The sequence below is a fragment of the Bos grunniens genome, chromosome 15 (genome assembly GCF_055505025.1).
Source record: "Bos grunniens cultivar Pamir isolate PY7600 chromosome 15, Bosgru_T2T1.0, whole genome shotgun sequence".
NCBI classification, from domain to species: Eukaryota; Metazoa; Chordata; class Mammalia; order Artiodactyla; family Bovidae; genus Bos; species Bos grunniens.
Genome location: NC_141179.1, coordinates 1,155,600 through 1,227,688, shown reverse-complemented (window position 1 = coordinate 1,227,688; position 72,089 = coordinate 1,155,600). Strand labels below are relative to the sequence as shown.

General features: G+C 37.7%; 2 protein-coding genes and 2 pseudogenes across 3 annotated transcripts; all 4 read right to left on the bottom strand.

Moving 5' to 3' along the window:
- Window positions 1-1,516: 1,516 nt before the first annotated feature.
- Window positions 1,517-2,449, bottom strand: LOC147357229 (olfactory receptor 4C16-like). The gene has a single exon (XM_086341949.1). The coding sequence runs from the start codon at window positions 2,447-2,449 to the stop codon at window positions 1,517-1,519; it is 933 nt and encodes a 310-aa protein (XP_086198075.1).
- A 25,166-nt stretch (window positions 2,450-27,615) lies between these two features.
- On the bottom strand, window positions 27,616-28,645 carry LOC147357228 (olfactory receptor 4C3D-like; annotated as a pseudogene). The gene has a single exon (XR_015142469.1). The product of XR_015142469.1 is annotated as an olfactory receptor 4C3D-like (transcript).
- A 20,129-nt stretch (window positions 28,646-48,774) lies between these two features.
- Window positions 48,775-49,700, bottom strand: LOC147357227 (olfactory receptor 4C12-like; annotated as a pseudogene).
- A 14,098-nt stretch (window positions 49,701-63,798) lies between these two features.
- Window positions 63,799-64,716, bottom strand: LOC147357226 (olfactory receptor 4A47-like). Its single transcript, XM_086341947.1, has one exon. The coding sequence runs from the start codon at window positions 64,714-64,716 to the stop codon at window positions 63,799-63,801; it is 918 nt and encodes a 305-aa protein (XP_086198073.1).
- Between the last annotated feature and the right edge of the window lie 7,373 nt (window positions 64,717-72,089).

Genomic DNA, 72,089 nt, shown 5'->3' with positions numbered 1-72,089 from the left:
TGACAAATCAGAAAATTTCTTAATGATCATGTAATTAGAGACTTCAGTGATAATGAATGGTGAAAGATGATATCCATCTCCACTGGATACATTTAATTTTCATCCAAATATCTCAGTATTTCTTAAGTTACTCTACTTTCTATATTGTCTTAAAACTCACTAAAACAATTCATATATGTGATATAACTATGTTTCAAAGCCTAAATACCCTCTTCTGGGTTATAATGTTTTTTATTCAATTAACTCTTATTTATAAATTCCCTACCATTGACTACATGTACACATTTCTTTAAAGCTCACATAGATATATCTTCCTTAATTTACAGCTTCTATGCTATAATCATAATAAAGTAATATTTAAACATACTATTATAATTGGTATGGCTCAAGATAAAACTTAATAGATCCCTCAAAATAGAAGGAATCATTTTAATAGCAAAAAGTTTTTTTTTTTTTTTTTAATAGAAGGAATGTTAATATGAGGTCAGCCCCAACAGTCAGAACCTACCTAAGGAAAAAATACTACAAACGTGTGAATTTTGTCATAATGTTCTGTCACTTTTCTAGAACAATTAGGCAAACATACAAAAAAAATAAATTAAATAAATTGAACTATAACCCAAGAAAAAGAAGAGAGGTTTCCTAGATTAAACATTTTGTCTTTTTTTAATACAAATTTATTTATTTTAATTGAAGGCTAATTACTTTACAATATTGTATTGGTTTTGCCATACATCAACATGAATCTGCCACAGGTATACATGTGTTTCCCATCCTGAACCCCCCTCCCTACTCCCTCCCCATACCATCCCTCTGGGTGATCCTATATATGGAATTTACAAAGATGATAATGATAACCCTGTATGCGAGACAGCAAAAGAGACACAGATGTATAGAATAGTCTTTTGGACTCTGTGGGAGAGGGCGAGGGTGGGACGATTTGGGAGAACGGCATTGAAACATGTATAATATCATATATGAAATGAATTGCCAGTCCAGGTTCGATGCAGGATATTTTGTCTTTATAATATGTATATACTATTATTGTTTGAACCTGATGATTTATGCTGAAGTCAGTAAGAACAACCAAGCTGAAGGTCAACAATCAGACATTTGATCACAATATCTAAGAAATAAACTCTTTGAGACAAAAATATGTCAGGCTGTAGATAAAAGCATATAGTGTAATGTTAAACAGAGAAATCCAGAAGTAAATGCAAGGGAAGAAAACAGTAGATCAAAACCACAGTGATATTAGACAGACAAGAGAGGCAGAGACAACAGTGAATAACTAAGACCATGATCTTACGTGACTTTGTGTACCTGATGCTGTCAGTTCTACAAATATTTGACTCAATACTAACTAGCATGTGTGGGCACATTGCCCATTTTACTAAAGGAAGTAATCTTCACGCTCTGAGTTAGGATTTTATTAACTCCATAATAAGAGGATATTATTGTCTATGAGCTTCTTTTAGATCAATCCAAACTATGAAGAAAACTTTGAAACTTCCATTCATCTTTTGTCATCTGAGACCAACTTCTTGCTCCATAACATCCTCATGGCATTTTTCACTTCTGCATTCCTCAGTGTATAAATCAGAGGGTTGATCAAAGGTGTTCCAAGTGTGTAAAACACAGCTATCATCTTATCCATGGGGAAGGTGGTTGCAGGGCGAGTGTATATAAATATGCAAGGACCAAAGAACAAGATGACCACAATGATGTGGGAGATGCAGGTGGAGAGGGCTTTTTTCTTCCCCTCAGCACTGTGGTTTCTCAGAGAATGTAAGATGATAGCATAGGAGAACATCAGCATAACAAAACTCACTGTACAGATGGCCCCGCTGTTGGACACCAAGAGTAGGTTGGTCACATAGGTGTCTGTACAGGCAAGTTGTAACAAAGGCTGCAAGTCACATAGATAATGATCAATCACATTGGGACCACAGAAAGGTAAACTCAGGGCCAGAAAAATCTGAGCTGAAGAATGCACACAGGACCCCACCCAGGCCACAGCCACCAACACACCACAGACTCGATGACTCATCATGGTCGTGTAGTGCAGGGGCTTACAGATGGCCACATAGCGGTCAACAGCCATGAGGACAAGGATGAAGATCTCCAGGCAGCCAAAGAAATGAAATGAAAAAACTTGGACTATGCACTCATTGAAAGAGATAGTGGCATTCTTCAAAAGGGCATCTGCAATCATCCTAGGGGCTATGCATGTAGAGAAGCAGGTATCAGACAAAGATAAATGGAAAAGGAAGAAATACATTGGACTCCCAAGTGCCCTGCTGGTCTTGATGGTAGTAATAATCAGAAAGTTCCCCAACAAGGTCCCCAAATAGAAAATCAAGAAAGTGGTAAACACTATTTTCTTCCTAACAGGATCTTGTGTCAACCCAAGCAGAATAAACTCAGTCACATTATTATTCAGCTGCATGATCTTATCAATGCAGAGAAGGGATGGGTGTTAAATGCTTTATCTGCAAAATATAGAAAAGAATTAATTCATGGTGTGAGGTGTGATTTTTTGGAATATTTTAAGTGAGACAAATATTCTTCATCATGGACATTTTAGTTGTGGTTTCTTAACAAGGCACCTCAACACTTAAGTTGTAATGACAACTTCATGGGGTCATTATGAGTCCCTTGTAAGACTGTGAAAATTAAACTTTTCTATAGCACTCTTCAAATACAACCATTTGTGTAATTTACATGATTATCATTAATTTTGCCTAATGAATATTAAGAAATACAGCTCCATTATATTAATTTAATTACTTTCATGTTCATTTAATCAGAGGGGAGAGAGTATGTTTGGATACTGTATCAGTTGGCATTTTGTATATATTTTACTGCCTTTGGAAGTTCATAATATAAATGTAAAAATAGCCCAGTCTCATACCCCAAAAATGCCTCTATATATCAATTATATATAATATATATTATTATATTATAATTATAATATAATATAAATTATATTATATAATTACATATTATTTAATACAATTTTATGTTAATAATTATATATTATATAATTATTATATTATAATATAATATATTATATATTTTATATATATCACTGTTTGTTATATTTGCTTATATAAATGTTTATTTTTATTAGTCTATAATGTGATCCACTCCGTTGTGCATTCTGTTCCATATGTGACAGCTTAAAAAGAGGAAGAAAAAGCACTTATAATCTTTAAATATAATGTCCTTACTTTGAAACAACTTTATGATATTTACTACTTGACATACACTAATGGAGAGAAGTGAACTTCAATGGATAGAAGTGAACATTCTTCAGTGGTTGATAATATCACAAATATTTCCATTTCCAGTTTTCTTTTTTCCCATTTCTGAAAACACCCTTCAAAAAATGCATAGTTCCAGAGTTTACATGTAAATTACTAGGGGTATTCATTCAATAGTTTATATGCTTAAACTTCAGATGCTTTGCTTAAGCGTTTTAGAACTGAGGCCTTTAAAGAGGTGTCAGCAGATAGCTTTTTTCGGGCCTAACCATGGTTGTGATCCCCAGTAGGATTTGTTTTATCTGGGCACCCGGAATCTCCACATCACTGTAATAGAACAAATATTCAGAAGAGAGGGGAACATATAATTTTAGTCAAGAGGAACAGTGGATAGTCAGTAAATACCTATATTCAAATTGTTTTCTGTCTTTGCAAAATCAATCATTATTCAACTTTGAAACATCATTTCCTTCAATGAAGAGTTAGTATTTTTTCACATGTGGAAAGAAATATTATCACTGACTTCACTTCATAGAACAAAATTTTTCCTCTAGGTTTTTATTGTCAATATGATAGTGAAAAGAACACCATTTGCAAGTAAACATATAAACTGAATGTGACAAATTTAAGTATAATTTGGAAAACTTACCCCACTGTATCCATCCTCAGTCCCACCATATTTTCAGTGCATCATCTTGAAAGCTGTGAGCCACCGAAGCACAAACTGATAAACCAAATAGACAATGATCCGTATTTGTTATTTTTCTCCCCCTCAATAAATTTTCTTCCCCTCAAAGTAGTTGAATCATGTATTATCTTCCTGCAAATCAAAAACTCCTACTGGGAAAGTGTCAAAGTTATTTAATATTTCTTATTTTAGAAAATAATCTCTTAGACCATGCAATCATTGGCAAAGATCTTAAATGGTCAGGGAACTAAGTCTTGGTATTTTAGTCAGTGCAATAAACTCATCCTTTCCATGTGCATTTGAATGAGTGATCCATCATGAAGTAGTTGTACTTGAAAATATTATCTGTGATTGTGGCCACTCTTTTGAGTATATGGCTTTTGTTTTGTATGTTATCAATCTCTTTAAATTGTCCATTTCTAGAACAACCTTATTTATACATTAGGACATACACTTGTAAGATAAATTAAGAATCATAAATACATGTGCTTTTTAACATTATAAGTACATGTGTGTGTGTTAGTCACTCAGTCATGTCTGACTCTTTGCAAGTTCACAGACTGATGCTTCTGTCCATGGAATTTTCCAGTCAAAAATACTCGAGTGGGTTGCCATACCCTTCTCCGGAGGATCTTTCCAACCTAATGATCAAACCCAGGTCCCCTGCCTTTCAGGGAGATTCTTTACCACCTGAGCCACCAGGAAAGCCCATAAATGCACAAGATTAATCATTAACTTGCAAATAATTGTGAATTTTTATCCAATATTCAATCAACAGTGTATTCAGTAGTCTCCTTCCTTCCTTAAGTGTAATTTTATTTCTAGTTACTCTGTCTTGTGGAGAAGGCAATGGCACCCCACTCCAGTACTCTTGCCTGGAAAATCCCATGGATGGAGGAGCCTGGTGGGCTACAGTCCATGGGGTTGCTAAGAGTCGGATATGACTGAGCAACTTCACTTTCACTATTCATTTTCATGCATTGGAGAAGGAAATGGCAACCCACTCCAGTGTTCTTGCCTGGAGAATCCCAGGGACAGGGGAGCCTGGTGGGCTGCCGTCTATGGGGTCGCACAGAGTCGGACACGACTAAAGTGACTTAGCAGCAGCAGCAGCACTCTGTCTTGAAACTCAGGACCCAACTGCCTAGAGTACCTATGGCTGATCCGGGCTGAGGTTTGACAGAAGAAAACACAATTCTGTAAAACAATTATCCTTCAATTAAAAAAAAAACTAATTAAAAAAAAGTAATCTTTTATGAAAGCCATCAGTGATTGCTTTGAAGGAAGTTCTCCAGTTCTTTAAAGCTTCTTTTATAGCTTTTTTTATGCTATCCTATACTATGCTTAAAATCAAAACTGTGTGAGCTTCCTTTAGCGTCTTTCGTAGAAGAATTTTTGAAGTCTTTAGGATTCTGCTCTCCCCAGATTCAAACCAAATGCCTTGTACAATGTACATGCTTAATAAGTATTTTTAAGCTGAACCATCATAGTTACTTCTTGTAATAATCATATGATTGTTTTAGTACTATTCTGATTAAAGATACATTCACATTATTAACTTACTGTGGCCATCTGTATAGTATATATGGTATGGTGAACAGGTAAATGTGCTCCCAATTTATATGTTTGAAAAAAACAAAATGAGATAAAATTTAAATAATTTAATCAGCTCCACAACCTGGAGTAGAACATGTTGTACTCAGAACAGCACCACTTGGCCATGTAAGATTTTAGGACTTTGGCATGCCTAAGATGATCATTGTGAATTTTCTACACTTTTTACATGAATCCGTGGCCCTTCAAGAATACAAGGACAGTCTTGGTATTCTTCCTATTCTTCTAACATAGATGGGTATTTTTCTATGTCTCTCTGTATAACCATATGTCAACTTTTCCCAGAAGTCAGATTCTCAAAGGTATCTGACACAAAAATGAATTGTAATAATCTAGAGACAAAACTGCACTGATAAAACAGCATTACCTTCTACTAACTACTGCACTTACTTTAAATTTTCAAACAAATTTAGCCAGTTTTAGAATGGCTAAATTTCTCAAAACAGTAATAGAGAGTGTGTTGAGCTGGTAGCTAAAAGAGATGAGCTGAAAGAAAAACACACAGAAAAGGTGACGGAAAAAAAGAGTGAAACACAAGGTGTCATGTTGATCCTTCTACCTGACAGGGTTGTGTGTGCGTGCTTAATCGTTCAGTCATATCTGACTCTTCGCGACCCCATAGACTGTAGCCTCCCAGCCTCCTTTATCCACAAGGATTCTCCAGACAAGAATATTGGAGTAAGTTTCCATGCCCTCCTCCAGGGGATCTTCCCAAACCAGGAATCGAACCCAGGTCTCCCACATTGCAGGCAGATTCTTTCAGTCTGAGCCACCAGGGAAGCCCTTCTACTTGACAAATCTGTTTTATTGCAGAAGCCACAGTGAAAACTTTGGCTTCCTTAAGGACTCTCTTAAACTATACCATCCTCTGTGATATGTTTATATTTCACTTTTATCTTTAGGAAAATCTCTGCTGCTGCTACTGCTAAGTCGTTTCAGTCGTGTCCGACTCTGTGCGACCCCATAGATGGCAGCTCACCAGGCTCCCCCGTCCCTGGGATTCTCCAGGCAAGAACACTGGAGTGGGTTGCCATTTCCTTCTCCAATACATGAAAGTGAAAAGTGAAAGCGAAGTCACTCAGTCGTGTCCGACCCTCAGCGACCCCATGGGCTGTATCCTACCAGGCTCCTCCATCCATGGGATTTTCCAGGCAGGAGTACTGGAGTGGGTTGCCATTGCCTTCTCCGAGGAAAATCTCTACATTCATTTAATTTCTATGAAAAGTACCTTTCTCTGTGGGAAGGTGAACAGATCAACCCAAGATTCTTTATCCCTCAAAAGCTTAAAACAGAGAAAGATGGAAATTTCTCTCACACATATATGGCATATTACACTTCACCTTCATTATGCAGTTCTTAACCTCCACTTTGTTATGTTTCCTCTGAACCTTCCATCAGGTGTAGTTATCCACTCTTTCAAAATAAATCCAGATGCATGTCAACTACAAGTTATATGCTTAAAATATCATTTTAGAAACATTCAAGGAGTAATACTTTTCATATGTGATATACAACTTTCTATTTAAAGCTGTCTCTTAGATGTGGAGAAGTTGGCATTCTCCAAAGAGCTTATTCCGCAGTCACTATCTGTATTAGTTTCTACATCCTTCTTAAGGGGAATAAGACATATGGAAATATATTTTTAAATTTGCTAAATTATTCTGCATGATGCTTCTCTCATTACAATCATGTGAGTAGTCTGTCACTTACCTGTTAGAACCCTCTAAATTAGCATCAGGCTTTCCATCCCTTTTTGAAAACAGCCTTCTCATGGAATGCTGAAAAAAAAATAATACATTCTAAAGGGAATATTTTAAGACATAATGATGTTAGATATTAGCATCACAGAGAGTAGTATTCCCTAATGTTTCCCTTTCTTTGCTCATCAGAAACATCCTCAATGTTGTAATAAGTTTAAGTTTTGGTTTGTCCTCTTAGCCAGTAGAAGAGTAAATTGCCCCTCCTTGTACTCAGGAACCAAGTATGGAAAAGGGTTTGAAGGCATTAGGTGCCTCAGGCTGACCAAAGATACCAGGGAAAAAGAGGAAAATTCAGATGGATGGCAGGGATGGTGACAGAGGAGAGGAAGAAGAAGAAGAAGAAGAAGAAAAAAATTGACTTTGGTTAAAAAAAAAAAAAAAGGATCACCAAGAAGCTACTCTGCTACACCCAGTGCTCTAGAGTACCCCTTTGTTCTTATTCTCTAACTCTTGAAAACTATGTTTAATTACAATCTAGGTTGCATTCTGTGCCTAGAGCCTTCCTTCACCTGGAAACCACAGGTTTGTAGCAAGTGGTCTGAGGATGGAAATGTACGTGAGCACTGAGTAGAAATCTTTTTTTTTTTTCTAATTAATTTCCATTTGTTTTGCTAACTAATAAAGAGACACTTATTAAGGAAAACATCTTATTAAAATAATTTTTATTCACTATTGAGAAAAGTCAGTATCTTTTTTCCTAATAGAATTGCCAAAAATGTAGACTGGGAACTCCTGCTTAATTTTACCATAATGGAGACAGTCTGATTAAAAATGAAGTTAACAAAAAAAGGAAGAAGAACAAAACAACAGAAGAAACCCATTTTTTATAATAAGTTTTCAACTGTAGAATTCACTCATTTCCAAACAATTTTACCATCTTTCATTTATTCTTTTTATGTTATTGCTTTTTTGTGCATGTATGCCAGCTCAGGTGTGTCCACTCAGACACATCCAATTCTTTGCAACTCCTGTAGACTCTAACCTGCCAGGATCTTCCATCCATGGAATTTTTCAAGCAGGAATACTGGAGTGGGTTGCTATTTCCTACTCCATACTGCTTTTTTGCATTTATGTAAATAATAAAATGAATCCTAGTAAACTTACTACCATCTCAAGAAGTAAAATATTACACATAATAAAACATTTTAAACCACTTTCTTATCTGCTGCCCACCTCTTCTTAAAAGTAAGAAGTATTTTAATTTTGTCCTAAAAATAAAATACTTTTATCATATATATTTTCCCTGGCTTTGAATTTTACAGAAATTTACATCCTTTATGCAGACTTCTTGGAATTGCTTTTATTTTTTTTCATCCAACAATACTATGTTTTATTTTGGTTGTTGAATTTAGTTGTAAATTCATTTCCACTGATATATTACACTCCATTGTGGTATTATTTCAAAATGTATTTATTCAATACCCAGTCAATAGATCTTTGACGGACTACTATGAACAGTAATTATGAACATAAAAATATGTTTCCTAGGAGTGTAATTAATAGGTTTCAGTATATGCCAGTGTTCAGATTTACAAACTAATATAAATTTCAGTAAGGAGAAAGGAGATGCAATCCAGTTATGTGCCAAAAAAAGAAAACAAATAGAATATTTGTGAACAGAGTTAAAAATTTTCACACGATTAGCAAAGAATTAAATAGAAGTATGTTCTCTTTTGTTGTTGTTTTAATTAAGAACATGGATAAAATTAAAATCCTCAAAACAACCAGAGTTCATAATTTTGAATGTCAGTTTAAAAATGTCAAGTTTTAACCTCTTTTTCCTTGCCATTTGTAAGATAATTTTTTTCAACGCTAATGTGATCCAGAGTCCTGTGAAGGAAAAATAGTTTCTTTGAGGCAGAAAAACTTATTATTGTTTATTAAAATATGTGATCTATACAATCAGATTAGAGGTTTATGATTGTTTCTATTACTAAAGAAAATATTTATAAAAGCATTTCCATATTGCTGCATGCTTACATCAGTTAAAGACACATTTTAGAATTTAGGAGAAGAGGAATTATAATGAAGGATATTAATTAGAGTATTGCATAGTATCAGAGTTCTTTTTTCACCTGAATATGGCCTGGATTCAAAACCCTAGCCAAGTAGAATAATATATTCTGTTGTTTAAATGATGAAGAGATGTATAATATTTACTTTCCCATTGGTTTGTTAAAGAGCTCTATAAATAGACTAACTTCCAGGACCTTGAATCCCAAGTAAATCTAGTACCTAGTACCATACAATCGGAGAAGGCAATGGCGCCCCACTCCAGTACTCTTGCCTGGAGAATCCCATGGACAGAGGAGCCTGGTGGGCTGCAGTCCATGGGATCCCTAAGAGTCGGACATGACTGAGAGACTTCATTCTCACTCTTCACTTTCATGCATTGGAGAAGGAAATGGCAACCCACCCCAGTGTTCTTGCCTGGAGAATCCCAGGGATGGGGGAGCCTGGTGGGCTGCTGTCTATGGGGTTGCACAGAGTCGGACACGACTGAAGTGACTTAGAAGTAGCAGTACCATATCATGGCAAGCACAGTCTGGAAGTACTTTAAACTATGACAGATTGCTTACATTGAGTGATGGACTCAAAAAAATATATTAAACTTTATTCTATCTCATAATTTAGAGATTCAATATGAATTAGTGGGAATAGATGAAATGAATAGGTGAATAGATGAAATGCACAGGATTTTCAGAGCAGTGAAAACACTCTGTATGATACTATTGATATAATGATGGACACAAATCATTATACTTTTCTCCAAATTCATGAAACATACAACAACAAGATAGAACCCTAAGGTAAACTATGGACTTTGGGTTATTATGTGTCAATTTAAGTTCATCATTTGTAACAAATTTGGAACAAATCAAGTCTAGGAGAAGTTGATAATGGGAGATACTACATATGTATAGTGGTAGGGGTATATGAGAAACTTGTACATTCCTTTCAATTAAACTGTGAACCTAAAACTGTTCTTAAAAAAAAAAAAAAAGGCTTTACTAAAATGTAATCCAATGTATTTACTCCTTGATGTAGAGGCTTCTACATGAAAATGCCAGGTGTTTCTCTAGAGTGTAATTTCTTGGAGCTATGAGCTACACTGAGGCAAGGACTATGGCATATTCTTTAGATCAGCCTTACTTAGAGATGCCTTGGGACTCCAGTCCCAGCCTTTGGCTCATGGATCAGGGCAGGGAAAAGTGCATTCTCTGAAGTATGTGGCAAATCATGGTCATTGCCTCCTTCCAGTGCAGTCTGTGGTGTCCATGGACTATGCACTGCTTTAATTAGTCAGAACACTCGGTGCCAAAGCATTACCCACTCTAATTGGCACTTTGGTCTATCAGCTCCCCAGTGACAACTTCTTTTATCAACCAGTGGCTTCTTGACAAGAAGCTTTGGACTTAATCCTACTATTGAGCTACTGAAAATGGCTCCTATTAGCAGGCTGCAATTCCCCCAACGTAATAAAATGTTCTCTGAAGACATTACCTCAGCCATCTTGAATGGTGCTTCTGTCTCTAGTGCTCTGCACAGTCAGGGATGGAGACCGAGGTCCGTTTCATTTCTCCCCATCTGTAAGTTCATGCCAACTCTCTGCTTTCACCTAGAGCATCTTCCTAAGATCACGCTTCTCCCACTTCCTGTCACTCAGAGCATGGGCATATGGCCATCTTCACATTCAAGACTGTGTGTCCCTTTGGGAAGTTTTCTTTGTTTGTATACATGGCACCTAAGGGTAGTTTTCAATGTGTAGTCAATTATTTCTCAAATTTGAGTATTTTTCAAAAGACTGTTAAATAGGTAAGTTCTGAAGTTCAGTTTCATGCCTGGTCTTCAGCCAAAAATTTTTATCAACTTAGAATTCAGCATTTGAAAGGTGGAAGAGCTAAAAGCCGACATTAGTGTCGTTTGTGACCTGTCTGCCCTCTAGGATACGACTGTATAACTTACTGTCATGTACAATCTCCATAATCATGCTATCACAACTCAGTCACAAGATTCAGATTCATTGTTAATACGTGCATGTTTGTGTGCTCAGTCTCTCAGTCATGTCTGACTCTTTCTGGCTCCATGGACTCTAGTCCACCAGACTCCTCTGTCCATGGAGTTCTCCAGGCAAAAATACTAGAGTGGGTTGCCATGTCCTACCTCAGGGATTTTCCTGACCCAGGTATCAAAACCATGTCTCTCTTGTCTCCTTCATAAGCAGGCAGATTCTTTATTACTGTGCTCCCAGGAAGCCCTAAGATAACATATTTACTCTCAAATATTGGTGAACATTTTAGGTGTGACTAGGAGACAATATCTTCTTATTCATTTCATTTTTTTCACTTCAGTTTCTTGCTGCAAATTAATTAGTAAAATTACCCAATAGGACTTTCACAATTCTGTGATATTCAGTTGTGTGTGTGTGTGTGTGTGTGTGTGTGTGTGTGTGTGTGTGTGTGCATGCTGAAGAAGCTGAAGTTGAATGGTTCTATGAAGACCTACAAGATCTTTTAGAACTAACACCAAAAATAGATGTCCCTTTCATCATAGGGGACTGGAATGCAAAAGTAAGAAGAAACACCTGGAGTAACAGGCAAATTTGGCCTTGGAGTACAGAATGAAGCAAGGCAAAGGCTAACAGAGTTCTGCAAAAGAATGCACTGGTCATAGCAAACATCCTCTTCCAACAACACAAGAGAAGACTCTAGATATGGACATCACCAAAATCAGATTGATTATATTCTTTACAGACAAAGAAGGAGAAGCTCTATACAGTCAGCAAAAACAAGACCAACAGCTGACTGTGGCTCAGATCATGAACTCTTTATTGCCAAATTCAGGCTTAAATTGAAGAAAGTAGGGAAAATCACTAGACCATTCAGGTCTGACCTAAATCAAATCCCTAACAATTATACAGTGGAAGTAAGAAATAGATTTAAGGGACTAGATATGATAGACAGAGCCTGATGAACTATGGATGGAGTTCGAGACGTTGTACAGGAGACAGGGAGCAAGATCATCCCCAAGAAAAAGAAATGCAAAAAAGCAAAATGGCTGACAGAGGAGACCTTACAAATAGCTGTGAAAAGAGGACAAGCTAAAAGCAAAGAGAAAAGGAAAGATATACCCATTTGAATGCAGAATTCCAAAGAATAGCAAGGAGAGATAAAAAAGCCTTCCTCAGCAATCAATGCAAAGAAATAGAGGAAAACAATAAAGTGGGAAAGACTAGAGATCTGTTCAAGAAAATTAGAGATGCCAAGGGAACATTTCATGGAAAGATGGGTTCAATAAAGGACAGAAATGGTAGGGATCTAACAGAAGCAGAAGATATTAAGAAGAGATGGCAAGAATACACAGAAGGACTCTACAAAAAAGATCTTCACGACCCAGATAATCACGATGATGTGATCACTTACATAGAGCCAGACATGCTGGAATGTGAAGTCAAGTGGGTCTTAGGAAGCATCACTACAAGCAAAGCTAGTGGAGGTGATGGAATTCCAGTTAAGCTATTTCAAATCTTGAAAGATGATACTGTGAAAGTGCTGCACTCATATGCCAGCCAATTTGGAAAAATCAGCAGTTGCCACACGACTGAAAAAGGTCAGTTTTCATTCCAATCCCAAAGAAAAGCAATGCCAAAGAATGCTCAAACTACTGCTCAATTGCACTCATCTCACACATAGCAAAGTACTCCTCAAAATTATTCAAGCCAGACTTCAATAATACATGAACTATAAACTGCCACATGTTCAAGCTGGATTTCGAAAAGGCAGAGGAACCAGAGATCAAATTGCCAACATCCACTGGATTATCAAAAAAGCAAGAGAGTTCCAGAAAAAAACATCTATTTCTGGTTTATTGACTATGTCAAAGACTTTGACTGTGTGGATCACAATAAACTGTGGAAAATTTTGAAAGAGATGGGAATACCAGACCACCTGATCTGCCTCTTGAGAACTCTGTATGCAAGTCAAGAAGCACCAGTTACAACTGGACATGGAACAACAGACTGGTTCCAAATAGGAAAAGGAGTACATCAAGGCTGTATATTGTCACCCTGCTTATTTAACTTATATGAATGTGTACACTTCTCATGAAGTGTACATCATGAGAAACACTGGGCTGAATGAAGAACAAACAGGAATCAACAATGCCGGGAGAAATATCATTAAACTCAGATATGCAGATGTCACCACCCTTATGGCAGAAAATGAGGAACAAAAGAGCCTCTTGTTGAAAGTGAAAGAGGAAAGTGAAAAGGTTGGCTTAGAGCTCAACATTCAGAAAACTAAGATCATGGCATCTGGTCCCGTCACTTCATGAGAAATAGATGGAGAAACAGTGGAATCAGTGACAGACTTTATTTTCTTGGGCTCCAAAATCACTGCAGATGGTGACTGCAGCCATGAAATAAAAATACTCTTACTCCTTGGAAGAAAAGTTATGACCAACCTAAACAGCATGTTAGAAAGCAGAGACATTATTTTGCCAAAAAATTTCTGTCTCGTCAAGGCTATGATTTTTCCAGTAGTCGTGTATGGATGTAAGAGTTGGATTATAAATAAAGCTGAGTGCTGAAGAATCGATGCTTCTGAACTGTGGTGTTGGAGAAGTCTTGAGAGTCCCTTGGACTGCAAGGAGATCCAATCAATCCATGCTAAAGGAAATCAGTCCTTAATGCTCATTGGAAGGACTAATGTTGAAGCTGAAACTCCAATATTTTGGCCACCTGATGCAAAGAACTGACTCAGTGGAAAAGATCCAGATACTGGGAAAGATTGAGATGGTTGGATGGCACCACTAAATCAATAGCCATGAGTTTGAGCCAATTCTGGGAGCTGGTGATGGACAGGGAGGCCTGGCGTGCTGCAGTCCATGGGGTCACAAAGAGTTGGACATGACTAAGCAACTGAACTGCTCTGAATTGTGTGCATGTGTGTATGCGCACGCATGTACACACAGACATAGAAAATCCTTTAAAATATATGACATTTATCTCTAAAAATTAACTTTTTGTTTGGTTTGGAGATTTGTATGTAATAATGATTATTGGCAGGGTTCTCTGTGAATGTGAAGGTGCTGGCAAAAAGTTATCACAACTTGACAGGAAGAGGAGAAAGAAAACTTAGGGTGTGGGATGGATCAGATTAAAAATGCATAGGCTTTTGAGGGAGGGAAGGTAAGTTCTTCATGGAACTAACTGAGAATGGCTCATGCTCTGGGTACCACTTCTGTACTCACAAATGTTTTGAGAATTATCTTTCTGCATTGGTTCTCACCAGGGCATTCTGTAACATAATTGGCTGGTGTTTCCAGCTACTGAATTATGACTGAAAAACTGACAACTGCCAAGATTTCCATTCTTGCTGTGTGGTGTCAGAGAAGGATGCTGGCCCATCTGAGTCTGTAGCGAGACCACTGTGGTATCAGTGGGGTGTAGTAAAGCTAACTCATCATGGGTGATCATCTGAACCGAATCTGAGCAACATTTTGTGGTGCCCCAGCCTTCTGGGAACATGTGAGCAGAGCTCCTTCCTCCAATTGGATCATAAAAAATCCATAGTAAATTGTGCTATCAGATTAGAGTGGCTTTAGATTAAATTCGAAATCTTCAGTGTTTGGCTTTTGGTCATTTTGATGCTAGCTCTGGTGAACTCTAACCTCAGGGCCTACAAGTTCCTTGTACGTTGGCATTCCTGTTCCCATCTCAGTTGTCTAAGGCTGGCTGGATATAAACTGGATCAATGACCTTAGCTACCTTATTTTCTTTAACATCTTTTCCTTTATACTGTATTATTTACTGTGTCTTCGTTTTTAATACTATGATTTACCATATATGCTATTGTACATTTTGAGAAATTTCCTCCTCCTTATACTTTGAACTGGCCCAGAAGATATTCTGTTTCTGTTTTTTGTTTGTTTGTTTAATTTACCACTATCCAAGTGAAGAATTTTCAGAGTGTTTTTTGTTGTTGTTGTTGTTGTTTTGTTTTTTCTTGAAGAATCCTTGACTTAAGTGAATTAAATAATTTTAAATGAATTAAAGTTCTTAAAAGTTATGTGTTTTGCTGTTATACATGCTAGAAATCAAACTCTCACATGATTAGAATTCTGGCATCCTCTAACCATTAATATTTATCCCAATTTTAAAATGATTTAATTTTTTGAAGACATTTCTTAGGTCAAAAAGGCAATAACAGACTCCTAATATATAGTCAACAAACTCTAAATATTCACATAAATTATCAATCTATTTTCCTATTTTTTAAAATTATTTAAGAGATCATAATTTTCTTTGAGCTATTTAATCCTCACAGCTTTCATGATTGAAACTCATCTTGGAGAATTTTGCCCTTGCAAAGATAAATATATGCATATACTTCAAAGTGAAAGTGGAAGTGTTAGTTGCTCAGTCCTGTCTGACTCTTTGCCACCCCATGGACTGTAGCCTGCCAAGCTCCTCTGTCCATGGGAGAACCTGGGAGACCCCAGCTTGATCCCTGGGTCAGGAAGATCCCCTGGAGAAGGGGATCTTCTCCACACTCTAACACTCCACACTCTAACACTCTATGTTAGAGTGCTACACACTCTAACATTCTTGCCTGGAGAATTCTATGGACAGAGGGGCCTGGCTGGCTACAGTCCCTGGAGCAGCAAAGAGTAGGACACAACTGAGTGACTAACACTTTCATTACGTTTACCTCAACTTGCATATAAAATGTCAAAACACAGAAGATGCATGGAGGCTCAGATTCCCAGAACTTTCCCAGCTGCTGTCTTTCTCTACTTGCTGAATGTAACAAACTTAATGGAAAACTAGAGAGACAATTGCCACAAATGCCCCCGAATCCAACCACCACCCTACCCCATAATCATAGAGTTTTGAATAATCTAAGACAAGACGAGCTTCTGTGCTCACTGAAATCCTCAAACACATTGGATCATAGGAAGCTGAGCTCTCCTGAAAGCATGAGGCTAGGTTCCTTGATTATCCATGCCTTTGCCTAAATACTCACATGGCTAGAAGAAGTTCCCAAAATATAAGCACAGGACCTTCTTCTCACTATAAGTTTAAGAAAATGACTAATTTTACCATTCTTCTTTCCTTCTCATTTGTTCTCATTCTTTAAACTTTTCCATTTTCGGTATCCAGATTTCAAAACAACTTAAATCTGGCAGAAAGCTATTATTACTTCCCTAAGAGAAGTCCCCAGAACACTATTCTTGATTTTATCCCAAATATTTGTTGCTATATTTTTATAATAAGGGCTTTCCTTGGTGGATCAGATGGTAAAGAATCTGCCTGCAATGCAGGAGACCAGAGCTCGATCCTTGGGTCAGGAAGATCCTCTGGAGAAGAGAATGGCAACCCACTCCAGTATTCTTGCCTGGAAAATTCCATAGACAGAGGAGCCTGGTGGGCTACAATCCATGAGGTTGCAAAGAGTCAGATATGACTGAGCAACTAACTCTTTCACTTTCATTCCTATAATAGCCATATTCTACTGTTAGGACTTATAATTGCAACTGTGGTTCAATTCAGTTTTCATGGGATAGGTTGTTAAAATCGCTTATCATGATAGGCTCAGTTCAGTCGCTCAGCCAAGTCCGACTCTTTGTGACCCTATGGACTGCAGCAGGACAGGCCTCCCTGTCAATCACCAACACCCAGAGCTTGCTCAAACTCATGTCCATCAAGTCAGTGATTCCATCCAGCCATCTCATCCTCTGTCGTCCCCTTCTCCTCCTGCTCCCAATCCCTCCCACCATCAGGGTCTTTTCCAATGAGTCAGTTCTTCTCATCAGGTGGCCAAAGTATTGGAGTTTCAGCTTCAGCATCAGTCCTTCCAATGAATATTCAGGACTGATCTCCTTGAGGATTGATTGGTTTGATCTCCTTGCAGTCTAAGGGACTCCCAAGAGTCTTCTCCAACACCAGAGTTCAAAAGTATCAATCTTGATAAGTAACCCTTCCAATTCCAGGTTCCTTTTCATCATCATTAGGAAAACTTTCTATAGTGCACAGTCATAAAATAATTTTGCCATAGTTTTCTCTGCTAATTTGACAGGTATTTTCCATTTAAAGTTTTTTTTTTTTTTTTTTTTACCATGGTAAAAAGAATGTGTTTCAGATAGCTACACATTGTCCTAACAACTTTTTTGAATAGTTTATATTTTTCCAGTAATTTGAGATATCACTTTAACCTTATTCCAAAATCTCTTATCCACTGTCTTTTATTTTAAGCCTTTTTTTTTTTTTTGATGCAGACCATTTTCTAAAGTCTTTATTGAACTTTGTTCCAATATTTCTTCTGTTTTATGTTTGGGTTTTTGGGCTGTAAGCTATGTGGGATCTCAGCTCTCCAACTAGAGATTGAACTCACACCCCCTGCATGAGAAAGCATGCAGAGCCATCAGGTAAGTCCTTTATCCATTATATTCAATTTCAGGGGTTTGTTTTCAGTTTAAACGATGTGCCTATTCTAGTGTTAATACCACATTTTTATAGTCACTGTAGCTGTCTGCTATATTTTTGGTATCTGGTAGGTTTTCCCCTCATTTTTTGTCCAGAGTTACCAGCCCATATTTTGGATATTTATTTTTCAACATGAATAAACTTGTTTGACTAAAAAATGTATTATTAATGATTTTACTGGAGAACAACTCTTTATGTGCAAGTAACACTGTGGAGAGTTGAGATCCTAAGGATGTTGAGTATCTTTAGGATATTAGGCAAAATTAGTTCCTAGAGGAAGTAATCCTAAGAATTCACACAGGACCTGTAATAGTTCTGGTTTCCTACCCATCAGAATAGAAAACTGCCTAAGTCACTGGGCACCAGGTACAGTATTCAGAAATGCATTGTTTCTGTAGTGAGGAAGAGTTCACCATAATCTAGTCATAAATTCTGGATGATCTGTCCATTGATGTGAATGGGGTATTAAACTGAAGTGAAAGTGAAAGTGTCAGACTCTTTGCGACCCCTGGACTATACAGTCCATGGAATTCTCCAGGCCAGAATACTGTAGTGGGGAGCTTTTCCCTTCTCCAAGGGATCTTCCTGACCCAGATCGAACCCTGGTTTCCAGCATTGCAGGCAGACTCTTTACCATCTGATTCACCAAGGAAGCGCCTCCCCCCCCCCCCCATTATAAGAATAGTTAGCAACAAATATGTGGGATAAAATCAGGAATAGTGTTCTGGGGACTGCTCTTGAAGTAATAATAGCTTTCTGCCAGATTTGAGTTGTTTTGAAATCTGGAGAGTTTGCCAGATACAGTATTGACAGTATTCTTAACCGAAGCACAACACTTCTGTTCAGACTTTTTAGGGGAAAAAAAAAAAAAAAATAGAGACAAAGACTTTTAATCTGGAGGGAAAAGGAAAACTTATTACTACAGAGTTCTCTACACATTTTTTTTTTTTTTAAGTGGAGACTTTGTCACATCTGAGGACAAATAAGCTAAGACAATACTATGATAAATGTTCAGATAAATATCAGTTCCCAGGATTATTTCCTAAACAGAAGTGAAGTGAAGTGAAGTCGCTCTGTCATGTCTGACTCTTTGCGACCCCATGGACTGTAGCCTACAAGGCTCCTCTGTTCACGGAATTTTCCAGACAGGAGTACAGGAGTGGTTGCCATTTCCTTCTCCAGGGGATCTTCCTGACCCAGGGACCCGGGTTCTGGCATTGCAGGCAGACACTTTACTGTCTGAGTCACCAGGGAAGCCCCAAACTTAGTCCTAACTGTCAGGCAAGTATATGTTCCTTGGTTCTGTCTCATTCACATCAAAGATTTGGAGCAACGGATTTAAAGCCCTCGGTGCATCACAGCTCTCGGGTCTTGGACAAACCGTGTTATAGCTCTTAGACAAATCAGTGTTACAGCTCTATTTTACTTAGAAAATAGCAGGAGAATCCATCCTCAAAGCATTAGGGCATGCCAACCCTAAGACACGAAGAGAAGAGAGTGGAAGAGCATGCCAGCACGCAGGAGAGAGAAAGAAAGAGCGCATGCACAGGGGATGGGTTTGGGGGGTGGGGGCAGGAAGAGGGAGGGAGGGAGAGAAAGAGAGAGCACGCGAGTGCTTTGGCTCCTCCTTTTATATGTTTTTTCCTCCCCCTGGGCCTGCCCTATGCAAATTGGGCTTAGCCAGGAGTGCTGTTTGTTCTACTTGAGGTCTTCACTCTGGTCCTCGGACCTTCCTTTGTTCTATTTTCGCAGGCTTTTCCCTTCCTTGTCTTTTAGCCACCGCCATTTTGAACTCCTTTTCCCTATTCTACCTACCTAACATACCATATACAAAACTCTTCCTCAGGGTTCACTTTTCACAAACCTTTTCCATTTCTGTACCTATTACTGTCATCTTCGATCCTAAAAAGCCACTTGTAAGTCAGGCTTACTTCCTTTTCCCTTCACAAAATGCAATTTCATTCCTCATACCCTTTTTACCTAAACAGACAGGGGGGCAAATCACACAATCCAAACTCTGCACAGATTAGGATAATCTGTTTACTGATGATTTCTGCAATTTTTACAACCCTTTGACACTTACGCTATCTTCCCACAAGGTGGTGCTCAACTCAAATAGTGAGCTAAATCCAACTTCAGATTTCACCTAGAAATTTTGTAGGTTTCCCTGTCTTCAGATAAACACTAATAGACTGCGTGAATTTTTCACTAAATTGCAGTTCATCCTGTGAGTAGTATTTCAGACCACACTGACCAATCTCTCTTTAAGTTCTTGACCTGGATGTCAAGTGAGTCGAAGCTACTAAACCATCACACTGCAGTTTCACTTTCCATCTACTCTCTCACTATTCTAAAGTGCTTACAGGACTATTTATTAGGACTGTCAGTGATAAAGGGCTATACATGCTAGTGATAGTCCCATCTTTTCCTCTGTCTTTAAAATCTCAAAACCTTCTTCCCTTTCTTGAGTCCCAATTAATGACTTCCACTGTATTATCATAAGGGATTTGATTTAGGTCATATCTGAGTTGTCTAGCGGTTTTCCCTACTTTCTTCAATTTCAGTCTGAATTTGACAATAAGGAGTTCATGATCTGGGCCACAGTCAGCTCCTGGTCTTGTTTTTGTTGACTGTATAGAGCTTCTCCGTCTTTGGCTGCAAAGAATATAATCAATCTGATTTTGGTGTTGACTATCTGGTGATGTCCATGTGTAGAGTCTTCTCTTGTGTTGTTGGAAGAGGGTGTTTGTTATGACCAGTGCATTTTCTTGGCAAAACTCTATTAGTCTTTGCTCTGCTTCATTCCATATTCATTCCGTATTCCAAGGCCAAATTTGGCTGTTACTCCAGGTGTTTCTTGACTTCCTACTTTTGCATTCCAGTCCCCTATAATGAAAAGGACATCTTTTTAGGTTGTTAGTTCTAAAAGGTCTTGTAGGTATTCATAGAACCGTTCAACTTCAGCTTCTTCAGTGTCACTGGTTGGGGCATAGACTTGGATTACTGTGATATTGAATGGTTTGCCTTGGAAATGAACAGAGATCATTCTGTCGTTTTTGAGACTGCACCCAAGTACTGCATTTTGAACTCTTTTGTTGACCATAATGGGTACTCCATTTCTTCTGAGGGATTCCTGCCCGCAGTAGTAGATATAGTGGTCATCTGAGTTAAATTCACCCATTCCAGTCCATTTTAGTTCACTGATTCCTAGAATGTCAACGTTCACTCTTGCCATCTCCTGTTTGACCACTTCCAATTTGCCTTGATTCATGGACCTGACATTCCAGGTTCCTATGCAATATTGCTTTTTACAGCATCGGACCTTGCTTCTATCACCAGTCACATCCACAACTGAGTATAGCAAACACAAAATTTTTAACATAATACTTGTTTTCATTCCTTTGGGTGTTTTCTTTTAGGATTTTTTTTTTAATATATTGCTGATATAGGTCTTGAAGTAGGTCATGGGATATGCTCAGTCTAGAGGTAATCACATCCCACAACTAATGAAAATATTTCTAAGCATTCAACCAACAGCACTGTCCCTGTGAACTATGAGGTTTTCCAGCTAACAAGAGTAGGCTCTCTTTCTGGCCTAGTTTGAGAACCAAGCACTCTTCTCTCTAATTCATTTGGGTGAATCTTTCCCCAGGCCCAGATATTTTCCTCAGATGCACACACAGATCAGTATTTTGATGAGATACTTGAGATGGATCCTCTTAGCTTTGCATAATTTTCTCTTTGTCTTTCTCACATCTAACCTCTCCAGGACTATAGATGGATTTTCTTCCTTGAGCATGAATTTCAGATTCTCAACTCAGAGGCAGTATCAGGATCTTTTGAGCTATCCCTCTCTATACCAGAGCAGGGAAACTTTTTGTTATTATTGTTGTTCAGTGTCTCAGTCGTGTCCAATGTTTTGTGACCTCATGGACTGCAGCAGCCAGGCTTCCCTGCCCTTAAGCATCTCCCAGAGCTTGTTCAAACTCATGTCCATTGAGTCAGTGGTGCTATCCAACCATCTCATCCTCTGTCACTCCCTTCTCCTCCTGCTCTCAGTCTTTCCCAGCATCGAGGTCCTTTTCAATGAGTGGGTTCTTCGCATCAGCTGGCTAAATTATTAGAGTTTCAGCTTCAACATCAGTCCTTCCAATGAATATTCAGGGTTGATTTCCTTTAGGATTAACTGGTTTGATGTCCTTGCTGTCCAAGGGACTCTCAAATGTCTTCTCCAGCACCATAGATTGAAAGTATTTAATCTCTGTTGCTCAGATTTCTTCATGGTCCAACTCTCACATTCGTACATGACTACTGAACAAACCATAGCTTTGACTCTACAGATCTTTGTCAGCAAAGTCATGTCTCTGCTTTTTAATATGCTATCTAGATTTGTCATAGTTTTCTTCTAAGGAGCAAGTGTCTTTTAATTTCATGGCTGTGGTCACCATCTGCAGTGATTTTGGAGTCCAAGAAAATAAAGTCTGTCATGGTTTCCATTTTTTTTCCCCATCGATTTGCCATGTAGATGATAAGTAACAACAAAAATAGAATTATCTGCATCTGAGAATCCTGGGTAAGTCCCATTAGAATGAATTCAGTCACATTCATCTTGTATTCTTTCATTTCAATGCTGATGATGAATTCAGAAGTGGTGAATCTAAGTAAAAATATTTTCTTGACAGATTAGAGGAGAATGGCTAGAGTAATAATGAACTGTGCCACTTGACACTGCTGCTGATCATAAAGTTGCAATGTCTACCTATTGTCTTTTTCTTCACTATCAACTCTGATCTTCTCCCTTCACCTTCCACTAGTTTCTCAGTGGATTTTAGTGGCTTAGCTATAGGTATAGCCTAGAAATTCACCCCTGCAATGTCTACTCATGTCTTCAATCTACCCAAAATGCAGGCCAGATTCCTATAGTTTCTTATTTGCTGTCACAATATGAGTAGCAAGAGGTAGCCAAGTGTTAATAGATGGCCTGAAATGCAAAATATTCTGCCCTATCTCCACTGTGGTTTAACACATGTATGTATGTGATGATCATGGTCAATTACTTCTGCCAGAGTCATAGAAGAGACTTTTCTCTGAATTGTTACAATAGCAATCCTTCTAAGTGCCAGGTAAGTCAGATTTAAGATAAGTCAGACAAGAAAACAACAAGAAAAGGATTCCTTTATGGCATAATTGATCCAATATATCAACTAACTGAAGCTTAGTTTTTTTTTTTTTTTTTTTTTTGAAGTTTGTCGTTATGTTAGCCATTCAACAAATATCCTTAAATTAAAAAAAAAAAAAAAATCAGTTGATCTCTCTGTCACTTACAACCAAAAGTATCCTATGGAAAAATCCTATGAAACTGGGTGAATTTTTAAGTCCTGTTACTCATTTACATTATATCTATCTTTGCAGAAGTACAATATGATTTTAATTGTAACATTATAATTTGTGTTGTCACTAGAATGACTCATTACTCTTTCAAAATTGAATTGCCAGGACGTCATTGATGGCCCAGTATTAACATCCCACTTTCCAAAGCAGTAGCCACAGTTTCAACACTACATTGGGGAACTAAGATCTCACATGCCACAGGGCAACTAAGCTCACATGATGCAACTAAGACCAGATGAAGCCAGAAATAAAGATTTTTAAAATTTAGTTGCTATTTGCATAATGTTATACGTTCAAATAGAAAATGAAGCAACTGACAAACAACTAATCTCAAAAATATACAAGCAACTCCTACAGCTCAACTCCAGAAAAATAAATGACCCAATCCAAAAATGGGCCAAAGAACTAAATAGACATTTCTCCAAAGAAGACATACAGATGGCTAACAAACACATGAAAAGATGCTCAACATCACTCATTATCAGAGAAATGCAAATCAAAACCACTATGAGGTACCATTTCACACCAGTCAGAATGGCTGCGATCCAAAAGTCTACAAGCAATAAATGCTGGAGAGGGTGTGGAGAAAAGGGAACCCTCTTACACTGTTGGTGGGAATGCAAACTAGTAGAGCCACTATGGAGAACAGTGTGGAGATTCCTTAAAAAACTGGAAATAGAACTGCCTTATGATCCAGCAATCCCACTGCTGGGCATACACACTGAGGAAACTAGAAGGGAAAGAGACATGTGTACCCCAATGTTCATCGCAGCACTGTTTATAATAGCCAGGACATGGAAGCAATCTAGATGCCCATCAGCAGAAGAATGGATAAGAAAGCTGTGGTACATATACACAGTGGAGTATTACTCAGCCATTAAAAAGAATACATTTGAATCAGTTCTAATGAGGTGGATGAAACTGGAGCCTATTATACATAGTGAAGTAAGCCAGAAGGAAAAACACCAATACAGTATACTAACGCATATATATGGAATTTAGAAAGATGGTAACAATAACCCTGTGAACGAGACAGCAAAAGAGACACTGATGTATAGAACAGTCTTATGGCCTCTGTGGGAGAGGGAGAGGGTGGGAAGATTTGGGAGAATGGCATTGAAACATGTAAAATATCATGTATGAAACGAGATGCCAGTCCAGGTTCGATGCACGATACTGGACGCTTGGGGCTAGTGCACTGGGACGACCCAGAGGGATGGTATGGGGAGGGAGGAGGGAGGAGGGTTCAGGATGGGGAACACATGTATACCTGTGGTGGATTCACTTTGATATTTGGCAAAACTAATACAATTATGTAAAGTTTAAAAATTAAATAAAATTTAAAAAAATTTAGTTGCTATTTGCATAATGTTATACTTTCAAATGAACTTTGGAACAATGGGGATGTCAGCCATAGTTTACTTTTATGTGGAAAAGACTACACTATTGTTTTATCATTATCCCCCACCAAGGATAAATACTGAGTATAGTGTCAAAATTGGATTATTACTCAGCCATTAAAAATAATACATTTGAATCAGTTCTAATAAGGTGGATGAAACTGGAGCCTATTATACAGAGTGAAGTAAGCCAGAAAGAAAAACACCAATACAGTATACTAATGCATATATATGGAATTTAGAAAGATGGTAACAATAACCCTGAATGCGAGACAGCAAGAGACACAGATGTATAGAACAATCTTTTGGACTCTGTGGGAGAGGGAGAGGGTAGGATAATTTGGGAGGATGACATTGAAACATGTATAATATCATAGAAGAGACTAATCACCAGTCCAGTTTTGATGCATGATACAGGATGCTTGGGGCTGGTGCACTGGGATGACCAAGAGGGATGGTATGGGGAGGGAGGTGGGAGAGGGGTTCAGGATGGGTAACACGTGTACACCTATGGCAGATTCATGTTCATTTATGGCAAAACCAATACAATATTGTAAAATTACAAAAAAGAATAAAATCAACTCCCACCCCCCCAAAAAAATTTTTTTAAGGAATTTAAGTAGGAAAGATGATGCTGTGAAAGTGCTGCACTCAATATGCCAGCAAATTTGGAAAACTCAGCAGTGGCCACAGGACTGGAAAAGGTCAGTTTTCATTCCAGTCCCAAAGAATGCTCAAACTACTGCACAATTGCACTCATCTCACACACTAGTAAAGTAATGCTCAAAATTCTCCAAGCCAGGCTTCAGCAATGTGTGAACCGTGAACTCCCAGATGTTCAAGCTGGTTTTAGAAAAGGCAGAGGGACCAGAGATCAAATTGCCAACATCCACTGGATCATCGAAAAAGCAAGAGAGTTCCAGAAAAACGTCTCTTTTTGCTTTATTGACTATGCCAAAGCTTTTGACTGTGTGGATCACAATAAACTGGAAAACTCTGAAAGAGATGGGAATACCAGGCCACTTGACCTGCCTTTTGAGAAACCTATATGCAGGTCAGGAAGCAACAGTTAGAACTGGACATGGAACAACAGACTGGTTCCAAATAGGAAAAGGAGTACGTCAAGTACTGTCAGCCTGCTTATTTAACTTATATGCAGAGTACATCATGAGAAACGCTGGACTGGAAGAAGCACAAGCTGGAATCAAGATTGCTGGGTGAAATATCAATAACCTCAGAAATGCAGATGACATCACCCTTATGGCAGAAAGTGAAGAGGAACTCAAAAGCCTCTTGATGAAAATGAAAGTGGAGAGTGAAAAAGTTGGCTTAAAGCTCAACATTCAGAAACCTAAGGTCATGCCATCTGGTCCCATCACTTCATGGGAAATAGATGGGAAACAGTGGAAACAGTGTCAGACTTTATTTTTTGGGGCTCCAAAATCACTGCAGATGGTGACTCTAGCCATGAAAGTAAAAGACGCTTACTCCTTGGAAGGAAAGTTATGACCAACCTAGATAGCATATTGAAAAGCAGAGACATTACTTTGCCAACAAAGGTCCATCTAGTCAAGGCTATGGTTTTTCCAGTAGTCATATATGGATGTGAAAGTTGGACTGTGAAGAAAGCTGAGGGCAGAAGAATTGATGCTTTTGAACTGTGGTGTTGGAGAAGACTCTTGAGAGTCCCTTAGACTGCAAGGAGATCCAACCAGTCCATTCTGAAGGAGATCAGTCCTGGGTGTTCTTTGGAAGAAATGATGCTAAAGCTGAAACTCCAGTACTTTGGCCACCTCATGCGAAGAGTTGACTCACTGGAAAAGACTGTGATGCTGGGAGGGATTGGGGGCAGGAGAAGGGGATGACAGAGGATGAGATGGCTGCAGGGCATCACTGACTCGATGGATGTGAATCTGAGTGAACTATGGGAGTTGGCGATGGACAGGGAGGCCTGGTGTGCTGTGCTTCATGGGGTCGCAAAGAGTCGGACAGGACTGAGCAACTGAAGTGAACTGAACTGAATTACAGCACAATAGCTTTGGAACCTACCCATATGCTTTTTTTGTTGAGATTTATAAAAAGATTCATACTTTGTTTCAAATGGTTCCTAAAGTCTTGGTATGGAACATGAAAATATTTCCTTTATACAAAATAAAAATGTGACTCATAAAGGTGTTTAACAAAATAGAGCAAATTAAGAATACTTACAAATTTTCTTTTGTTAAGAAAATAATTTCAGATAGTGAATTATTCAGGCTTCCCCAGTGGCTCAGAAGTAAAATAATATGCCTGCAATGTAGGAGACACAGGAGATGTGAATTCAGTCCCTGGGTCAGGAAGATACCTTGGAGGAGGAAATGGCTACAAACCCCAGTATACTTGCCTAAAAAATTCCATGGACAGAGGAGCCTGGCAGGCTAAATTCCATGGGGTCTCAGAGAGTTTGACATGACTGAGGGACTAACACACACAAAGACAGTGAGTTATTATTTCCTTTTGATTAGTTCATAGTACAGAAAAAATTCCAGCTGCTGTTCCTTTCCTCGATTGTCCCTTCTCCACATATCTACCTAAGAATTTCTACCCCTTATTTGCTTTACATCAGGTGAAGAAAAATGGAAGAAATTCTGAGTTCAAAGTCCTATGGACAAGCCAATTTCATCCAATTAACATATATTTACCACATAAATATATTGTGGTAAATAGTTAAGATTATGGAGAAAAACTTCCTGTACAATCATAAAACCATAAAAAAAGGGTGTATAGTTGTTTTTTCCATTGCTTATTCTGAATCCAATAACACTAACTTGGAAACCTCAGGAAAATATATTAAAACTTACCAAAATGCCTAAAAAATGCATAGTCAATATTAAATAATCAACAAATGTTAGTTTCTGGGTGTTATATTTTGGTCAATGATGGAAAAAATTCTTAATTGTCTCCCATAACTAACAACATAAATAATTGTCTCTATTATGTAAATCATTATTCTCTTGGCATCATGAGCAGCCTAAGTTACTCTCTTCTTCAACAAACTCCTCATGGCATTTTTCACGTCTGTGTTTCTCACTGTGTAAGTGATAGTATTTAATATGGGAGTGAGAATTCCATAAAACACTGTCACCACCTTGTCTGCAGGTTAGTGGCTGCAGGATGTGTGTGAGCGAATATACAAGGAACAAAAAAGAGCACCACTTCTGTAAAGTGGGAGCCACATGTAGAGAGGGCTTTTCGTCATCCTTCAGAGCTATGGGATTTCAGGGAGCTCAGGAAGATGATGTAGGAGATGAGAAGCAGGGAAAAAAATAAGCAAGGCCATGTCCCCAGTGTTAGCTGCCACCACAATTCCAGGCCTGTAGGTGTCACTGCAGGAAATTTCCAATAGTGAGTAGAGATCACACATGAAGTGATCAATGACATTGGTACTACAGAAGATCAAATCTGCTGTGAAAAGAATCTGCTTGGTGGCATGCAGGATCTCCCCAATCCAGGCCACCACCACCAGGAGCTGACAGAGCCCCTGTCGCATGATGGTCATGTAGTGCAGAGGTTTGCAGATGGCCACATAGTGGTCATAGGCCATGACAGTGAGGAGTATGATCTCTGATGCTCCAAGGAAGTGTCCCATAAAGAGCTGACTCAGGCAGCCACCCCAGGAGATGGTTCTCCTCTTGTACAGCAGGTCAAAAGTCATTTTAGGGGTGCTGATGGAGGTCAAGGAGGCATCTAACAAAGACAAATGGATGAGAAAGAAGTACATGGAAGGTGAAAGCGTGGGGCTGAGGGAGATGGTGATGATGATGAAAAGATTGGCCAAGATGGTGAATAGGAAAATGAACATAAAGGCAACAAAGAGTATTTTCTGCAAGTGTGGATTCTGTGTGAGTCCCAGGAGAACAAATTCAGTCACATTGTTGGGAAGCCTGAAGAAATCCATTTAGTAAGCAGCAGGTTCCTCGGGCCTCAGTTACCTACAAAGGAATAAAGAATGATACCTATTAATCATGAAAGGATTGTGTTCTAAACTTCTTAGGAAAAAACAAAAACAAACAAACCAAAAAAAAACAAAACAAAAACAGTCTATTCACTGTAACTGTGGGGCATTTCCTTAGCACTTTGCCCCAGTACTTATTTCAAGTCTTATTTTCTCCATAATGCTTTCCATCTCTTCAGACACTTAGCCCCTGTGTCATGTGAAACACCTCCAGAACAACATTTTATGTGTAATTTGCTGAGAAAACACTGGGATGTCTACATGAGATCTGAATTCTCATTCTAGTTCTCACTCAATGTAACTCTGCAAAGCTTCAGAGTGTCCCATGCTTCTGAGTTTTCCTCTGTGTCTGTGCAGTCACAAATTATAATTCTCAGATGTAACTTTCTAAGTTTACAATCATTTCAAAGTTAAGAATTTTTCCCCCTTCCATGAGAATTTACATTTAAATTCTCAGCTCTAAAGTGGATGGAAAGGCGCCATCAATAATTATATGTTATAAGAAGGGAGTTTAAGAAAATGTGTATCAGTCATTGGGAGACACTCTACCTGGTATCAACCAGAACACATAAACTATCCCATTGTTTCTTCACTTATCTCTAGTGCCTGATATGATATCTGCAGTGTCTGAAAACTATTGTATGGGTGCTCAGTTGTGTCCCACTTTTTTTGACCCCATGAACTATAGTCTGCCCACCAGGCTCCTCTGTCCACGGAATTTTTCAGGCCAGAATACAGGAGTGGGTTGCCATTTCCTACTCCAGGGGATCTTCCCCATCCAGGGATTGAAGATGTATCTCCTGCATCTCTGCAGTGGCAGATAGACTCTTTACCATTGCACTACCTGGGAAACCCCTGAAATCCGTTAGGTGATGAATAAATACTTAGTGAATTGCCATTTGCCGTGAGTAAAGTATGACTGCTTCCCCTGACCATAAACCTGTGATAAATTCAAGTGTTCTTTTCCCCCTGCTCTGTTTACCATTAGTCTCGACTTTATGAGAACCATAAATATTTGAAAGGAAGCTGTACTCCAGTTTAATAGTTCCTGACACACTATTAAATATGTGTAATAAATATGAATACATTTAGTTATCTCTAGGAAAGAGCATGTTAGTGGGTTATTTTACCTTCAATTTAATTATGGTGTTTGTTTATTGTTATTTAGTCTTCAAATTTGTGTTCCACATACAGTTTAACATATTCAGTAAATTTACAGCTTCTGTAGATGTGGACGAACAACTCATGTAGGTGTTAAGTACACACAGATCTTTCACACAGAAGATATCCTTATTTTCAAAGTTCTGAAAATAAAAATTTTATGTGGAAAACAGAAATAAATAGATTGGTAGGTAAGATAGAAAGTTAACCTGCTACACTTAAACATGTATACACAGACTAACACAAACACAAACGAAATCTTCTACTTAAGTATCTATTATATGCTTACTCATACAACAAATATTGTGTATGTTAATGTATGTTTATTCACACAATGTCATGCATGAAGAGTGTCCTAGTTAGATGCCTTTGACACCTGAAGTTTCATTACCAAACAGCACCAAGTTGTCCATCCATGGTAGGAATGGAATTCCCATCCCTTTATGTTTCCGCTGCATACAGACTCATGTCTTCTCCCAACTTCCCATGGTATTCATCTCACTGGTCCTAGGCTACCGCATTACCATTAATAATAGAATTAAAAATTTGGGGAACATTTTCCAAATAAAATAGAAGAGAAAACATAAATGTAAAATGTACTCTGCAAAACATATGTCTTTCTTTTCAAAGATAAATGGATAAACTTTTATTTTTTAATTATCTGGAGAAAAATTTTATACCTATGTAAAAACTATGCAGCAGCTCCTTTGCATTTTATTGTTTTCGGGTTGGATTCCCCCAACAGAATAGAAAAGGATATAATATACTTCCTACTTAATAAAAATTTTTGAAATAAACATGAAAAAGTATAAACCACTTTTCCATTTTTCTTTGGCTCTACAATATTCATTCTAAGAATAAACCCTGACAGAAAATACAGGGCTTTTACAAAAATATATTTAAAATATACAAAAAATATATTTATAAAACATAAAAATATATTTAAAGGACAAAAATAATTATGTTCAACACAAATATTAAGAGTTGCATAAATTTTAGAAACAACACGGAATGTTAAAAATTGGAGAAATGGATAATTAAATGTAGGGCATCACTTTGCTTATTGTGTAGATTTTTTAAATTGTGCAGTATCACTGAAAGATTCTTAATTTGTAATATAAAGTAGAGAAAGTCTAGATGCGAATTTGAATTGCATAACTATTCTAATTATAACTAGTGTATTACTCAAACTATGTTTAAATATATATTAATAAGAAAAAAGGCCCAAAACTTTCTATTTCTGAATTAATGATATTATATATGTGTCTATCTTTCTTAAAATTTTGTATGCTGAAAATGGGATTTCGATTTCAGGTGAAGATAAGTGGTGATTACATGATTTGTAAGATCCATTTAAACCCCAAAACCTATGATTATACAATTTCCTAGAAAAAGAATCTCATCTGTGCTCACATATATGTGACATGGATCCATGTCCAGGGCTTCAGGCAGCTCTTAGTTCACTGAGAAAAAAGCGAAGTTGTGAGATTTTAAATTGTCAACTAGCTCAGCTACAATAAGTATCTTTGTTGATGTATAAATGATACCTTTGGATGAGCCTTAAAAGTACTACCATATATTTTGTTTGTAGGAAAATCTGTAGTTTCTTAGCTGTGGCTAACAGGACCCGCGAGGTATTCCACCATCACTAGCAGACCTTTCCAAGTACTCAATTACTTCATGTAAATTAACTGAAGAGCACAGGAGAACTTTTATAGAACCCATCTTTAATTTTGACCTCCTCTTGTGTCTACAAGAAGACAAAACACTATCATAAGAGTAAGAAAATAGTTGAGTATTTATGAATTTAGATATTTGATAATGTGTTTATTATGAGGTCTTACTATTTAGTATTATACAATTTAAACATCTGTGGGCAACTGATTTTTATATTTTATTATAATAATTATTTTTAAATTGATTTACTATTCATGCTAATCATAATTTTAAAATATTGCTTTCCTATATACATTAATTTATAATTATAAATCCTGCTGCAATATTGTCATTTCACACCACCAGGTAAAGTGCACTGTACTTCTTTGAATTAGTTCTTTCCTGTGTCAGTTTTGGAATTAAATTAGCATGATAATGTTGAAGGTAATTCTATTCTTCAATTATACTGAGATATGTTGAAATGCACTTATTGAAGCCATTTAAATTAATTGTACAATATTCATATGGAATATGAAAACTAGGCAAAAATATTCACAACTTATAACAAGGAAATATAAGACAGGAAAGAAGAATGTCATTTGACAAAGAGAAATAAGAAGCCAGGAGACCAAATCTTGGACCAGGATCCTTATCTAAATTATTTTACAAGTGAAGTGACATGACACATTTTTGCTACCACCTACTGTAAGGCCCATTACAATTATCTATGTAAATAAATAAATACCAATTTGATATTTGAAGTAATTTTATCAATAAATTTAAATAAATTCACCTCAGAAATATTTCTGTATAGATCAGCACTCATTTGGCATGTTTGAATATGTTTGCATTACTAAGAAGAAAAATATATTGTACCTAAAGCTTGATTATAGGGGTTTCCCTGTTGGCTCAGATGGGCTAATAATCTGCCTACAATGACAAAGACCTCAGTTTGATCCCTGGGTTGGGAGGATCCCCTGGAGAAGGGAATGGCAACCCACTCCAGTATTCTTGCCTGGGAAATCCCATGGACAGAGGAACCTGGTGAGCTACAGTCCATGGAGTCGCAAAGAGTTAGACACTACTGATTGATTAGTATTTGAGCTTCCTGGGTGGCTCAGGTGGTAAAGAATCTGCTTTCAATGTGAAGACCTGGGTTGAGACCTCTCTTTGATCCCTGGGCCTGGAAGATGCCCCAGAGAAGGAAATGGCTACATACTCCAGTCTGCTTGACTGGAGAATCCTATCGACAGAGGAACCTGGCAGGCTACAGTAGTCCAATGGGGTCACAAAGATTCGGACATGACTGAGTGACTAACTGGTTGGTTGGTAAAGTTCAGTTGGCTCCAGAGAATGTGAGCAGCGTGTACAATGAAAGAAAAGAGTTTTAAGAAAGTGAAACTATTTGATCAAACTTATATTCACTGGGCTCTCCAATATTAGGGTGCGCAAATAATATTTGTGATGTCAGATGCTGAAGACAGTTGGGGAATTTAAAATTATCTAAACAACTATTAGTGATATGGATTTTCCTGAAGTGTCATCATGAAAATTTCATGGACTTGTATTTACATTTGGAATGAAAGTCAGACCAGAGAAATAGCATGTACTGACAAAGTTATCATTCCCAATCTCATTAAAGATTGAAACCCATTCAGAATTGTCTGTTAAGTAGTTATCCAGTCTCTATTTAAATAGCTACAGTGCTGGGTAGAGAAATTGATTTATAATCTCTACATGTGTCTATCCAACTCCCCAAGCATGAGAACAACATAGAAAGGAAAGAGAGTGGAATCAGTTCCAAATCATAGAAGGTTTCCATGAAGATATTCTTCAAAAGAAGTGTTCCTGGAGCTATACCAGGAAAGTCTCTTTCTGGAATACAAGTTCAAGGATACAGAGATTTAAAATTACAAAGACAGAAACTAAGATTCTCAAAACTGAAGGGTAAACCAGAATGAAAGCAAGATAAGTTATATATGGATCTTATTATCGTTGATCAGAAATTAGTTGAAGGATGGTTCGATTTTTGCTGTCAGGGACTAATTTCACAAAAACAAGGTAGCTGCTAAAGTGTTCTTATGGGCAGCTTCATGCATTTCAATAGGTAGACAAACATATCCTCAAAATAACAAAGCCCTCAGGAGCAGAGATTCTGTTGTTTTAGTCCAATCCAAGGAATCTTTCATCACAGAAGACAAGGACATCTCCAAAGTTTTTTTTATCAGGAATGGAAATGTTTTGGGGAGGTGAACTGTCATCTCGTAACTCCTCCAATTTTACTTCTAATTGAAGTAGAAGCAAATAAACAGTATTTATGGCAATAAACATATTGTTCTGGGTAGAATTACAGAACTGGGAAACACCTTTCAATTTACCTAAGCAAAGTGCTTGTAGAAACAAGGAAAGCTGTTTAAGGTTATAGAAGATGATGGCATAGTCTGAAAGAAAACTAATGTCTCCGGATCCTGAAGCTAATGTCCTTACTCTCCATCACATTTTCATGACAATATATTTGATAAATATTGTTATGATTTCTTTTTTTTAATTTATTTTATTTATTTATTTTTATTTTTAAACTTTACATAATTGTATTAGTTTTGCCAAATATCGAAATGAATCCGCCACAGGTATACATGTGTTCCCCATCCTGAACCCTCCTCCCTCCTCCCTCCCCATACCATCCCTCTGGGTCGTCCCAGTGCACCAGCCCCAAGCATCCAGTATTGTGCATCGAACCTGGACTGGCAATGATTTCTTTTTTGTAATTTAGCAACTATTTCTTTAATTTTTTCTTAGTTTAAAAAAATTTATTCATGTGTTGTTCATTTACAAATTTGTGTCAATTTCTACTACCTAGCAAAGTGATTCAGTTATATATTTACATATATATATATATATGTACAGTCATTTTCATATTTTTTTCCAATATGGTTTATCACAGGATATTGAATATAATGCCCTTGTTTTACAGTAGGACATTGTTGTTTATCTGTCCTATATATAGTAATTTGCATTTGCTAACCCCAAACTCCCAATCCACCCCTCCTCAACACCCTTTCTCCCATGGCAACCACAAGCCTGTTGCCTGTTTGTGAGTCTGTTTTTGTTTTATAGATAAGTTCATTTGTGCCATATTTTGCCAAGACATTCCACATATAATGATATCATATGGTACATATGGTATTTGCCTTTATTTTTCTGACTTATCTCACTTAGCTTGATAATCTCTAAGTTCATCCATGTTGCTGTAAATGGCATCATTTTATTCTTGTTTATGGCTGAGTAGCATTCTAGTCCATTTCTTTCTTAATAAAACCTATGGTACCATGAAGTGTGAGATTGGAATTTTCTGTCAAAAGAGGAAATATACCTATTATATATATATATATATATATATTCCAAAGTGTATATATATATATATGGCATATATCACCCCACTCCAGTACTCTTGCCTGGAAAATCCCATGGATGGAGGAGCCTAGTAGGCTGCAGTCCATGGGGTTGCTAAGAGTCGGACATGACTGAGTGACTTCACTTTGACTTTTCACTTTCATGCATTGGAGAAGGAAATGGCAACCTACTCCAGTATTCTTGCCTGGAGAATCCCAGGGATGGGGGAGCCTGGTGGGCTGCTGTCTATGGGGTCGCACAGAGTTGGACACGACTAAAGTGACTTAGCAGTAGCAGTATGGCATATATATATATATATATATATATATATATATATATATATACACATACACACACACATTTGTATCTTGTTAGCAGACTTCATTTAGAAAAAAGAACCAAAATTAATTTAAAATAAAGTCTCATAAGTTTGGCACTTGTTTAGCTGAGAAATACTTCCTTTGATCAACTGTGGAATAATGATTCCTGGTATATGTATATATTGTGTGTATATATAGTATTTATTTAAATTACTATAAAGTAGAGGTTCTGATGAAATGTTTGTTGTCTTTGATATCTTTTGAAACTTTTGAAAGTATCAAATTTGGATTTAGAAGGATGCAGATCTGAATACTAGATTTTTCTCTGATATTGGGCAGATCATTGAACTTCTTTGAACTTCATTGCTTTTCATCAGTGAAATGGGAATCAGATTAGATCAGATCAGATCAGTCGCTCAGTTGTGTCCGACTCTGTGACCCCATGAATCACAGCACGCCAGGCCTCCCTGTCCATCATCAACTCCCGGAGTTCACTCAGACTCACGTCCATCAGGTCAATGATGCCATCCAGCCATCTCATCCTCTGTTGTCCCCTTCTCCTCCTGCCCCCGATCCCTCCCAGTATCAGAGTCTTTTCCAATGAGTCAACTCTTCGCATGAGGTGGCCAAAGTACTGGAGTTTCAGCTTTAGCATCATTCCTTCCAAAGAAATCCCAGGGCTGATCTCCTTAAGAATGGACTGGTTGGATCTCCTTGCAGTCCAAGGGACTCTCAAGAGTCTTCTCCAACACCACAGTTCAAAGGCATCAATTCTTCAGCACTCAGTCTTCTTCACAGTCCAACTCTCACATCCATACATGACCACAGGAAAAACCATAGCCTTCACTAGACAAACCTTTGTTGGCAAAGTAATGTCTCTGCTTTTGAATATGCTATCTAGGTTGGTCATAACTTTCTTTCCAAGGAGTAAGTGTCTTTTAATTTCATGGCTGTAGTCACCATCTGCAGTGATTTTGGAGCCCCCCAAAATAAAGTCTGACACTGTTTCCACTGTTTCCCCATCTATTTCCCATGAAGTGATGGGACCAGATGCCATGATCTTCGTTTTCTGAATATTGAGCTTTAAGCCAAGTTTTTCACTCTCCTCTTTCACTTTCATCAAGAGGCATTTTAGTTCCTCTTCACTTTCTGCCATAAGGGTGGTGTCATCTGCATATCTGAGGTTATTGGTATTTCTCCTGGCAATCTTGATTCCAGCTTGTGTTTCTTCCAGTCCAGCGTTTCTCATGATGTACTCTGCAAAAAAGTTAAATAAGCAGGCTGACAGTATACAGCCTTGACGAACTCCTTTTCCTATTTGGAACCAGTCTGTTGTTCCATGTCCAGTTCTAACTGTTGCTTCCTGACCTGCATACAAATTTCTCAAGAGGCAGATCAGGTGGTCTGGTATTCCCATCTCTTTCAGAATTTTCCACAGTTTATTGTGATCCACACAGTCAAAGGCTTTGGCATAGTCAATAAAGCAGAACTAGATATTTTTCTGGAACTCTCTTGCTTTTTCTATGATCCAGCGGATGTTGGCAATTTGATCTCTGATTCCTCTGCCTTTTCTAAAACCAGCTTGAACATGAGGAAGTTCACGGTTCACATATTGCTGAAGCCTGGCTTGGAGAATTTTGAGCATTACTTTACTAGCGTGTGAGATGAGTGCAACTGTGCGGTAGTTTGAGCATTCTTTGGCATTGCCTTTCCTTGGGATTGGAATGAAAACTGACCTTTTCCAGTCCTGTGGCCACTGCTGAGTTTTCCAAATTTGCTGGCATAAATATAATAATAATAATAAAGATAATAATAATTTCTTATCTAAAATTACATTCCTATTTAATAACATTCTAATGACACTTTTTGTCCTTTGTATTCCTTATTCTATATATAACAAGGTTTAAAACGGCAGTAACGAGAGTATAACATACTGCTATGGCTTTTTCCTGGGAAAAGTAGCTCCTGGTTGCAGATACCAGTAGACAGGGCTTTTTTTCCCCCCTTCCTGAAAAGCTGTGAGTCCTCAAGGAGCACAGGATGACAACTTAGGATACCAACAATATTATAAGAGTGATTGCATAGATACTCCTACAATTTTGAGCAACCAAGAGAACAGCAGAAAAGTATCAGTGAACACAAATTGTTTCAGGAGGACATTTTCACACATGAACTGATACATGATATTGGGGCCACAGAACCAGATCCAGAAAGTGACTAAGATCCATCCAGTTGAGTGGAGAAAGCCTATTACCCAGCACAGCCTCTAGGAGGCAGCATGGAATGTGGCTCTTGATGGTTACACAGTGCAGGGACATCCATAAGGAGGACAATCTCTGAAGCTCCTGAAAATTAAAAGGTCAATAAAGAGTTGTTCCATGTAGCCACTGAAGGAGAAAATTTTGAATTAGAGAGCGAATCAGTTAGCATTTTAAGATCTATTGAAGAGGAGTAGCAGGGATCCATCAAGAACAAGAAGGCCAAGAAGAAACACATCAGGGAGTCCAAAGTCTGGCTACCGATGGTAGTCACCACAGTGAGCATGTTGCCCATGACAATGACAATGTAGGGGATAATTAGCAACAAAAATAGATCCCTCTGCAATAGGGGATTCTATGTAACACACATTAGAATGAATTCAGTCACAGTCGTTCTGTCTTCTTTCATTTCAATGCTCATTATGAATTCAGAAGTGGAGAATTATCCTGTAAAGACAGTATTTTTAATACCAAACTGATAAGAAAGTTATAATATGGGTTTTAGGTAAGTCCAAAGCATTTTAGTAATAGATGTTATTTCTTCCATGGTATGTAGGAGGACCAGAAACATACTATATTTTCTAGTTTATGAAAAGAGTGAACTTCTGAAGCTATTTTATTCAGCATATTATGTGCAAGCATGCTAAGTCTCTTCAGTTGTGTCTGAGTCTTTGCAAACCTATGGACTGAAGCCTGCCAGGGTCCTCTGTCCATGGAATTCTCCAGGCAAGAATACAGGAATGGGTTGCCATGCCTTCCTCCAGGGGATCTTCCCATCCTAGGGATTGAACCTTCATCTCTTATGTCTTCTGCATTATCAGGCAGGTTCTTTACAACTAGTACCACTTAGGAAGCCCTCAGCTTATCACAAGGATGCTTAAATTCTTCCACATCTTCTAAAAAGTGGTCCCTGGGTCTTTGCTGGAGCACAACCAGGCACAGGGAGCTGAGTTCACCATGTAATAAACTTGATTGCATTTCAGCCAATAAGAAATATTCACAACTCGTTCTTAAATATATTAAAAAAAAACAGTAAAACTTTTGATTCTGATTCTGTATGTGTTAATATACAGAAAAGTCTAATTCACTGTCCTCTTCCATATAAAAGACATTTAAATAAGTCTGAGGCATAAGTCTCTATCTGCCTTCCCCGCTTTATCACCAGCACTTGGTTCAGTGTCTGACTCATACTGGTGTTCCATACAATTAGCTGAATAAATAAGTTGAAAGACTTTCATTCCCCATGTTTTCCTTTTTCCTCCCCAGTAATTCGCCAAATAATATTTACTCTCTTTTTATTCTGTGTGCTATTTCACCATGCTTTTTCTATTATATTTTGTTTGGGATTTTTTCTATCTAATCACTTTGTAAAAATCTCCTTTATAAGTTGTTTTGAAGTCAAATGTTCTTATAGAACTTTCTCACTTCTGTTTTCATCATTTGTGATATCCAAAGATTACAAGTTCTGAGAGGATGAAAGACTTTTCTCTTGAGAGATGTTATTATTTAGTAAATTACAAAAGTTTTCTTTTTCTTTTTTATTTTTTTGCAAATTGCAAAGATTTTTTTAATTAGAGATCATTATTATAAAAAATTAACAAAATTTAATATTGACTGCTTCATATATACATTCATAATATTCATTGTGCAAAGGATTTTATTTAAATAATTTCCTCTAACATGTTTAAAACAAGTTATATGTTGTTGGAAGATAGGAAAATTGAGACAGAGAAGGTCAGCAATGTGCCTGCCCCAAGTGCATAGAGTGAATGAGGAGCAGACCTAAAGATACAATTCAAGACTAACTTATCTCAAATATTAAAAAAATAATAATCTATTTATTTGTGGTTGCTGTGGGTCTTTTGTTGCTGTGATTGGGCTTTCTGTAGATTCAGAGAGTGGAGGCTACTCTCTAGCTGCGGGGCATGGGTTTCTCACTGTGGTGGCTTCTTCTGCTGCAGAACAGGAGCTGTAGGCTCAAAGTCTTCAATGGTTACAGCATGTGGACTCAGCAGCTGCAGTGTGCAGGCTCTAGCACCCTTGGGCTTTAGTAACTGCAGCACTCAGGCTCAATAGTTGTGTCTTGCAGGTCCCAGAGCTCTGGCTCAGTAGCTGCAGCACATGGACTCATTGTTCTGAGGCATGAGGAACACTCTCAGACCAGGGAAGCAACCCTGTCCCCTGCATTGTCAGGCAGATTCTTATCTGCTGTGCCACCAGGGAAGCCTTAATCCCAAGTCTTGATCTTGGTTTTGACCTCACATTACCTCTTACATAAAAACTTACCAAATAGTAAGCAGGAGGCTTCTTTAGTATCCATCTATCAACAAAGACTTTCAGAAGACTGTTTCTCATGGAGACCATAAGTCACTTAGGAATTTGAAAAATGTCAGTTTCTTCTTCTGAGAATTTCCCATCTCCTCTCTCAGGAAGGATTTAGAACTATACAGGTTTTTTTCCTTATTCTGATAAGTTAGTTAATAAGACATTACTAAACCTGTGCATTTCTAATCTGCCCTAAATTTGCTATTAAAAGGAAATTTCATGCATTGAACACTTATTATTGGCAATCATCTTTCATATTTAATCTAAAAATAACTACATGAGATGCAAATATTATTCTCATTTCATAAATAGAAAATTTGAGGCTAGTAAATTACTTTCTCTTGTCTAGGATGGTGTACCAGTAAGCAATAGAATTAAAAGCCCATTACTGTTGTTTCATTTCTGAGTTATTAGCTGTCTAATTTAAGAGTTCTCAGAAATCAGCAATCTCTGGAAAATGTTGGACACATTTCAACGGAGCAGAAGGACTACTCTGTGTGTCATATTATATTTTAGATGAACTTTCTGAGAATTCAAACACATGGAGGCCAAATTTTGGTCTACAAATAAGCAAACAGATAATAAATTTTTGGCACCGAGAAATAATAGTTTATTGTTGTTGTTGTTCAATCTTGAAGTCCTGTTGGACTGTTTGTGACCCATGGACTGTAGCACACCGGGTGCCTGTCCTTCACTATCTCCCAGAGTTTGTTCAAACTCTTATCCTTAAAGAGAATCTAATTTATTTTTTATTGTGCACACAAAGAATTTGAGACTCAGGAAAGGAAAGCAACAGTTTTAAAACTGCACATTTTGATACTGGCAGTTTAAAGATAAGAATTCAGGTTACCTAAATCCCAGTCTGTTTTATCTTTGCCTTATATGGCATAGCTGATATCCTCACTTGTTAGAGAGTAATGAAAACAATAGGAATCGTTTTGTTTGTCTAACTGATGTGTGTAACTACTTCAATGAGCTTCACTGCTTTCCAGTGAGATCTGCCTAGGGAAATGAAGATGTTAAGAGACTATACGCAAATACATCCTTTGACTCAATCCCATAGGGTTTTATCATATAAATATGTCACTTTATATGATGTGTTTTCTCTGTGGCTCAGCCTATAAAGAATCAGCCTGGAATAGAGGAGATGCAGGTTGGATCACTGGGTCAGGAAGAATCTTGAAGAAGGGAATGGCTACCTACTCCAGTATTCTTGTCTGGAAAATTCCATGGACAGAGGAGCCTGGTGGGCTACAGTCCATGGGGTCACAAAGAGTCAGACACGACTGAGTGACTAACACTTTCAAAGATTAACAATATGCTATTTTTTAAGTTTCCATTTTCCACATTGATTTAGCATGGCTCTCCATCTGTTGCTAAACCAAAAAATTAATTACACAGGAATGGGATAAAACTTGTTTCCTACACTGTCAAATCTCTTTAGGAGCACAAGAATATGGTGTTTCTTTGGGCTAACTATTTAGGAATGGGAGATTTTTTCCCGAAAACATTCTATTCAGTCCTGTATTATAAAGACTTTACTCAAGCATCGGAGACCCAATATGGAAATGTATGCCCTCTAGAACACTCATACGCTACTAGATATTCAGAATTGACCCAGTGTAAGAGCATCAGGTCAATGTTTTGTCACTTTGGAAATGTTAAGAAACATAAAATGAAATGGAGTTGGAAGACTAGAAAGGGGAACTCCCAAACCCTGCCACATAGCAAAGCCCAGCAGGAAGAACAAAGACTCTGCTTTCCTGTTAAGGCCTAAAGCAATGAAAAATCATGGGCTCTTTATTTACTAGAGCCCCCCTTCCTTCTCAACTTCCCTTTCCCTTCTGTAAAAGCATTGCTCTTCCTTTGTCTTGGGGGTGATTGTACATTTTCCTCCATGGTTGTAGGCCTCAAATTGCAATTTTTCAAAACCTGACTTCTGGAGAAATGTCTGTCAGTCTATTTGCTTCCTGTCAACAACTGTCAGTAGGTTTTCTGACCAGTGGAGGACAGTGCCATTCTGCCACTCAGGAGTGAACTTTAGCTTAGAACCTACTTCAAGTGATCTCCAAAAAGATTTGAATGTTTTTATTTTCTCAGAGCATGATTAACTGGTAAATAGTATCAGATTCTACAGAAAAAGATTAGGTTGAAGGTCTATAGCACCTATTTGATGTGATATTACAGAGGTCTTATTTTAAAGAATGCTTGATGTCTCCTTTCTTCAAAAATCTCTGGGTTAGGAGGTAACTTGATGAGGAGCCATGATTTTTCTGAATTGAATTCTGATCCTTCAGTACAGATCTCCACTCACCAAACCTAGTGTAAAGTGTCCAATAAAGATTATTTGATATATCTACACATATATTATGTATATATAGCAAAAAGTTTACCAGAGTAATTAATATTAGCTATCACATTCACTACCTCACATAATTATTGTTTGTGTGTATGAGTTGAGAACATTTAAGATCTACTGTTAGCAACTTTCAGCATATAAGCAATATTGTTAATCGTCACCATGTTGTGCATTGGGGTTTCCTCATAGCTGAGTTAGTAAAGAATCCACCAGCAATCCAGGAGACCCTGGTTTGATTCCTGGGTTGAGAAGATCTGCTGGAGAAAGGATAGGCTACCCACTCCAGTATCCTTGGGCTGTCCTTGTGGCTTAGCTGGTAAAGAATCTTCATGCAATGATGGATACCTGGGTTCAGTCCCTGGGTTGGGAAGATCCCCTGGAGAAGGGAAAGGGTACCCACTTCAGTATTCTGGTTTGGAGAATTCCATGGACTGTATAGTCCATGTGGTTTTAAAGAGTCAGATACAGCTGACTGACTTTAACATACACACTATAACCCCAAACAGCAGAATGCTACCTTCATGACTTAGTCATTTCCCAAAGGTCCCACTTCACATACTACCACATTAGAAAGGATTTAAATTATGATTCTGGAGAGGGACTCAGACATTCATTTTTATAGCAACAGCCAAAAGTGGAGGAACAAATTACTTAAGATTTGATAAACCAAATGTTTTCTATTATTTGGTGAATAGTACTGTGTTTGAGAAGACTTTGACAAACACAAGAAACAGTTATCAAGACAGTACGGTACTGGCACAAAGACAGAAATATTGATCAATGGAACAAAATAGAAAGCCCAGAGATAAATCCATGCACACATGGACACCTTATCTTTGACAAAGGAGGCAAGAATATACAATGGATTAAAGACAATCTCTTTAACAAGTGGTGCTGGGAAAACTGGTCAACCACTTGTAAAAGAATGAAACTAGAACACTTTCTAACACCATACACAAAAATAAATTCAAAATGGATTAAAGATCTCAACGTAAGACCAGAAACTATGAAACTCCTAGAGGAGAACATAGGCAAAACACTCTCCGACATACATCACAGCAGGATCCTCTATGACCCACCTCCCAGAATATTGGGAATGAAAGCAAAAATAAACAAATGGGACCTAATTAAACTTAAAAGCTTCTGCACAACAAAGGAAACTATTAGCAAGTTGAAAAGGCAGCCTTCAGAATGGGAGAAAATAATAGCAAATAAAGCAACAGACAAACAACTAATCTCAAAAATATACAAGCAACTCCTACAGCTCAACTCCAGAAAAACAAATGACCTGATCAAAAAATGGGCCAAAGAACTAAATAGACATTTCTCCAAAGAAGACATACAGATGGCTAACAAACACATGAAAAGATGCTCAACATCACTCATTATCAGAGAAATGCAAATCAAAACCACTATAAGGTACCATTTCACACCAGTCAGAATGGCTGCGATCCAAAAGTCTACAAGCAATAAATGCTGGAGAGGGTGTGGAGAAAAGGGAACCCTCTTACACTGTTGGTGGGAATGCAAACTAGTAGAGCCACTATGGAGAACAGTGTGGAGATTCCTTAAAAAACTGGAAATAGAACTGCCTTATGATCCAGCAATCCCACTGCTGGGCATACACACTGAGGAAACCAGAAGGGAAAGAGACACGTGTACCCCAGTGTTCATCGCAGCACTGTTTATAATAGCCAGGACATGGAAGCAACCTAGATGTCCATCAGCAGATGAATGGATAAGAAAGCTGTGGTACATATACACAATGGAGTATTACTCAGCCATTAAAAAGAACACATTTGAATCAGTTCTAATGAGGTGGATGAAACTGGAGCCTATTATACAGAGTGAAGTAAGCCAGAAAGAAAAACACCAATACAGTATACTAACACATATATATGGAATTTAGAAAGAAGGTAACAATAACCCTGTGTACGAGACAGCAAAAGAGACACTGATGTATAGATCAATCTTATGGACTCTATGGGAGGGGGAGAGGGAGAGGGTGGGGGGTTTTGGGAGAATGGCATTGAAACATGTATAATATCATGTATGAAACAAGTCACCAGTCCAGGTTCAATGCACGATACTGGATGCTTGGGGCTGATGCACTGGGATGACCCAGAGGGATGATACGGGGAGGGAGGAGAGAGGAGGGTTCAGGATGGGGAGCATGGGTATACCTGTGGTGGATTTATTTTGATGTTTGGCAAAACTAATACAATATTGTAAAGTTTAAAAATAAAATAAAATTTAAAAAAAGAAATATAAGAAATTTGAATATAAGAACTCTCTATATAAAAGGTATAAAAGTCATGATATGAGGTTTCTCATTTAGTGTCATTTACTAGTGAAAAGCATACATTGCCCCATATCCTTAGCCTCACATGAATCAAGGACAATAAATTTCTTCAATCACAAACTTCTAACCACATTACTACTACTAATACCACTACTAAGTCACTTCAGTCGTGTCTGACTCTGTGCATCCCCATGAATCTTGAGTCTATGATGCCATCCAGCCATCTCATCCTCTGTTGTCCCCTTCTCCTCTTACCCCCAATCCCTCCCAGCATCAGAGTCTTTTCCAATGAGTCAACTCTTCGCATGAGGTGGCCAAAGTATTAGAGTTTCAGCTTTGGCACAGTCCTTCCAAAGAACACCCAGGACTGATCTCCTTTAGAATGGACTGGTTGGATCTCCTTGCAGTCCAAGGGACTCTCAAGAGTCTTCTCCAACACCACAGTTCAAAAGCATCAATTCTTCAGTGCTCAGCTTTCTTCACATTCCAAATTTCACATCCATACCTGACCACTGGAAAAACCATAGCCTTGACTAGATGGACCTTTGTTGGCAAAGTAATGTCTCTGCTTTTCAATATGCTATCTAGGTTGGTCATAACTTTCCTTCCAAGGAGTAAGTGGCTTTTAATTTCATGGCTGCAATCACCATCTGCAGTGATTTGGGAGCCGAAAAAAATGAAGTCTGACACTGTTTCCACTGTTTCCCCATCTATTTCCCATGAAGTGATGGGACCAGATGCCATTATCTTAGTGTTCTGAATGTTGAGCTTTAAGCCAACTTTTTCACTCTCCATTTTCACTTTCATCAAGAGGCTCTTTAGTTCCTCTTCACTTTCTGCCATAGGGTGGTGTCGTGTGCGTATCTGAGGTTATTGATATTTCTCCCGGCAATCTTGATTCCAGCTTGTGCTTCTTCCAGCCCAGCGTTTCTCATGATGTACTCTGCATATATGTTAAATAAGCAGGGTGACAATATACAGCCTTGATGTACTCCTTTTCCTATTTGGAACCAGTGTGTTGTTCCATGTCCAGTTCTAACTGTTGCTTCCTGACCTGCATGTAGGTTTCTCAAAAGGCAGATCAGGTGGTCTGGTATTCCCATCTCTTTCAGAATTTTCCACAGTTTATTGTGATCCACACAGTCAAAGGCTTCGGCAGTCAATAAAGCAGAAATAGATGTTTTTCTGGAACTCTCTTGCTTTTTCAATGATCCAGCGGATGTTGGCAATTTGATCTCTAGTTCCTCTGCCTTTTCTAAAGCCAGCTTGAACATCTGGAAGTTCACGGTTCATGTATTGCTGAAGCCTGGCTTGAAGAATTTTGAGCATTATTTTACTAGCGTGTGAGATGAGTGTAATTGTGTGGTAGTTTGAGCATTCTTTGGCATTGTCTTTCTTTGGGATTGGAATGGAAACTGACCTTTTCCTGGAGCCACTGCTGAGTTTTCCAAATTTGCTGGCATATTGAACGCAGCACTTTCACAGCAACATCTTCCAGGATTTGAAATAGCTCAACTGGAATTCCATCACCTCCACTAGCTTTGTTCGTAGTGCTGAAACAACAACAACAACAACAAGAAACAAAAAACTATGACCAACTAGACAGCATATTAAAAAGCAGAGGCATTACTTTGTCAACAAAGGGCCGTCTAGTCAAAGCTATGATTTTTCCAGTGGTCATGTATGGAAGTGAGAGTTGGACTATAAAGAAAGCTGAATGCTGAAGAATGATGCTTCTGAACTGTGGACTGGAGAATACTCTTGAGAGTTCCTTGGACTGAAAGGAGATCCAACCAGTACATCCTAAAGGAAATCAGTTCTGAATATTCATTGTAAGGACTGATGCTGAAGCTGAAATTCCAATACTTTTGCCACTTGATGTGCAGAACTGACTCATTGGAAAAGACCCTGATGCTGGGAAAGATTGAAGGCGGGAGGAGAAGGGAATGACAGAGGATGAGATGGTTGGATGGCATCACTGACTCAATGGACATGAATTTGAGTAATCTCCTGGAGTTGGAGATGGACAGGCAAGTCTGGTGTGCTGCAGTCCATGGGGTCACAAAGAGTCAGACACGGCTGAGTGGCTGAACTGAACTGAATGTAAAGATATTCTTTACATGGATAGAGGAGCATTGCAGGTATCTCCCACTTTCTGAAATTTCACCTTTAGCGATTTCATTTTTATGAAGATGTATATCAATGCTTAATTTAACTAATAGAAATATACCTGAAGGGGATTTTTTCTATCCCCAGAAAATCTATTATCATAATAATATCAGTAGATTTTTAAACTTTTTCAATTTTTCTGTGTTTTAAGTACAGTTAATTTACAATGTTGTGTTAGTTTCAAGTTAATAATAATGTGATTCAGTTTTATATATATATATTTATATATATAAATCTATATGTATATGTGTGCTTGTGTATTTGTGTGTGTATATATATATATATATAGATAGATAGATAGATATACACACATATATATTTCTTCAGATTCTTTTCCATTATAGGTTACCATTGTTCCAGAAATTTGGCTTCTGGACACTGTTGCCAGATTAAATCTTTGGGACAAAATTTTGGGTAAAGTAGAAAGAAATAGCTTTATTGCTTTGACTGGTAAATGAGACCACAGTGCACTAGTGCTCTCAAGAATGTGGGTCCCCCTTGGAGATGGTAGTGAAGAGCCTTACATTGTTTGAGAAGCAGGGCTTGTATAACTCATGGACTTTTCTCTGATTGGTTGATGGTGAGGTAAGTGGGAGTCACATCATCAACCATCTGGTTTTAAAGTCTGCATCTTCTGGGCAGCATACAGTTAGTTTCTTCCACCTGGTAGGGGTTTCAGTGTCTGCAAAGAACATAGCTCAGAATCTTATGTATAGACCTAGAACAAGAAATAAAAGTTCTTGACTTTGTTTAATGGGGCAACTATTATCATTTTGTTTTTCTTGACTATTTTCCTTTCCCTCTGCATTTTCTTACTTCTCTGATTAAATTTATTCTTTGGCAGAGATTTTCTACAGACAAAAGGACAGTGGTCAACATGGCCAGGAGTCTATTCTCAGAGGCCTCATAGGATGCTTCTTTGTTACACCACTACCATTTTGAAAGAAAGACCATAATAGTTGGTCTTCTGTAAAAGAGAAGTGGCATAAGTTGAACTTTCAAATTGAGGGAAAAAATTGCAGTGCTAAAGTACATGCCTACATGTGAGATAAAGCTAGAACATATTGACATCATAGTCTTGAAAGACAAACTAAACCTTTAAGACTGCAGATAATTTTCTTATCTGTAGACTTACAGATACCATAGGCACTATGTCTCATTTGAAAGAAAATATGACTTATTTTTAAAGACATAGACTGAAAGTTTATAGCTAAACTTTTGAAAAGAAGCTGTGTTCCAATACAATACCTTCTCACACATTTTACAGTTGAAGAGTATTGTGAGTCAAGTAGATTAGTAAACCTCTCTTGGCTTCAATTTCCTTCTCTGTAAAGTGGGGATATTGATAATGGAACCATTAGTTTATTACATGTATATATAAACTGAGGTGAATGCACCTGGTAGTTAAAGTGTTCATTTAATGTAAATATTAATATATGTAGGAGGCCTACAGAGCAACAGCTTTGGAACCTAACTATGGTTTTATGTTGAGATTTGTAAAAGATGCTTAACCTTTTTCAAATGGTTCTTCAACTTTTAGTATAGAAAGACAAAATGTTCACTTTATATTCAAGAAACACTGTGATCCATGAAGTTAAGAAAATAAGAGCATATTAAGAGTAATTTCAAAATCTCTGGTTTATTTTTCATTCCAAAGAAGAACTAGAGATAGATTATGAATTATATGTTTTTCCTTTTGTGGGTTTCTCTCTTTTTGCTTTTGGTAAATTCAAAGTATATTAAGAAAAAAATAATAAGCTGTGATTCCCACACTCAAATGTCCCTTCCCCATGTATCTATTGAAGAATTTCTATCCCCTATTTGCTTTAACACAGACTAAGCAAAAAGGGGGAAACATTTTTTTTTTTGAGATCAAGATTCTATGGAAAAAAAAATTTCATCCAATTAACATATATGAAGAATTTACTAAAGCAGCAGTAAGACTCTGGAGGAAAAATCTTATTCTACAATCACCAAAGTAGGGGTCTATGCTTGTTCTTTCCATTGTCTAGTCTGAATCTATGAACACGAACATTGAAGCCTTGGTAAAGTGCAGCAAAATTGATGAATGTGCCTAAAATATACCTAGTCATTAAATCATCAATAAGTATTAGATTCTAGATATTTATTTTCTGCCAGTGGTCTGCAAATTCTTAGTATTCTTTCACAATTTACAACAGGTACAATCCTCCCTAGGTACACAAATGATCACTAAATTGGCTCTTGAATACTCTAAGTTATTATCTTCTTCAACAAAGTCCTCATGGCATTTTAACCTCTGCATTTCTCACTGTATAAATAATAGGATTTAGCATGGGAGTGAAGATTGCAAAGAACACAGCCACCCACTTGTCTTTAGGGTAAGTGGCTACAGGGAGCAACTGAATTAATATACAAGGGACAAAAAAGCACACCACTAGTGTAAAGTGGGGGACACATGTAGAGAGGGCTTTGCACCTGCCTTCAGAGCCATGGGATTTCAGAGACCTCAATATGACTATGTAAGAGACCAATAACATGGAGAAAATAAGCACGCACATGCCCCCACTGTTAGTTGCCACCACCATTCCGGGTCGGTAGGTGTCGCTGCAGGAAAGTTCCATTAAGGAGAAGAAATCACACATGACCACAGAAGGTCAAGTCGACCATAAAGAGAATCTGCTCAGTGGCAAGATGCCCCTGATCCAGGCCACCACCATCAGGAGCTGGCAGAGCCCTTTTCGCATGATGACCATGTAGTGCAGAGGTTTGCAAATAGCCGCATAGCGGTCATAGGCCATGGCGATGAGAAGGATGATCTCTGATGCTCCCCGAAAGTGCTCCACAAAGAGCTGAGTCAGGCAGCCACCCCGGGAGATGGTTCTCCTCTGGTGCAACAGGTCAATGATCAATTTGGGCATGCTCACACAGGTGAAGAAGGCATCTAAAAAGGGCAAGTGAGTGAGAAAGAAATACATGGGAGCAGAAAGCGTGGGGCTGAGGGAGATGGTGATGACAATGAGCAAGTTGCCCTGCACAGTGAATAGGAGAATGAACAGAAAGACAATGAAGAGTATTTTCTGTACGTGTGGATTCTGCGTGAGTCCCAGGAGAACAAATTCAGTCACATTATTGGGCAGTGTAAGGACGTCCATTTAGGAAATAGCCATCTTTCCTGGGCCCCGAATTACCTACAACAGAAAAAAAAAAAAAAAAAATGAGTGATACTTTTAACCATGAAAGAATTGTGGTCTGAATTTCTGAGAATGAAAATAGTGCAGTCATTTTAACAGTGGAGCATGCCTTTGGCACTTTTGTTCCAGTACTTCTTTCAAGTCTTCCTACTTCTTACAAGATGGCTTTTTAGCTTCAGACACCTGTTCCCTGTCAACCGTAAAACATCTATCGGGCAAGACCTGATGTGCAGTTTACTGAGAACACACTGGGCTCTCTACATGAGCCCTGGATTCTCATTCTGGTTCCAGCTTCATGTACTGTCATCACAGTACTCCATGACCCCAGCCCTCCTCTATGTCTATCGTCTTACAAATTATAATTTTCAGATGTATCTTGTAAGCTGAGAAGTGCTGCACAAAAGTAAGAGTTATTTTCTCATGGGTGTTTACATTTGAACCTTCAGTTCTAACTGTGGAAAGACAGACAACATCAATAAATATCTGTCATAAACTAGATGTTTTGGGAATGATTATAAGTCCTTGGTGACACACTCTGTCTAGTCCCTTTCAAAACACACATACTCTTCAAGTGTGTTTTCTCACTTACCATAGTGCCTGGCATAGTATCTGCAATGCCTGAAACATATTAGATGATACTAGATGATGCAGAAATACTTTGTGAATTGCCATTTTCCATGGGTAAGAGTATGACTCTTCCCCAGAATGTAAGGTCTTGCCTGGTGACTCAACAGTAAAAAATCCAACTGAAATTCAGGAGACCAGGGTTCAATCCTAGGGCCAGGAAGATTGCCTTGAGCAAAAAATGGCATCCCCCTTCAGTAATTTTGCCTGGGAAATCCCATGGACAGAGGAGCCTGGCCAGCTACAGTTCATGGGGTCCCAGAAGAGTCAGACACAATTTGGCAACTAAACAACAACAACCAGACTATAAACCTAAGAGGAATTAGTGCTCTTTTTCTCTTGCTCTGTTTGTCATTTTTCTCTACTTGATGAGAAACATAAACATTTGAAAGGCATTGCTTTCTAGTTTAATAGGTTTTGACACCCTTTATGGGGTAAGTATGAAAATAATTCTTTGCCTCTGGGAAATAATATATTATTGGATCATTTTACTTTCAAGATAATGATGGCATTTTTATTGATATTTTTATTCTCTAAAATTCTGTTCCACATATAATTTAACATAATCATATTCAGTCATATTCAGGCTAGCTTCTCTAGACTTGGATTGAAAAAAATTTGCATGAAGTTGTTCAGTACACAATAATTTTTTTAAGCAAAGGAAATCCTTATTTTCAGAGTTCTAAAAATAAAATTTAATGTAGAGAACAGAACAAAATAGACTTCTAGGTAAAACAGATAATGTACTACACATATAAACATGTACATACAGACTCGACTTTCCAGGTGGATCAGTGGTAAAGAATCTGCCTGCCAAAGCAGGAGATGTGGGTTCAATCCCTGGATCAGGAAGATCCCCTAGAGAAGGGAAAGGCAACCTACTACAGTATGCTTGCCTGGGAAATTCCATGGGCAGAACTCCCCACAGTCCATGGAATCACAAAGAGTCAGACACACCTTAGTGACTAAACAACGGTAATACACAGACTAACAGAAACATATATAAAACCTTTTACCTGTGATAAGTACTTATTACAAGTTCACTCATTCAATAAGGATCTATTGGAAGATCAGTGTGCATGTTAATACATATTGTTCACACAGTCATCAAGAGCGTCCCTGTTAAATACACTTAATGGCTGAAATTTCGTTACCAAAGAGCAGCAAGGCATCCTTCCATGATAAGCATGAGTCTCCCACTCTTTCTGTTTCCACTACATGCATTCTCATGCCTTCTTCTCCCATCTTCCCATAGTACCCAGCATTATCACTCCTGGTTACAGGACACTTCATTACTACAAGTGTAAGAGACCTGGGGGGACAACTTCTCAACAACAAGAGATGAGGACATATAAACATAATGAAATATATTCTACAAAAAATAAGTCTTTCTTTTCCAAGATAAATGGGTATAGAGGTTTACTGTGTAATCACCTGAATTAAATTTTGTACATGTGTGGAAACAAGGTGCAGCAGTCCCACTACATTTCCTTATTCTGAGGTGGGATCCCCCAGCAGATTAGAAAGTATTGAAATGATGTAAAGCAAGATTTAGATGCAATTACTGAAAGCTTTTTGAAAATAACTAGGAAGAAGCAGAAATAACTTTTTCATATTTCTTTATCTCCACAATACTCTTTCTACTAATAAATCCTATGGAAAATATTTTTAGAGAAGAAATATAAATATTTACAAGTATGCTCAACACAGTTATTATGATCTGTGGGAAATTTGGAAATGATATGGATTGTTCAACACTGGAGAAATAGATCATTACAATATAGTGCATCTCTTTAATCAATGTGTAGTTTTAACAGGTGCTTTTAAAAATTGTGAAATATCATACTAACATTCTGTAAAGTCAAGAAAATTGTAGATGCTCTTTTAAATTGTATAATTATTCCAACTAATTTAATTCTAACTAATTGCGATATGATTCTAACTAATTTAAAATCATATCAATACAAAGAGGCCCTGAGATATTTTACTTCTAAGTTGGTGGCATTGTACTTGAGTCTGTCATTCTCGATGTTTTGTATGATGAAAAAGGAATTTCAGTGTCAAGTGAGGATGAGGGATAGTTATATGATATGTCGGTTATATTTAATTCTCAGAGTCCATGATTATACAATTTCCTGGAAAAAAAAAGGCTCACCTGTGAACGTGTCTGATATAGGTTCCAGCAACAGTTACTTCACCAAGAAAGAAGTAAAATTGTAAACTAGCAAAATACCAACTAGCTCAGCTACAATAAGCATATTTTCTAATTTATAAATGGTATCTTTGGATAAGCTTTCAAAGCACTTCTATATATGCTGTTTGGGGGCAAATTCTGTAAAGTTTCTTAGCTGTGGCTAACAGGACCTCAGAGGTATTACATCATCATTAGCAGCTCTGCCAATGATTAAGTATTTCAAGTAAGTTAATACAACAGTGGAGGAAAAGTTCTATAGTACTCATTTTTAATTTTGAACTTTTCCTTGAGTCTACATGAAGGTCAAATACTATAAGAGAAAAAAAAAGAATATTTATGAAATTGTTTCTGATAACAAATGAGCTTAATATGGAGATTGAATATTCAGTATTGTAAAGTAAAATATTTAGGCAGTCAACTATCTGAATTTTAAATTTTTACTATAATATTTTAAATTGATCTACCATCCATGCCAGTCATAATTTTTAAATACTGCCTTCGGGTTTACTTTGAGTGATCGGTTCTAAGCCCTATTATAATATTGACACTTCATATCAGGTAAATTATACAGTACTTTTCCAAAGAAGTTGTTTCTTGTGCCAATTCTGGATTTAGATCGACATGATAATGATGAAAATAATTTACTCTTCAATTGTATTCAGAGATGGTAAATGTATTTTTTTTCATTTAAATTTAATTGTACAATATCCAAATGGAATAGAAAAATAGGCAATAATATTGACAATTTATAACAAGGAAATAGAAGATGTGGGATAAGAAAGCCATTTGCCAAGGGGAAATAAGATGCCAGTTCACTAGATCCTGGACCAGGATCCTTACTTTTAAATTAATATTTTACAAGTAAAGTGACATTACATGTCACCAACTGTAAAGCTCAGTATAATTATCTACTGAAAGAAATCAGTACTAACATTTGAAATAATTTTGTAAATAAATGTAATATAATTTGACTCAGGAATATTTATGCATAGAAGCAGCCTCACTCAACACATTCAAATATGCTTTCATTAATAAGAAAAATAAATTGGACATAACTGTCAACTGGATTCAGAGAATCTGGTCATTATGAGCAACATGTGTCACACAGGAAAATAATTTAGGAAAACTGAAAACTTGTGACTAAACCTAGTTTGACTAGACACACACATATTATTGTGTTGTGATATTTGTGATGGCATACGCCAAAGGCAATCTAAATGAAGATTTGAAAAAAATAAAGAAAGAACTATAAGGGATATGGATTATTTCTGAAGTGTCATCATGCAAATGTCTTCAACTTGTCTTTCAACTCTGGAATTAAAGCAATAGTCATATGATAATTAGCATGTACTGACAAAGTCATTATTCTCAACCTCATAAAGATTGATGTGTATTCAAAATGTCCCATTGAGTGGTCATTCAACCTCTTCTTAAATATCTACAGTGTGGTTAAAGAGACAACTTTAGAACCTGTATACCTGTCTAGTCCAGCACCCCAGGGCCTAGTCAAGCATGAAAAAGAAAAAAAGAGTAGAGTTAGCTCTAAAACTGTGAAGCCTGTCCATAAAAATAATTTTTCAAAGAAGACTTCCTGGAGGTATACCAGGAAAGTCATTTCTAGAATACAGATTCAAGAACAGAGTGGTTAACAGCCCTGGAGAGACAGAAATACAGATTCTTAAACTTGAAGGATAAACCAGAAGGAAAGCAGAAGGAATAACACATAGATTTTATCATCGTTGATAAGAAACTAGGTAAGGTATGTTAAGATGTTTGATATTTTCAGAGACTAATTTTACAAAATCAGGTACCTAAATTATTCTTTTGGGCAGCTTCACTCATTTAAATACACAGAGAAACATGTTCTAAAAACAAAACTTTCAAGAGCACAAATCACGTTCAGTTCAGTCACTCAGTCGTGTCCGACTCTTTCTGACCCCATGAACCGCAGCACACCAGGCCTCCCTGTCCATCACCAACTCCCGGAGTTTACTCAAACTCATGTCCATTGAGTCAGTGATATCATCCAACCATCTCATCCTCTGTCGTCCCCTTCTCCTCCTGCCCTCTATCTTTCCCAGAATCAGGGTATTTTCCAATGAGTCAGCTGTTCTCATCAGGTGGCCTAAGTATTGGAGTTTCAGCTTTAACATCAGTCCTTCCAATGAATATTCAGTACGGATTTCCTTTAGGATGGACTAGGTGGATCTCCTTGCAGTCCAAGAGACTCTCAAGAGTCTTCTCCAACACCACAGTTCAAAAGCATCAATTCTTTGGTGCTCAGCTTTCTTTATAGTCCAACTTTCACATCCATACATGACCACTGGAAAAACCATAGCCTTGACTAGACCGACCTTTGCTGGCAAAGTAATGTCTCTGCTTTTCAATATGCTGTCTAGGTTGGTCATAACTTTCCTTCCAAGGAGTAAGCTCCTTTTAATTTCATGGCTGCAATCACCATCTGCAGTGATTTTGGAGCCCAGAAAAATAAAGTCAGCCACTGTTTCCCCATCTATTTGCCATGAAGTGATGGGACTGGATGCCATGACTTAGTTTTCCGAATTTTGAGCTTTAAGCCAACTTTTTCACTCTCCTCTTTCACTTTCGTTAAGAGGCTCTTTAGTTCTTCTTCACTTTCTGCCATAAGGGTGGTGTCATCTGCATATCTGAGGTTATTGATATTTCTCCTGGCAATCTTGATTCCAGCTTGTGCTTCCTCCAGCCCAGCATTACTCATGATGTACTCTCCATATAAGTTAAGTAAGCAGGGTGACAATATACAGCTTTGATGTACTCCATTTCCTATTTGGAACCAGTCTGTTGTTCCATGTCCAGTTCTAACTGTTGCTTCCTGACCTGCATACAGATTTCTCAAGAGGCAGGTCAGGTGGTCTGGTATTCCCATCTCTTTCAGAATTGTCCACATTTTATTGTGATCCACACAGTCAAAGGCTTTGGTATAGTCAATAAAGCAGAAATAGATGTTTTTCTGGAACTCTCTTGCTTTTTCAACGATCCAGCAGATGTTGGCAATCACATTAGTCTACTCCAAAAGACTTTCATCCTGGAAGGACATCTCCTAAGTTGTTTACTAGGAATAGAAAAGTGTCTGGAGTTGGACTGTGGTCTCAAAACTCTTCCAGATATACTTCTTATTGAAGTAGAAACAAATATAACAACTTTTGTGCCAATAATCATATTATGGGCAGAATCACAGAATGCAGAAACACACAATGTATCTTGGTAAACTATTTGCAGAAAGAGGAAAAACTTTTTAAAGAAGATGATGGTGTGTGTGTGTGTGTGTGTGTATGTGTTAATCACTCAGTCATGTCTGACTCTTTGAGACTTCATGGAGTGTAGCTCACCAGGCTCCTCTGTCCGTGGAAATCTGAAGGCAAGTATACTGTAGTGGGTAGCCATTACCTTCTCCAGGAGATTTTCCCATCCCGGAGATTGAACCCAGGTATCCTGCATTGCAGGTGGATTCTTTCCCATCTAAACTCCCAGGGAAGCCCTGGTAAAATAAAATTCCTTATTCTAATCTTGAAGTAGTGTGTCTATTCTCCATTACATCTTCAGAACCATAATATGCATGCTATATAATTTTGCATTATGAAGTCTAAAGATTTCTTCAATAGAGCATATGCTACTCATGTCAGTTCAGTTCATTTCAGTTGCTCAGTCATGTCTGACTCTTTGAGACCCCATGGACTTCAGCACACTAGGCCTCCCAGTCCATTTCCAACTCCCAGAGCTTATTCAAACTCATGTCCATTAAGTTGGTGATGCAATCAAAGCATCTCAACCTTTGTTGTCCCCTTCTTTTCTAGCCTTCAACCTTTCCCAGCATCATGGTCTTTTCAAATGCATCAGTTCTTCTCATCAAGTGGCCAAAGGATTGGAGTTTCAGCTTCAACATCAGTCCTTTCAATGAATATTCAGGACTGATTTCCCTTAGGATGGACTGGTTGGATCTCCTTGCAGTCCAAGGGACTCTCAAGAGTCTTCTACAAACACCACCAAGTCAAAAGCATCAATTTTTCAGCACTCAGCTTTCTTTATAGTCCAACTCTCACATCCATACATGACTATAGGAAAAACCATAGCCTGACTGGATGGACCTTTGTTGGCAAAGTAATGTCTCTGCTTTTCAATATGCTGTCTAGGTTGGTCACAGCTTTCCTTCCAAGGAGCAAGTGTCTTTTAATTTCATGGCTGCAGGCACCATCTGCAGTGATTTTGGAGCCAAAAAAAGTAAAGTCTGTCAATGTTTCCACTGTTTCCCCATCTATTTCCCATGAAGTGATGGGACCAGATGCCATGATCTTAGTTTTCTGAATGTTGAGCTTTAAGCCAACTTTTTCACTCTCCTCTTTCAATTTCATGAATACGGTCTTTAGTTCTTCTTCACTGTCTGCCATAACAGTCGTGTCATCTACATATCTGAGCTTATTGATATTTCTCCTGGAAGTCTTGATTCCAGGTTGTGGTTCATCCATCTCAGTGTTTCTTATGATGTTCTCTGTATATAAGTTAAATAAGCAGGGTGACGATATACAGCCTTGATGTACTCCTTCCCTTATTTGGAACCGGTCTGTTTTTCCATGTCCAGTTCTAAGTATTGCTTCCTGACCTGCATATAGATTTCTCAAGAGGAATGTCAGGTAGTCTGGTATTCCCATCTCTTTCAGAATTTTCCAGAGTTTGTTGTGGTCCATACAGTCAAAGGCTTTGGCATAGTCAATAAAGCAGATGTTTTTCTGGAACTTCCTTGCTTTTTTGATGATCCAGCAGATGTTGGCAATTTGATCTCTGGTTCCTCTGCCTTTTCTAAATCCAGCTTGAACATCTAGAAGTTCATGGTTCATGTACTGTTGAAGCCTGGCTTGGAGAATTTTGAGCATTACTTTACTCGCGTGTGAGATGAGTGCAATTTTGTAGCAGTTTGAGCATACTTTGAGCAGCAGTTTGAGCATTGACTTTCTTTGGGATTAGAATAAAAACTGACCTTTTCAAGTCCTGTGGCCACTCCTGAGTTTTCCAAATTTATGGGCATATTGAGTGCAACACTTTCAAAGCATCATCTTTTAGGATTTGAAATAGCTCAACTGAATTCCATCAGCTCCACTAGCTTTGTTCATAGCGATGCCTCCCAAGGCCCACTTAACTTCACATTCCACTTAACTTCACATTCCAGGATGTTTGGTTCTAGTTTGGTGATGACATCACCATGATTATCTGAGTCATGAAGATCTTTTTTTGGTATAGTTCTTCTGTGTATTCTTGCCACCTGTTCTTAATATCTGCTGCTTCTTTTAGGTCCATAGCATTTCTGTCCTTTATTGTGACCATCTCTGCTATTCATGTAGTGGGAGGCTGAACCTTTCTATCAGAAGAAGATACTATAAACACATCAATGACATATACACAGACTTGTATTTTAGTAGCCAGCCTCATTTTGGAAAAGAGCTAAAATTCATTAAGAATAAGTTTTGTTTACCTGAGTAATACTTTTTTTTGGCAATTGAAAAGTAAAGATCCCCGTGTTCTTTTTATATATCTCTTATAAGTAATCTCATAAAGCAGTTTTCAAATAAGACTTCCAATTCAAGGAGATAAGTATTAAAACAACTTTATAATAAGTGAAGTGTTTTCTATATATATTTTACTATGTGTTTTTGAAAAACACTTTCATTTGCTGGCTACAAATAATTGTTAACAAAACAGTGTAACTTTCTATGGCATATAAACAAAGAGATTTTCATCAATCAAACACCAACCCTGAAGGGATTCTGTATAATGAAAACATTAGAGGATATGGAATAAGAGTATTCAGGCTCAAAGTTGACACATATTTTATGATCTAGCTATTTTATGAGCCTCCACTGTTGTCTATAAAGTAAGATCACTAAATTTTAATTTTATTTTTTTTTATTTGGAAATACTTTAAAATTTAGTCATCAGTTTAAATGTAATGCAATTAATTTTCATAATCACTGACAATTTTACCCAACAGGGCAAGAAATAAAATATAATTTCAATATTAGGATATCAAGTGTATGTCAAGAGAGTATTGACAAGTATCTTCCTTCTATTTTATATTTCACATCATCATATATACCAGTAAGCCATACAGCTTTCTGAGTACCGACTACTTAAATCATAGGCACCTTATACAACTCTATAATGAGAAAGGAAAAATAAATTTTCTATTACTATAAAAGAAGAGAGAGTCTGATGAAATGCTGTTTTTGATGATGTCTCTTGAAGTGTTTGAAAGACTATCACATTTAAATTTAGGAGAATGCAGATCTAAATACTACCTCTGCCTATGTTGCAGTAGTCCTGTTAGTGTCAGATGAGGGGTTTGGGAAAGTCTTTATAGTAATAAAAGATGAAAATATAAAGATCATGAAAACATAAAAATTACCTTTGCTTTCTCCAGGGGATCTTCCCAACCCAGGAATTGAACCCAGGTCTCCCTCATTGCAGCAGGATTCTTTACCAACTGAGCTATCAATATCAGTAAAATATATAAAAAATATATGAACATATAAAGATCATGATAGAAATAAAATCTTCCTATTGGCTCACCTCTTATCTGAAATTGTATTCCTGTTTAATAATATTTTAATGACATTTTTGCCCTCTATATTCCTTACTGTATAGATGACAGTATTACTGCTATGATTTTACCCATGGGAAAAGTAGTTACTGGTTGCAGATACATAAATATAGAAGTTACAGAAAACAAGACAACAATTCTGATGTGGAAGCCACAGGTAGACAGGGCTTTGTCCTCCCCATGAGTCCTGTACATGCACAGGAAAATCACACAGAACATCAAGACATTACAAAAGCATTGACAAGGATTGCCAACTTCAGCAGCAACCAAGAAACCACCAAGGAAAGTGTCAGTGCAAACATATTATATTGGGGGAAAATGTCACACATGAAATGGCCCATGATGTTGGGGCCACAGAATGGGACCCAGAAAATGACTAGGTTTTGCACAACCAATTGTTGAAAACCCATTGCCCAACACACCTCCACCAGGAGGAAGCATATATGATGGTTCATGATGGTGACATAATGCAGAGAGACTTAAGACATACACACTGCAGATGGCCACCTATTATTCATAGACTAGAACCACAAAAGGACAATCTGTGAAGCTCCCAAGAAATGTTCAATGAAGAGCTGTGCCATGCAGCCCCTGAAGGAGATAGCTTTTGAATCAGAAAGCAAATCAACTATCATTTTCAGTATTATGAAAGAGGGATAGCAGGCATCTATCAAGGACAGGAAGGTCAGGAAGAAATTCAACAGAGAATTCAAAGTCTAGCTGCAGATTATAGTTACCACAATAAGCAGGTTGCCCACAACAGTGACAATGTAGGTGAAAAATAACATAAAAGTAGAATTCTCTGTATCTGAGGATTCTGGGTAAGTCGCACTAGAATGACTTCAGTCTCATTCATCTTGTTTTATTGCATTTCAGTGCTGTTGATGAATTCAGAAGTGGATAACTGATCTATAAAGACAAAGCTTTTAATAGCAAAGAGATGAGAAATTTATATTTTGGGTTTTCAGGTAAGTCCAACACATTTTAATAATAAATAGTATTTTTTTCCTTGGTGTGTAAGCATGCTGCCTTTTCTATTTTATAGGAAGAGTAAACTTTCAAGGTTATTTAATTCAGCTTACTACAAGGATGCTCGGGTTCTTCTTCCATACCTTCTGACAAGTGGTCCCTGGTTCTTTGTTGGAGGATACCCAGGCCCAGGTACTCACCATGTAATAAACCTGAGAGCTTCTCAAGCAAGAAAAAATGTTAAAAACACGTCCTTAAAAGTTAAAATGAATTGTACAACTGGATGTGATCTGCATATTGTTTACACACAGTCTAATTTACTCCTTTCTTCCTTGTAAAAATACTTAAATAAGTCTGAGATATAAGCCTGTATTTGCCATCACCTCATCAATTATCACTTAAGTCAGAGTCAGACTGACACTGTTGTTCAATAAAATTAGCTGAATAAATTAAGTTGGAAGACTCTCCCTGTGTTTTCCTTTATTGAGCAACTCCAAAAAATAGTGCTTACTCTCTTTCTTAAAAAGACAAAACAAACAAACAAACAAAAAACAATTAAATAAACTGTTGGAAAAATGGATAGATATATTCCTTTCTTCCACTAGAACTTCTCACTTTCTCTACCCTGAGCAGCTCTTTTCCTTGGTCTGCTTCAACCATCTCCCTTACCTCCTAGCCAAGATGTAGCACTAGCTGAGTATTAGTAGGCAGGTGAGAAGAAAATAAGAAATGTCATGGGGTTTACTGTCCTGGTTCCTGTTATGGGTTGTCAGTGGCTGGGTGCCTTTAGCTGAGGCTGCTCCTTTTGGATGGACCATCTGGGTTCCTGAGATCTCTCTCTCTCCTAGATCTCACAGGCCTTATTGTTTTAATGGTTTCCTACTGTAGCTGGGTCCTCAATGGTACTATATTATCCTTCATTAGTTTCCCCCAATTCTATCCATAAATTAATAGGTTATCATTTTAAAATGATATTTAAAACTATTTTAATTTCCCATTTTAAATATCTTTTTTTTTTTTTCTTGTCAGTTTTCCAACGGATGTAGAAAGTTTGTTTGCAAATGGTGACTGTAGTCATGAAATTAAAAGATGCTTGCTCCTTGGAAGAAAATCATTGACAAACTGAGACAGCATATTAAAAAGCTGTGACATTACTTTGCCAACAAAGGTCTGTATAGTTAAAGCTACGGTTTTTCCATTAGTCATGCATGGATATGATAGTTGGATCATAAATAAGGCTGATCACCAAGGAATTGATGCTTTTGAACAGTGGTGTTTGATAAAACTCTTGAGAATCACTTGGACTGCAAACCAGTCAATCCTAAAGGAAATCGATCCTTAATATTCATTGGAAGGACTGATGCTGAAGCTGAAGCTCCAATACTTTGGCCATCTGATGTGAAGAGCTGACTCATTTGAAAAGACCCTGATGCTGGGAAAGATTGAAGGCAGGAAGAGAAGGGGACAATAGAGCAGCAGATGGTTGGATGGCATCACCAACTTGATGGACGTGAATTTGAGCAGGCTCTGGGAGATGGCCAAGAACAGGGAAAGTTGGAATTCTGCAGTTCTTGGGGGTCTCAAAGAGTTGGACACAGCTGAGTGACTGAACAACAACAAGCTGTAATTTCATCACCTCCACTAGATTTGTTGGCAAGAATTGGGATCCTGAAATCAGTTCCTGAATTTATCTAAACGTCTGTTCCACCAGTTCCCCTGGAGCACCGGGTGCCTCACTGAATTCCCCTTAATCCCCCTTAGGGTGTGTTGAAGGTCAGCAGCTATAGCAGGACAGGATTCAATGTCCACAGAGGCAGATGGCAAATGCTCTTTTTGTTGTTCAGTCGCTGGCAAGTACACTTGGTGAATTCAGTCTCAGTGCCAATTTATAGTTGACAGTGCTGTATAATCCCTTATTGGTTTCCCTCAACATCATCCATATCTTGATAAACTATCATTTTAAACCCTTTTAATATCTATATGGCAAAACCAATACAATATTATAAAGTTAAAAAATTAAAATAAATAAATAAATAAATAAAATATGCTATGTCTTTTGTGTTTTCCAATGGAAGAAGGAAGTTTGTGTTTTATTTGCAAAAATAAATAAAATATGTGAGAAAATATATCCCCTTTAACAAATTTATTTTATTTTTAAAGCATCTGTACATCTTTTGATAAATAACTGCTAAATAAACTTAACTTTGGTCAGGAAAACTTATTCTGAAAGACTGATGCATAACATAAAGATTATTGGGTGTCTTCATGGAAATCTATGTGTTACCTTTAGCGCTGTCATGGAGTTATAGGATTCTATGGAATTCATACCTTGTACTGCCTTTACCTAATTTATAAATCACTAAGTTATAGAATAATGATAAACATTCAAATAATTCTATTCATAAAAATGCAAATTTGGGGGTGATATTTGTTTGATTTTCCTTACCACTTCAGTTAAAAACAGTTTTGCATTTATTTTAAATTCATGACACTTCCCTAAATGAACAATGTAAGAGCGGATTTTCCTTTTGACTGATCGTGTGACTCTAGGCAAACCTGATAAACTTAAAAAGATAATATGATATCCCATTTGGGAAAAAGGTAAGACTTGGTTGTTTTTCTGCACATGCATCATGTTCAATCAATTTTTTAAAAAATTAACATCCTAAAGATGATTAATATTACACACTGAAATATTCTTCATCAATCATCTTGTACTAAGAAATAGAAACAAAATAATATGTGTAAAGTATCTTTCAGATTCAAAAGTAAGTCATATAAATCAAATAATATGTGCTGTCTTTGTGTGAAGAGGACTAAACTGAGATGTATATAATATTTCTTACTCTATTTTTTTTCTGAAATCTGTAATACACCTCATTAATTCTGAAAAAGATCACATTATGTAAGAGAAAAGTATGAGAAAAAAACTTACACTAAATAAATAAATCGCAGTATTAACTATGACTTAACTCATCGTGTCAGGGGAGTGTATAATTTTGTTAGTTCTGCCTCACCGCGGCAAAGATTGGAAACTGCAGACCAGTGTTACAGCTTGGTTACAGCTCAGAGTTTTATTCAGCAACTAAAGGAAAGTACACCCTGGAGGTGTAAGGGCAGGCGATCCCAAAGGAAAGGACTTGATCTGTCTTGGCTTCCTCTTTTTGTATGTTTTGTCTTCTGCCCCCTGAGCTTGCCCTATGCAAATTGCACTAGCCAAGAGGGGAGTGTGTTTGCTTCAGCTGAAGTTTTCACTCCAGTCCTGCAGATTTTCTTTTGATCCATTTTTTTGGGCTTCTCCCTTTCTTTGTTTTTTAGCCACTGTCATTTTGGACTCCTTTTTCTTATTCTAACTACCTGACAATCATATAGAACATAAATCTATAGTTTTAATAAAGTCATTTTACACCCAAAGCTATACATATTTTCCAAAGAAATTGTGTAAATCTTAAAAACCTATTTCAAGCAAAATATAAACTTTAAAATAGGAAGTCATTAAAATGTTAAAATTATATTTTGATCATGGGAAATATTCAGATAATAAGTCTTTTCATCATGACTAAGTTAATTATCCTGGGGAGATATTTACTGCAGTTAAATAACCACAAAAGGCTTTCCTGGGAAGAGCAATTCTTCACTGAAAATTGGTCATTCATTTCCCTGTTGCTTCATGTTCTTTTTCTGATCCATAGCTTTCCCATGGCATGTTGCATCTCACTGTTTCTCAGAGTATAGATTAGAGGGTTCAACATAGGGGTGATAATGGTGTAAAACACAGCCAAGGACTTATCAATGGGTAAGATGGAAGGAGGTCTCACATACAGAAATATACAGGGCACAAAGAAGAGGAGCACCACAGTGATGTGGGAGCCACAGATGGACAAGGCTTTGCGCCTCCCTTCCTGACTAATATTCTTCAGGGAATGCAGAATGGCCCCATAGGACATGAGTAAGAGCATGAAGAGGACCACGCAGATTATGCCATCATTGGCAACCACTATGATGGCAATAATGGGGGTGTCAGTGCAGGCCAGTTTTAACAAGGGGTACATGTCACATATGATGTGGTCAATAACATTGGGGCCACAGAAGGGAAGGTAGTAAACAAAGAGAATATTAACTATAGCATGTAACAGTCCACCAACCCAAACCAACAGCAACAGCAGGACACACACTCGCTTATTCATGATTGTCACATAATGCAAGGGTTTGCAGATGGCCACATAGTGGTCATAGGCCATGATGACCAGGAGTAAAATCTCAGCACCACCAAATAAGTGCTCTGTAAAGAGCTGAATCATGCACGCTTGGAATGATATGGTTTTCTTCTCATAGAGTAAGTCTGTAAATGTGTTTGGGTTAACTGTAGTAGCATAAACAGCATCCATAAATGATAAGTAGCCAAGAAAGAAGTACATAGGGACATCCAGGGTTGGACTGAACACCACAATCAGGACAATGAGTAGGTTGCCCACCATGGTCACAATGTAGATGAGCAAGAACAAGACAAATAATATTTTCTGACCCTGGTTTCTCTGAGTGAGCCCCAAGAGGACAAACTCAGTCACATTGTTCCTTGTTTCCATAGTGTTCTGTGTGTTTTATTTCAGAGCTTAGGACATACTTATCTATAAAAATAATTGTTACTTATGACTTCCTGAAGTCTTGTGATAATTTGTTTATTCATTCAAAAATATGTCTTGTGATTTATTATTTTCTGGTACTTTCAGATATTATTATAATACAATGTTGTGAGAGTTCTCTGGTGGTCCAGTGGTTAGGACTTGGTGCTTTCACTGCAGTGGCCTGGGGTTCAATCCCTGGTTGGAGAACTAAGATCCTACAAGTCACATGGGGCAGCCAAAAAAGGAAAGAAAATATAAGGCTGATTAAAACATATTGCCTGATCACAACAATCTTATAGACCAAGGCAAGTGATAAAAGACCATATATGAGAAAATGACAGGGTACTAAATACATGAGGTAGCACAACTAGCTTACCAACTGGAAGCTAATTAAATTGTACATAAAGCTAGTACCTTACACAAAAATCAACATTTATTAAAGGCTTAAAAGAAAGTAAAGCAAGATTTACTTCATATTTAATTTCCAGTTAATGAAGGAGGTGAGTTTCTACATTCTAGGGTTGGATAATTCTTCTTATCCAATCATTTAAACCCCAAATAGATATATTTGATGATTTGAAAAATGTTTATAAAGATTTGGGAAACAATACCACAAGGCCAATTGACAAAATTAACCTGTGGCGGATTCATTTTGATATTTGGCAAAACTAATACAATTATGTAAAGTTTAAAAATAAAATAAAATTGGAAGATTAAAAAAAAAAATAATAACTTGACTCCAGAGGATATACACCAAGCAAATATATAAGATAAGCAAAGATCTCTAAGAAATTAACTAGTAAATGATTCAAATTTAAAGTAAATACAAATATAAACAATCTATTAAAGGAAGACTGCTGGGGACCAGCCCCGGCTGATCCAGGGTATTCGAAGGGGAGACGGTGTCAGCGACCTATTCAAATGGTAATTAAAGATATAAAGAGTAATAGAATGAGGATAGCTCAGTAGGAAAATTCAGTGGAGAAAAGAGGCTGAGTAGCTTGGTTTACGTGGAAAATCAATATAACCCGTGACACCAGGTTAGCTCTGACCACGGAGGCCGCAGGCGCCCTCTCGAATAGTGGAAGGTGCCCCACCTTAGACACCTTCTCGAGTGGGTCTTAGAAGCCCAGGCAAATAAGTGGTCGCAGAGGATATCCACGCTCCAGATGGAGACTTCAGCCGGAAGTTAAAGGAAAGAATTGACATGGGGAGACCAAGCATTGGTGAGCAAGGCCCGTAGCTTTATTTTTAACAGGGGCTTTTATACCCTAAGTTACACATAGAGGATTATAGGGGATGCAAAGTCAGCAGTCTTTGATTCTTATCAAAAACCAGGGTTTGTTTCCTGCAAATTTATCGTATACAAATGGTTTAGGTGATTTACATCATCTTCTGGCCAGAAGGCCTACTAACATTTTATGACTCTTGACAAGGACTTATCAACAAAGACTTATTTTCCCTAAGAGTAATTATTTTAAGGTTTGGCGCCATCTTCCAAAGATAAAATTGCATTCCGATAGGGCGGATGTGTAATGGGTATACAACAAAGGAAAGAATTTATTACCTTAAGGGTCTAAAGTTACTAACACCAAGGCCACTACTTATTTTTTTCTACATACCAACTATATTAATTAATACACATTCAAGGATACAATTCAGGGGATGTGAAAACTTGGCAACAAGCATTGGCTCATCAATGAAATCCTTTACTAGTTTATTCTGACAGTTTCTAACTCTCTGAGAGGCTCTAAAGCTATTTGAATATCTTAAGCTTCCTGTGCCTCTCGAGGCTGGGAGACTGTAAACAATCGTATGCATAGCTGTAGGAGTCCGGGTAAACTTGTCAGGCGAGTTAAAGAGCCATCTGAGGGGTTTGGATTTAAACACTCCTAATTGCCCAGGAACTTTATTAATTGGAGCTGTAAGTTAACTCTTCGACAGAGAGAGCGAGATGGTGGTAGGGGACAGCCCCCAGTAAAGTCAGAGGTGAGAGCACAAAGCAATAAAGTAGGCAAACTCTGGTTTTTTGGGGGGAAAATGCTCTAGAATATCCGGGCGGACTCCTGAGGCTCGATCCCGCCTTTGCGTATGCCGAGCCTCCTTCCTCATGACCTTTGTCACGAGCGGAATGCCTCACCGGCTCCCGGCAGAAGACTATCCCTAAATGGCCAATAAACATGATAGGATGCTGAAGCTCACATATGAACAGAAAAGTAGGACTCAAAGTAATAGCTTGCTTACTATAGCATTCTTTGGGTTCTTGAAAGCCATTCAATGAAGGTCTAAAAGTGTTACTTTACCTTTTAATATTTTAGCACATTAACAGGCTATGTTTAGAGAACATATAAATTGAAACTATCATCAGATTTACAAATATCTGCCCATGAAAATTCCCCAAATCCTTGTACTTGAAATTAATTTCTAAGAATATCTTTGAGAAGGTAAAGTTCTTGGATCATTAAATAAGAAAATATCCAAAAAGGGTGGAATAGAATAGAAAGAATCTTCAATATTTTAGTAATCACAAAGAATTCCTAACACAGCTATTTATGAAAATCACAAAGAAGAGCTCTTAAAAGACAAATTCTTACCCCATTAACATACTCTTGCAAGATAGAAAGCCTAAAACAGAATTTTCTGTCTAAATATACTTCCTGATTACCTGCATAAGGAGAGCCTTTAAGCGCATGTTCTGGTCTTTGATGTCATCTCCCTTGGCCCTCATGCACTGAATGCCATCTCTGGGAACACAAAGAGTAAGATACATACAACATCACTGTATCTTGAACTGGTTCCTTGTGACCAACTCTTTGCATTATAGGAAATTAATTCATCTCAGTCTTTCAGAAACATTGCATTTCATTTTGTTGGGATTTTCAAAATTAACTAATATTAATGCCCTGTTACCTAAAGGACTCTGAATATTGGTATTGAACAGAAACACAAATTTTTCATTGTTGCAAGATTTGTTCTGATGACAAATGTTAAATCAACATTTTGATTTAGCCTTTGATTCTCTCTCAGGGAGAGAGAAAACTAAAAATTTTCTACAAACTATTTACAATAAAAATTTTGTCATTGGTGTTTATACCAAGGAAAATGAAATAGTGAAATGATCTTTGCAATGTTTTGATTCTTAGTGTCTTACTGACCTGTCTTCATAGAGAATTATTAAATTTAGATTTATCAAAAGATAGAGAATAATTTCATATACATACTTTTATTATGATTTGAGACCATCATTACAATTCAAGAAGAATCCTGTCATGTGATTTCTGCTGCAGACAAATACAGTCTGAGGTTAAGGTAAAAGTCTGCCAAAACTTTGTCTACATTTAATGGCAGCACATAGTATTGAGTCATTCAGTTGGTGCATCTCCAAGGGAGATTCTCATCTAATTAAATTCTCTGGAACCCTAATCATTGTTTTGAAGTAGACTATCTCCAGAGATGCCACCAGGATTATCATCATGCAAAACAGAATTTACAGAACCTTATTCTCTGGGGAAAGTCATAGAAAACGACTTGTGGTCATATCACCAAAAGGGAAAAGTCCATTTTGTACACAAATAGAGTATGTAAATCCTTCTTGTTTAAATCATGACCTTCAAAATAGACATATCTGTTTAAGTTTTGTTTTTGAAGATGATATCTGAACTGATTTCAGGGAATAATGAGTGCTAATTTTAGAAAAGGTCTTTTAAGGTCTAGTTCAAGTGCAGATAAAGTTGGTCCCATTTGGTGTTGTTTTTCATTCACTGAGTTATGTCTGACTCTTTGTGACCCCATGAACTGCAGCACACCAGGCTTCTCTGTCCTTCACTATCTCCCAGAATTTGCTTAAACTCATGTCCCTTGAGTTGGTGATGCCATCCAACCATCTCATCCTCAGTTGCCCCCTTCTCCTCTCATCTTCAATTTTTTCCAGCATCAGGGGCTTTCCCAGTGAGTTGACTCTTTGCCTCAGGTGGCCAAAGAACTCGAGCTTCTGCTTTCAGTATCAGTTCTTCCAGTTAATATTCAGGGTTAATTTCCATTAGGACTGACTGGCTTGATTTCCTTGTTGTCTAAGGGACTCTCAAGGGTCTTCTCCAGCACCACAGTTCAAAAGCATCAATTCTTCAGTGCTCAACCTTCTGTATGCCTCAATTCTCACATCTATACATGACTACTGGAAGAACTATAGCCCTGACTATATGGAATTTTGTCGGCAAAGTGGTGCCTCTGTTTTTTAATACTCTGTCTAGGTTTGTCATAACTTTTCCCCCAAGGAATGGCTGCAGTCACCATTCACAGTGATTTTGGAGCCCAGACAAATAAAATCTGTCACTGTTTCCATTGTTTTCCTGGCGGGAGCCAGTGTGAGGAACCCCACCCATGGCAAAGGTCATGAGGAAGGAGGCTCGGCATACGCAAAGGCAGGATCGAGCCCTAGGAGTCGCCCTGGAAATTCTCGAGCATCTACCCCCAAAACCAGAGTTTGCCTACTTTCTGCTTTGTGCTCTCACCTACACCTCTGACTTTACAAGGGGCTGTCCCCCACTACCTCTCTCTGAAAAAAGAGTTAACTTACAGCTCCAGTTAATAAAGTTCCTGGGTGTGACAAGAGTGTTTCAACCTACAAACTTCTTTGGAAGTCCTCTAGCCTGCCTGAATAGGTTTTTCCGGCCACATGTGATTGTTCAGAGCCTCCCAACTGTGAGAGGCATGAGATGTTCTAAACTGTCTAAACACAGATTCCTTTGAGCAGTTAAAAGATTGATTAGAAATTGTATTGATGAAGGGTTTTTCAGTTATTGGGCCAATGTTTGCTGCTAAGTTTCCATATCCCTTACCTACTGTGGCCCTGGCAGTGTATTGCTTGATATAATTGGTGTATAGAAATGTAAGTGGTAGCTTTAATGTTTGTAACCTTGGACCCTTGAGTTAATTCTTTTCTTGTTATAGCCCACCCCACCTTTGCCCTATAGGAATGAAACTTTAATGCTTTTGGAGGATGGCGCCTGACTTTAGAAGAATCACCTTTAGAGAAAAATAAGTTTTCTGAAGAAAGGATCTTAAAATGTTAACAGATCTCCTGGCCAGAACATGATGTAAATCACCTAAACTTTTGCATATGATAAGTTTGAAAGCCTGGCTTCGATTAGGATCAAGGACTGCTGTCCTTGCATGACTCTACCTCTTCCCCCATTATCCTCTATGCACAACTTAAGGTATAAAACTACTTTGGAAAATAAAGTGTGCCCTTTTGTTCACCGAAACTTGGTCTCCCCATATCGTTCTTTCTCTCACCTTCTGGCTGAATTTCTATCTGAGGCACGGAGGCTCGTCAAGCCTACTAATTTGCCTGGGCTTCTAAGATCTGACCAGGGAGGCCTTAGTGTCTCCTCTCCTTTGGGAGAACGGGAGGACGCCTGCGACCTACGTAGGTGATGCAAATTCCTTATTTTGGAATTTTATTAGCTTTCCACATAAACCGAGTTATTCAGCCTCTTTTCTCTACTGAATTTCCTCACTGAGCTATCCTTATTTAACCACTCTTTATATCCTTAATTAACGTTTAATTAAGCAATTGTTTCCTGATCCTCGCCAACGCCATCCCCCCTTCAAATTCCCTGGATCCACCGGGGCTGGACCCTGGCATTTCCTAATCTATTTGCCATGAAGTTATGGGACTGGATGCCATGATCTTCATTTTTTGAATGTTGAGTTTTAAGCCAGCTTTTTCACTTTCATCAAGAAGCTCTTTAGTTCCTCTTAATTTTCTGCCATTAAAGTGGTATTATCTACAAATCTGAGGTTGTTGGTATTTCTGGAATCTTGATTCCAGCCCTGAGTCATCCAGTCAGGCATTTTGCATGACGTACTCTGCATATAAGTTAAATAAACAGGGTGACAATATACAGCCTTGATCTACTCCTTTCCCAAGTTTGAACCAATCTAATGTTTCATGTCCAGTTCTAACTGTTGCTTCTTGAGCACACAGGTTTTTCACAAAGTAAGTATGGTGGTCTCTTTAAGAATTTTTCAGTTTCTTGTGATTCATACAGTCAAAGGCTTTAACTTGGTCAATGAAGCAGAAGTAGATGTCCTATCTTGTGTCCCATAATTTCAGGTAGAAAAACTAATAGAATCTGTATTAGTATCAATGTATGGGGAAAAAAGAAAATGAAGCATATATTGGGCAATTCCATTTACCTCAAAGTGCTCAAGGGACATTCACCAAAATAGAAAATATCTTAGGCCATTACACAAGTTGTAATACACTTTTAAGGAATTAAATAACACATAATTCACATATATATCATTTAAGCCAGATATTGATAAAAACTATGTGAACCGTGAACTTCCTGATGTTCAAGCTGGTTTTAGAAAAGGCAGAGGAACCAGAGATCAAATTGCCAACATCCTCTGGATCATAGAAAAAGCAAGAGAGTTCCAGAAAAACATCTATTTCTGCTTTATTGACTATGCCAAAGCCTTTGACTGTGTGGATCACAATAAACTGTGGAAAATTCTGAAAAAGATGGGAATACCAGACCACCTGATCTGCCTCTTGAGAAATTTGTATGCAGGTCAGGAAGCAACAGTTAGAACTGGACATAGAACAACAGACTGGTTCCAAATAGGAAAAGGAGTTGATCAAGGCTGTATATTGTCACCCTGCTTATTTAACTTATATGCAGAGTACATCATGAGAAATGCTGGACTGGAAGAAACACAAGCTGGAATCAAGATTGCCGGGAGAAATATCAATAACCTCAGATATGCAGATGACACCATCCTTATGGAAGAAAGTGAAGAGGAACTCAAAAGCCTCTTGATGAAAGTGAAAGTGGAGAGTGAAAAAGTTGGCTTAAAGCTCAACATTCAGAAAACGAAGATCATGGCATCTGGTCCCACCACTTCATGGGAAATAGATGGGGAAACAGGGGAAACAGTGTCAGACTTTATTTTTTTGGGGCTCCAAAATCACTGCAGATGGTGACTGCAGCCATGAAAATAAAAGACGCTTACTCCTTGGAAGGAAAGTTATGACCAACCTAGATAGCATATTCAAAAACAGAGACATTACTTTGCCAACAAAGGTCCATCTAGTCAAGGCTATGGTTTTTCCTGTGGTCATATATGGATGTGAGAGTTGGACTGTGAAGAAAGCTGAGCACTGAAGAATTGATGCTTTTGAACTGTGGTGTTAGAGAAGACTCTTGAGAGTCCCTTGGACTGCAAGGAGATCCAACCAGTCCATTCTGAAAGAGATCAGCCCTGGGTGTTCTTTGGAAGGAATGATGCTAAAGCTGAAACTCCAGTACTTTGGCCACCTCATGCGA

What these genes read in the sequence shown, in the direction of transcription:
- LOC147357229 (XM_086341949.1), bottom strand. Translation starts at nt 2,449, where the DNA reads ATGCAGCTGAATAATAATGTGACTGAGTTTATTCTGCTTGGGTTGACA.
- LOC147357226 (XM_086341947.1), bottom strand. Translation starts at nt 64,716, where the DNA reads ATGGAAACAAGGAACAATGTGACTGAGTTTGTCCTCTTGGGGCTCACT.